The sequence below is a fragment of the Myodes glareolus genome, chromosome 17, assembly GCF_982192425.1.
Source record: "Myodes glareolus chromosome 17, mMyoGla1.1, whole genome shotgun sequence".
Taxonomy (NCBI): Eukaryota; Metazoa; Chordata; class Mammalia; order Rodentia; family Cricetidae; genus Myodes; species Myodes glareolus.
This window is the reverse complement of record NC_142042.1, coordinates 50,638,904-50,710,992: the sequence shown is the minus strand read 5'-3', so window position 1 is coordinate 50,710,992 and position 72,089 is coordinate 50,638,904. Positions and strand designations below refer to the sequence as shown.

Sequence of the window (72,089 nt, the reverse complement as noted above, 5' to 3'; positions counted from 1 at the left end):
ATAAACTCTCTTTGTGACTTTCTCTGGAATTAAATGGCCAGGGAACTGGGCAGGACATAAACCAAAATAAATAAAGGCCTTCATGATACAGACTGGCACCCACATGAATAACTGCATCCACAGAAAGCCTGAAAAAGCTTGGGAAAGTATAGAGTAAAGCATTGTTCTTGGTAGTAGCAATTTCAGGGGTCTGCTCTGCTTGCTAGAGGCAAGTGAGCTCTCTCCTTTAAGAGAGGCTTCCTGACTCAGCTTTAGCTGCAAAATCCTGCAGCTCTTTTAAAGAAGTCCTTCAAAGAAACACTTAAATGGTGGTGATGTAAAGCTGAACAAATGCTTTTCAGTTTTCAACCATAGCAATGAAAAAGTTGTGCTCTTTTAAAATGCCAGCTTTCTGTGTTGTCCTGTCAGGGCAAACTCTGACTCTTTCAGGCAGGCGGTCTGACTAGAAAGCATTTCAGTGTGGTTTGTAAGCACACTGCTGCTGCTTGCTTCTTGGGAGGGACCGTGAAATGCTGTAGAGTTGTGGTAATAAACATGGCTCTGTCTGGTACCTCTGTCAAAAAGCTGGAATCTCAGAAAGCTAAGAAATGGACTGGATCTAGCCATCAAACCCACGACTTTGATCCTACCCATATAGATTGGTAAATTAAAGAAACAAGTGGTCAGAAAAAGAGAGATATACAGTAAAGAGAGATTCAAAGACAAAGAGAACCCCTAAATGGTTTACTGTGTGTTTAAAAATATATGCAAGATTGAAAAAATAAAGGTTAAGGGCCTTAAAATAAAAAATAATGAAAGATAGTACTTTGGTGTTGTGGTACACACTTTTAATTCCAACATTTTGCAGACTGACTTCTGTGACATCAAGGTGTGGAAGCACACACCTTCAATCCCAATGCTCAGGAGGCAGAGACAGACAGATATCTGTGAATTCAAGGTGTGGTACTGCACACCTTTAATCCCATCACTGAAGAGGCAGAGGCAGGGTGGATCTCTCTAAGTTTAGGGACAGCCTGGTCTACAGAGTGAGTTTCAGAAGATACACAGAAACACTCTCACAAAAAGTCAAAAGTTAAAAATAAAAGAAATGAAGTTTAAAATAAAGACTCCTCAAGATGGAAAAGACACAGAGAATCATGATATTGTACATTATTATGCTCTCTTTGAAATGTTTGAATTCTGAAGAATAAGCAACAGCTGCTAATAAATATTTGCTCAAAATTGCCACTAAATTAATCTAAGATAGGTATTCTCAAAATCGTTTGATTCAAAATTGAAGTCAAAATTTATGTTACTTTGGAGAAGAGATTTTGTTTTTGTGTCCACAGGAAATGAGAGGCTGTGGATTCATTCTGAGTTAAGAAAAGTCAGATTTGATCAAGGAATACCACTTGAGAAATCCCTGGTAGGAGCACATGGCCTAAATGTCTGATTTCTACATCCAGAACTGATTCAGGATGCTGCCTGAGATGATCAAGCCTCACAGGATACTCCAGTCAGGACTTGATAAGTTTTCTTTAGGGATCCATAAGATTATCAGTGCCCGCAACCAGCTGCAAGTTGCCTGGAATACAACACTCATATTCCCCAAAAAATGGAGTATGGATATTTTCCTTTGTTGAAAAAAAGTGGTGCAGGAGATTTGTCTGTATTCTGTCAATCATGTTTTAAATAAATGCTGATTGGCCAGGCAGGAAGTATAAGTGGGACAACAGGAAAAGTATTAAAGGTAGGGCAATGAGAATAGGAGAATTCTGGGAAGGACGAAATGCATTCCTCCCTAGTTGTGACCAGACCACTGAAGGAAATGGATCTGATCTGCCCCACTGAAAAGGTACTGATCCATTTGTCTAACATAGATGAGAGTAATGGGTCGATGGAAGCTACAAGAGCTAATAAGAAGTGTGATCTAATGGGGCAATCAGTATACATCTAACGTAGACCCTCTGTGTGATTTTCTCTGTGACTAAATGGCTGGAGAACTGGGCAGGGCATAAACCCCAGCAAGCAGCGTCTACTGTTACACAACACTAAAAAAATGATGAGATGGCAAAAAATTCAGGCTGATATTTATCTTCAGTCAATTTTCCTATTAAATCTATGCCTTTGAAAATGTATATGTAGATATTAGAAATGCTCATGAAAGTGTTATAAACCCATTGACTCAGCTCAAGTACCATGACTACATCCATGGCATGATCTATGGCCTTTATGTTTCCTGGGAAGATTACATTTAATAAAACAGTTCTCTATAATAATTTCAAATGTATTGGTAGTAGAATGAAAAGTGTTAAGGGAAAAGAAGTAGTAACACAAATGTTGTGGGAATTTCAAAAAGCCATATTAAAGCCTTATACTATGCAGTGAGCAGGCATAAATCAGAGACCCCTGTAGACCGTAGAGTTACTCATGGATCCTGAAAAAACAGACCCAAGCCAGAAACATCTGAGGGAACAGGCATGAGCTAGCTACCTCAACAGGAGAAGGTCCAAGGCAGCAACCTCCACAAGACCACGGTTGGTCCATTGATGCCCACTGCCAGATACAAGGGAGCCCCTGCTGATGAAGCAGTCCTGAACATGAGACCTTTGACAAACCAGGTGTGAATCAGCAATTTCTGAGGTAGGAGACCTGAGCTAGCAACATTTGTTAGAGCTGACCCATACTACCAACCTCTGCCAGAGGAGGACCAAGACAGGAACCTTAGCAGAAACAGCCCAAAGTAAACAATCTCCATAGGAGCAGGCCCAAACAATCCTCAGTATTGCAGAGCAACACCTGGTATCACAGAACAGCCTCCAAGACAGCAGAGTTTCCAACAGTGTGACTAGAACTGTGGTCTTGAATGAACTACGAGGAGCCACTACCTGAGTCTTGGATCCACTGGCACCTGGAAGATTGATCACTAGGGACACAGACAGCCTCAACAACACCAATCAGAGAAAAGATAAATAGACAAGGTAAGAACACAAGCAACACGAAAACAAGCAACATGATACCACTAAAAACAAGTGGTCCTGCAACAGCAAGACTTGAACAAACAAATATAGATGAAGCAAAAGAAAATAAAATAGTTTTACATAAATGTATGAGAACATTAAAGAAGAAATGAAAAATTACCTCAAAACATGAGGGAAAAGACAAACAGAAGAATGAGAAGAAATCTACAAATCTCATTAAAAAAACAAAGAAATTAATCAAACATATGAAAAATAATATTCAAGACTTGAAAAGAAGAAATAGAGACAATAAAGAAATCTCAAACCTAGGGAATTATAGAAACCATAATACTGAGAAAAGTATTGGAAACCACAAAAGCAAGAATTAACAACAGAATACAAGAGATGGAAGAGAGAATCTCAAGGGCAGAAGATACAATTGAGGAAACAGATTCATCAGTCAAAGAAAACATCAAATCTAAATAAGACTTAGCATAAAATATCCAGGAAATATAGAACCCCATGAAAAGACCAAACCTAAGAATAATAGCTCTAGAAAAAAGAGCAGAAGCCCAGCTCAAAGAATAGAAAACATATTTAGCAAAATCATAGAGGAAACTTTTCCTGATCTCAAGAAAGATATGACACACACTAATGTGCAACAATCCTAAATCTGAAGGGTGCTTATCCCAAAGTGTGAAATCCATACCACACCCTCTCCTCTCAAGTCACCGGGACCATCATACAACAGGGAATAGAAAGACTAGAACACCAGAGATTGATGGTGACTACAAGTAAACAGCATTTATCAATGCAGCAATGAAACTACATATATAAATTCACATAGTTGTGTCAACATGTACAAGACCTGCACGAGGTAGACAAAGTCACAGCATGGACACAGGAAGAATGAAGAAAAATATCTCCCCTAGCTCAAGAGCTAATAGCAGTTTTCTTAATAGTTTAGCCACTGGTAGGCCAACCAAGTCCCAGTGGTAAGGTTACATGATTAAAAATACATGGACAGTGCAAATTGTCCTTGATGAGTTAAAAAAAGAAAGAAAGTTAAACAAAATAGGTAGAGAGTTTTGATCCAGAAAGAGGTCAGGAAGAGGGATGGATTTAAACAAAGCATAGTAGGAACCTTTCAAAAAACAAAAATTAGAAGAAATATTATGAGCATATCTAATCATATTGAACCTGAACACCAAAGAAGAGCAAATATGGTTAGCTTTATATACATATTACTACAACAAAATATGGAAAAATGTTAATATATTAGATATTAGTGAATGCCAGTTAATCAAGCAAAGTAGTGACAGTATGACAGATGATGTCAGCCACTGTGAGGACTACAATGAGAAGGTCAGTGTCTACAAACATATCCTCTCTGTCTTGTAATTAAGTATGCTTCCCATTAGGAGTTCACAGCAAAAATAGTCCCCAAATTCCAGAGGTGTAGGAGCTGCTATAGTTTTCATTGGATGAGGGGGAACTCCCAACCATTCATTCTGAAACAAGTCAAGAAGGACTCCCTGTTTTGGAGTCCTGAATTCATCATGGTCTCTTCTTGGCAGTAGTCACTAGGCTCTGGATGTTGCCTGAAAACACCTTTTCTTTGCAATGTGACAAATATCATTTTTATTCAAATTCTCAGATATATACAGATAAGTTTTAGCAGATAGTAGGTTATACAAGAGTTGACTCCACTAGTTCCTCACACAATCTATTCTGTATTTTCACCCTATGTGAGTCTGGTGTTGTTCCATCTAGGAAGTCATCCTTTCAGAGTACACACATCTTCATGCATACACGTGCTCAGATACACACAACAAGAAGCACATCACTGTTTTGGCTGCAAGTTTTATTCTAGAAAGTTTTGTAATGGTTAGATAGCCTTAGGAAAGAACAGGGTAGGCATCCTCTTAGGATTGGAGGGAGAAAAGTGGTCAAACTCAGGCACATCTACATCATCAAAGCTATGTTGGAATCCAATTTCTTGGTTAAAATTATCCTCATATGTCATTTCAGTCAGTGAGTGACTTGATCAATTAAAGTTATCTATGACAAAGGAGTGATATGGAATTTACTGCGAGTAAACTACAGAGCTTTTTTGCAACCACACGATCTGGATAAGCAATTATTCACTGATAATAAAACCTAGAAATCATACAGTCTAAAACACACACCACAAATAGCTGAGCAATGAGACTAATGAAGTAGTTGGCTTCTCTGAGATCAAGTAAAACAAATTAGTTCTGGAGGTGTAAGAATGTATCTATCTCTTGCAAACCCTAAAATGACACCCTCAATTAAAATATTTACTTCCCTGCTCCTATATCCACCCTTCCTCTATCCCACACATCCCATTCCCCCAAGCTCTTCCAAATCCTCTCTTTCTCACATCTCTCTACCCATCTCCCCTTACATCCACCCCCCTCACATACCTCCGTGCATCCAGTTTTACCTGGCAATCTTGTCTACTTCCAATATCCAGGAAGAAAACTGTATGATTTTCTCTGGGTTTGCCACCTTATTTAGTTTCTCTAGGATGACAAATTTTAGACTCAATGTCCTTTAATTACGGCTAGAATCCACTTATGGGTGAGTATATACCATATTCCAATTTTTGGGGTCTGGGATACCTCACTCAGTAAAGTGTTTTCTATTTCCATCCATTTGCATGCAAAATTCAAGATGCCATTGTTTTTTACTGCTGTGTAAAACTCCACTGTATACATGTTCCACACCTTCTTTAACCATTCTTCTATTGAGGGGCACCTGGGTTGTTTCCCGATTCTGGCTTTGACACCTAGTGCTGCTATGAACATAGTTGAACAAATGCTTTTGTAGTATTATAGGGCATCTCTTGAGTATATTTTCAAGAGTGGAATTGCTGGGCCCTGAGGGAGGTTTACTCCCAGTTTCCTGAGAAACCCCCACACTGATTTCCACAGTGGCTGCACAAGTTTGCATTCCCACCTACAATTGATGAGTGTTCTCCTTAATCTACCTCCTCTCCAGCATAGGCTATCATTGGTGGATTTTTTCTTAAGATTTATTTATTTATTATGTATACAACATTCCTTCCATGTCTGCCTCCATGCCATAAGAGGGCACCAGATTTCATTATAGATGGTTGTGAGCCACCATGTGGTTGCTGGGAATTGAACTCAGGACCTTTGGAAGAGCAGTCAGTTCTCTTAACCTCTGAGTCATCTCTCTAGCCCCCTCATTGGTGTTTTTGAGTTTAGCTATTCTGACAGGTGTAAGATGGTATCTCAAGGTTGTTTTTATTTGCATTTCCCTGATCGCTAAGGAGGTTGAGCATGACATTATGTGTGTTTTGGCTATTCGAAGTTCTTCTGTTGAGAATTCTCTGTTCAGTTCAGTACCCCATTTTTAAGTAGGGTTAATTTGAGTTTTAGTGTCTAGTTTCTTGAGTTCTTTGTATATTTTGGAGATCAGACCTTTGTCTGTTGAATCGTTGAAGACCTTCTCCCAATCAGTAGGTTGCTTTTATGTCTTAATGACAGTGTCCTTTGCTTTACAGAAGCTTCTCAGTTTCAGGAGGTCTCATTTATTCATTATTGCTCTTAATGTCTGTGCTACTGGGGTTCTACCTAGGAAGTGATCTTCTGTGCCCATGACTTGTAGACTATTTCTCTTTTTCTCTTAGGGTTTGCAAGAGACTTGACTCTAGAGGGGTACCCAGGTCCACGGAGAGGTCCCCAGATTGTTCCTTGGACAGCAGAGGAGAGGATGCATGAACTGGCCTTGTCCCATAGCCACAGTGATGAATATCTTGCTTATCACCATATAATCTTCATCTGGTGATAGATGGATATAGAGACAGAGACACACATTGGAGCACTGGACTTAGCTTCCAAAACCCAAAAGAGGAGCAGAAGGAGGGAGAACATGAGCAAGGAAGTCAGGACCATGAGGGATGCATCCACCCAGTGAGATAGTGGGACTGATATAATGGGAGCTCACCAAAGCCAGCTGGACTGGGAATGATGGAGCATGTGATCATTTGGACACTCTGAATGTGGGTGGCTTCTGGGTTTTGATTCTACTGCATGGACTGACTTTGTTTGAGCCTGTCTTGTTAAGATGCTCACCTTTACAGACCTGGATGAAGGTGGGAGGTCCTTGGACTTCCCACAAGGCAGGGAACTCAGACTGCTCTTAGGACAAGAAAGGTGCTGAGGGGGAGGGAAAACGGAGGTGGGGAGGAGGTGGAAATTTTGAAGAAAAAAAATAAATTAAGAAAGAAAGGGAAAAAAGAAAGAAAATGAGAAAAAGAAAATAAGAAAAAAAGAAAACGAAAAAGGATGTATCTCTCTTCTCCAGAGCCCCTCAGGTTGGATCAGAAGAGATCTCTGTGCTCAGGAATTAGAAAAGTTATCAAATCAGGTCTCTTTTTCTCAGGATCCCTGGATAGCCAGGGTTAGTTGCACCAATTTCACTGTTGGAAGATTTAATATTTTCAAATTTCTACTAGAATTTTCAGATGCTTTTTATTTGTAGTACAAGGGGGATTGCATTATATTTCTTTTTGTGGCCCCACTGTTCAATACAGATCTTTGCCTTGGCAGGTAAAACTCTCCCAGTGAACTATATCAACAGTTTTGTGATTTTGAAAGAATATATAAAAGAAAACATATAAAGTTCAAAATTGCTTCAAAACAGTAATCCACCTGGCTCTTTTACTAAATGCCACGTTTATGGCGATGAGGAATCAGACCCATAAACCATATACAGGTCATTTCACTTCAGAGTACAATCCCATATTTATCCTTGTGGTCCTGGAGATTGAACTAATGGCCACCCACATAACAGGCTATATGCTGACCCATAATTCAAATTAATTTTTCTTAAATTTTCACATTAAGTTCTTTTTGTGTGTGCTGGTAAGTTGGGCTCCATGATGAAATGAGATATGTATTTATAAATCATTTACTGATGTAATAAAAGGAGTACAATACTGTAATAGCATTGCTTAAGTGATATTTTTATTGTTAATTGCATTGTATTTTATTTAAAAATATGTTTGAAAATCATTAAGAACATGGGAGCAATGCTCTTTTTAGAGCAGATAGGAAGAAGACAGAATTAATATTCAGATGTAGGAGATTCTGAACTACAGGCTATAAAAAGTATTTTTTCCTTGAAATTCTTTATTTATTGTAAATCAATCTTTTCATGTCCTAGTATGAAATCTCAAGTTATAACATGGATAAAGATCAAGGATCTTGGAGTTGTGAGTTAATTTATACTACTATCTGGTGGCTATTTCCAAACCCAAAACCCAGGTTTTCCAAAGGCTCTTAAGAAAGCCTTATCACAGCAAGCTGTTACAGAGTGTTCTGCTTATTCTCCTCCATGATTTCCAGTATGAGATGTGTCATTCCTTGTGGGAGTGGGAGATATTTTAGGCAGACTGGATGTTGGATATGTGACAGGACACTGAAATAACAATGAAAGTTATTCTGATGTATCTATGATCACTAGAGACCTACTTCTTTAATGTTTACTTACAACATTTTGAATCAGAGGCTCGATAAGGAATGGGAAATACATGTTTGACCCAGAGCTTTCAAACTTTGACTCCAAACTAGGTATTGTGTCTGAGTTTCAGAATAAGATAACAGCAAAATTATGACATTCTCTGACTCCATGGCATCATTGAACAGAAAAAGAAGTGATGGAGACATGAAAGTATAAAGAATGTTAATATTCAAAAATTGTTAGAATATAGGTGTTTCTCATTAGTCTTCTGTCAGATATGAAGAATACAATGACCTTTATATCTTTCTCATTCCTGACATAAGAATAGTATTAGCCTTAAAGAAACTGACATTCACAGGAGATGTTATTCAATCGAATTCCAGTTCAGAAGTCAGGAAAATTTAGAGAGACAGAAATATATGTGAAATAACTTGAACTCAATATTATACTAGCATGCAACACAGGCTGTCATTCATGTACCATTCTTTTCTAGAAGGGTCTATGGTCCATGGAACAGATTTTAAAAAGTCACTGAAACATGATGACATCAGACACCTAAGACAAAAATGAACAACACTAAAGAAATGATGAGATGGCAAAGAATACAGGATATGATTTATGTTCAGTCATGATTCATGTTTAATTCATGCCTTTGTAAGAGTGTATGTAGATTTGAGAAATTGTCATAAATATGTTATAAACCCATCTACTCCGTTCAAGTGTCAGGAGTACATCATGGCATGACCAATGGAATTTATGTTTCCTGGGAAGATTACATTAACCAAAAGATTTTTTGATAAAAGTTTCCATTGGCTTGGGAGTAGAATTAAACTGTTAATAGAATAGAAGAGTTAATAAACAGGTGGTGGGTATTTTAAAAAAAAACCCATATTAAAGCCTTATACTTTTTCATTTTTCAAATAGTCACTCCTTTTTTAATTTCTAAAATTCGAATAATTTTGCTTTTTTCTTTTGCTATAAAGTGACATGATAAGCAAGTCAACATATTAAAAACACTTTTCTTGGGCTCATGGTTCCACAAATGAGTCTATAATATGATGGTAGGTCGCATACTAGCAGGAAAGTAGTCATGGTGCTATTGTTGTAGCTGAGATCTTACATCCTGATCCAAAAGTATGTGGGAGAAAAAAAAGTGACAGAGAACTAGGAATGATGTGGGACTTTGCAACCTGAAAGACAACCTTCCATGATATATCAGGCCTGTTAAGCCTTCCCTCTTTGAACTGGGGCCCAAGCATTCAACTAAATTAACCTACAGGGAATAGTCTCATTATGACCATCACTATATATATATATATATATATATATATATATATATATATATATATATATATATATGTTTGTGTGTGTGTGTGTGTGTGCATGTGTACCTTTGTGGGTGCGATGTCACATGAAATAACATAACAGGACTTTGAATAATAGGTCAGCAGTTAAAAGTAATTGTTCTCATGGTTTATGCACTGAAAATTTCAGGCCCATATTCTACATGATCCAGCAGTTGTAGACATTGAGGTACTTACAGGCGTAATTTGAACCTTTCACAAAGGAGGGGAATTTGTTGCTCTCTTGTAGTAAAGCAAACTTACTGCCATCCTAATAGGTGCCAGGATATGCTTATGTAATTCTACTCCTTCCATTCCAAGTATGAGGTCAAATAATTAAGAGGCATTTACAAGTCAATGTGACCAAATGGACATAAGTAATAACACATGAGAGGGAGGCAGAGACATCTACAGAAACATGCCCAAGCTAAGGACTTCCACAGAACCAGGCCCAGGCCAGGAACATCGTCAGAAATAGGTCTGAGCTAACAACTCCACTTGAGAAAGCTTGATGTAACTCAAGTTTTTGTTGCTTTTCTGTCATATGATTCAGCACTATCACTTGGACATTTAGTAAAAGAAGTCACATTCAGCATACAATACAGATTCCTGCATATACATCTATATTTCAGATCTACTCCTAATATTCAAGGGACATTAGTCAGTACAGTTGCACACCAGATGTGGATGGGATAATAATACGTGGCATTTATGTGGCCTGAAATTATTATCAGTCATATAAAACAATGATCACGTGTCCTCTGCAGACAACCAAATGAAACTGAATATCATCATGTACAGGGAAATAAATCCAGTCTTAAATACAAGGTTGTCACTAACTTTTCAACTATTAAAGAGGAAAACAGAAAAAGGCTAGGTTGATGTACATATGTAACTATTACATCAGATGAAAGGGACAAGTGAGGGCTAATAAATGGTATACAGGGATATTTGTGCTAAGTGACACATGCATATCTGAGCATAGCATAATATTCTTAAAAGAGCATGTGCTAACTGATATCATGTAGTTGTGCATAATGAAACTCTGTCTCTCAAGCAAACAATCACTAAGCAATCTTTGTTATGACCCAAATTACAATCAAAATCTGCTTACAACAGAATGACCCTGGCATCCAAGAATAAAAAAAAATGTAAAAGGGACATATAAGTAAGATTGTAGAGCCAGTTATAGAAGAAGAAAAAGAACTCATGAGTACTAAGAGCCATATTGTACTTTATTCAGGAAATGAAGTCATGGAGACAAAAACACAAACAAGGAAACTCATGGTTTTGGAAACATCCTCTGAGTGCACAGGGTGGAAGCTGCTGCTCATCAACGAGCATCTGGGACACTGAGGTGGTGTGGAAGGAACAAACTCAGCCACCACTTAACAGCAGAAGGAGAAGAATCTCAGGAGATTGCCCACCCTCTAAGGGGTCATCACTGACACATGGAGGTGATGGAGGACAAAATTCTTTGGCAACCATGATAGGCTTTGAACCAAAGATGGAAGTGTTTCTATGGATGTGGGGGAAGAAAGAGTTCCTACTCTTCTCTTGGTCCTGGTGACTGCTGCAGCACTCACATGTTCTTCTGTTGGCACTTCTGCTGGCAAGTTGGAAAAGGGTTCACAGGAGGACACATCTCCTATCATGGCTGAGGTGGGCATCCTTGTGGGCACTTTGGAGGAGGGCAAGGCTGTGGGCATATTGTAGGATACAAGACTGTGTTCACATTCGACGATTACAAGGATATGGCCACGTTGGAGGAGTATAAGGACCTGGACATATTGGAGTAGAAATCTGTGTGCACACTGGAGGAAGAGTATAAGTCTGTGGGCACGTTGGAGGAAGATAAATCTGAGGGCACATTGGAGGAGGACAAGCCTGTGGACACTTCAGTGGACGAGAAGGCTCAGGAGACTTTGCGGGTGGACACACAGGAGGAGTCTGGCTTGGCTGCTGGCACTGCTGCTCTTGAGAAGACATTGTGATGAAGTCTCAGGATCTGAAAGACATTACATGACACTGTTAGGGGTGATCCACACTGAAAGGAGAGATGGAGACATGGAACCTCACATCCACTTCTCTGTCCACACATGTACATATTCCCCAAACCCTGTTTCAGGACAGCCTGGCTTTTCCCTTTCCTGGCAGCAATTTGTAGCACTAGCCTTGGGAAGTAACCTTTGTTTCATGCATTATTCCAGGAAAGAAACATGATTTCAGTGAAACAGGGCTCCTTGCACACAGAAATGAATTTAAGACAGAGAGATTCAAGTTCTGGAACCCTGAGGAATTTCATAACACATCCCTGTCTTCATTGTCCCTTGAGACATCGCAGCAGGTTGTATGGGGTAGCAGAATAAAGGACAGCTCAGGCAAGTCCCAGGTTCTGATCTCTGCTAATATCTAGGGTTCTGAAAGGGACATCAAAAGATGCATGTGAAAGAGAACAATATTCCGCTCAACATCCTACCAAATAAAAGGAAAAGCCACCTTTTACAGTGGACCATTGTATCCATTGTTATAATTTTGATTGCTAATTTGGTGCTGTTCATCCCATAAAGACAACTGGACTCATCTCACTTAGTTCCTAAAAACTGACAGGAGCACATAAGCTGAACATAAAGACAGACCAACTCAGGAAACACTCACCAGACTCTCCAAAGGAGTCCAGGGCTTGTGCACCAGAAGTGTGCAGTCACACAGTCAAGGGCCTCTTTATATGACTGGCTGCCCAGACTAGTGAGAGTAGAGCTGTTATTGTGGGCAGGTCCAGGCACTTCCCAATAAAAGTGAAAATCCATGAATAACTGACTTATCAGGGACCTTAGATAATAGGAAATTCTGTTCCTGGTCACTATTTCTGTACAGCCTGGTGACTCAGTGTGCACTCCTGTCTTATCAGTTACACCAAGAACTCCCTGGTTATCTATGTTTTCCTTTTTGAATGAAAACAATATTTCTTTTCTTGGTTACACCTCTCTCGTGTCTTGTTTGCTCTGCTTAGGCTGACTGATATAATTTGTTTCATTGGCACATTTGTATTCTTGTTTTCTAGGTATAGTTTGCCTGTGTTCTGAAAGGAGGACAGTATTACAGGTGACTCCAACTGTACTCTCAGCTGCATCTTTGAGAAACCTGTCCCCAGACACAAGTCAGAATCCCTGTCTAGGTTTAATTCTTTCTGTCACCATAGAAAGTCAAACATGCTGTTCATAGGGAAGGCTGCAGAGATTGAGGCATAATCAGACCCTATTCATGATTGCCATCTTAAATGACATATTAGGGTTCTATATGTAGTCTCCCCTCTAATGGTGACTGTAAGAGTGCTTATCCTAAGGAAGCATGCTCTTGCTAGGATAATTAGCATGAAGACTGACAATCCCTCATACTCCTTTTTCTGAAAAGTATTGTTGAGCCCACTTGGCTGTGATACTACTTGAGCTACTACTAGTATTCAATAAACAAACAATATGCTGAATCCTTAATATACATCATGTGTACACTTATAAACACTCATGCATGTACACTCACACATAGTATCAGTCTGACATTTTTATCTGCCAGAAAACTACATATATCACTTCTTGATTTTCTAATGTTAACTAATGAGATACTCCTGCATGAAAACTGGCCGATATAATTAAAAGTTGTGTGTTTCGTCATTGTTGTTTGACTATAGAACACTTTGAGGGAGGCCTAGTGTCTGGGCACTGTGGAGGAGGACAAGGCTCAGAGCAGGTTGAGGGTGGAAACTGCTCTGAGCACTTTGCGGATGGGCACAAAGGAGGAGGCAGGCAGGGCTGCTTGTGCTGCTGCTGATGGTAAGACATCACACTGAAGTCTCAGGATCTGAAAGACATTTGCCTGAAGTGGTGACTCCTCAGTAAGGAAGAAATTTCAGTTTATGAAATGTTAGAATCTTCCTCAATCCCAATTTCTGCTCCAGACTTCCTGCATTTCCCTTACATGTCACTCTTTTGTGTCATTGGCCTATGAATGCAACATTTTTCTTTACATTTTTGGGAAGAAAACATCTTTCCTTAAAGGACAGAATATTGCTACTTGCAAAAAACGATATCTTCAATAAGGCACTGTGAAGTTTAAGTGTGACATACTGAGTTGTCACAGTGATAACAGTAATCTCTGTCATTGCTATCAGTCATGATATCTCAGGAGCTGGACTAGAGTACAAAAGAACATACAGGTCAATTCAAGATATTCGAAACTCCTAAAAAGTAGACCAAATGAGTTCAGAAAAGAGAAAGTATTTCCTTTGGTCCTGGAAAGCTGAGATTTAAGTGGAGGAGAAAGAATAAACTGAGGAGCAACAATTACTAAATAGGAACTCCTGAAACAGAGAAGATTCTTTAAAGCAAAGAAAACAGTGATTCAGAATATATACATATATATGTATATGTGTGTATGTGTATGTGTGTGTGTGTATATACGGATGTATAAAAACTTGAATAGGGCTCAGAATAGTGGGTGAGCAGTTAAAAGAAATTGTTTTCAGTGTGTCAGAGTCCAAAACTGGAAACCCGTATTCCACATTGTCGTTCACTCAGAGAATCTGAGCACCTAACACTCATAATTTGCACCTTCCGCAAGAGAGGGGATCACGTTGCTCTTTTGTAGAAAAGAAAGCTTATTGACATCCCAAAGAAAATATTTATATTTGTAGCTGAAAATTGCTCCAAAACAGTAATCCACCTGCCTCTATTACCTAATTGCCACAATTATGGAAATGAGCCACCACACCTATAAACCATATTTAGGTCATATCACTTCACAGTACAATCCCATATTTATCCCTGTGGTTCTGTAGATTGTACTAATGGCCACCCACCTAATAGGATAGATGTTGACCCATAGTCCATATTAATTCTTTTTAAACTTTCACATTAAGTTCTTTTTTGTGTGTCAATTGGGCTCCATGATAAAATGAGCTATGTATTTATAGATCATTTACTGATATAATAAAAAGGAATATAAAAGTGTAATATCATTGCTAGGGTGATACATTATTGACAAGTACATTCTATTTAAGTTACCAAAAAGTGTATTGGAAAATCATTAACAACATTGAGGGCAATGCTCTGTTTAGAGCAGACAGGAAAAAGACAGAATGAATATTCAGATGTAGGAGATTGTGACACAAAGGCTACTTAAAGGTTTTTTCATGAAATTCATAATTTAGTGTAATTCAATCTTTTCATGTCCTAGTAGGAGATCTCAATTTATGACATGAATAAAGAACAAGGGTGTGGGAGTTGAAGTAGAACTACTTTCTGATGGCTCTTTCATAACCCTAAACACAGGTTTTCCAAAGGATTTTAAGAAAGTCCCATCACAGCAAGCCACTCCAGATTCTTCAGCCTATTCTCCTTCAGTATTTCCTGAATGAGATGTATCACTCCTGCGGGAGTGGGAAATATTTTAGCCAGACTGGATGCTGGATATGTGAGAGAGTAATGAAATAACAAGGAAAGTTCTTTGGAAATTTGTCATTTCTGATGTATCTCTGATCACCATACACGTTTCTGAGTAATGTTTACATGCCCTCTTTTGAATCAAAGGCTCTGATAAGGAATGGGTAATACACGTTGGGCCCAGTGCTTTCAAACTTTGATTCCAAACTAGCTGTTTTCTCTGAGTTTCAGAACTAGATAATAACCATATTATGAAATTCTCTGATTCCTTTCATGACTTCATGGAAAAGAAAAGGAAATGATGGAAACATTGAAGTTTAAAGTATTTTAATATTCAAACATTGTTAGAAAAAGGCCTTTCTCATTATTCTTCTGGCAGTTACAAAGAATACAACGGCCTTTACATCTCTCTTATTCCTGACATAAGGATAGTATTAGTCTTAAAGAAACTAACATTCAGAGGAGATGTTACTCAATGGAATTAAAGTTAGGAAGTCAGGAAAATTTTAGAGAGACAGAAATACATGTGAAATATTTTGAAGTGTTTCTTCTACCTGCATGCAACCCAAATTTGTCATTCATGAACTATTCTTTTCAAAAAGGGTCTTTAGTCCATGGAACAGAGTTTTGATGGCACTGAAGCATACTGATACGGGACACATAGGCCAAAAGTAACAACATTGAAGAGATGATGGGATGGCAAATAACACAAGTGGAGTGATATCTTCAGTCAAAATTCCCGTTAAATCCCTGCTTTTGAAAATGTATTGGTACGTATGAGAAATGATGATAAATGTGTTATAAATGCATTTACTCAGTTCAAGTATCAGGACGACAATCATGGCATGACCTATGAAATGTACGGTTCTTGTAAAGATTACATTAAATAAAAGAGTTCTTGATAAATGTTTCCAATGGCTTTGGAGTGGTATTAAAATTATTAAGGGAGAAGAAGTAATAATACACAGATGGGAATTTTTAAAAAGCCATATTAAAGCCTTAAACTCTTTCATTTTTAATACTGTAATTATTTTAAATGTCTCAAAATGAACAATTTAGTTTTTTCTGTTGCTATAAAGTGACACCATAACCAAGGCAACCTATAAAAAAAATTATTGGGCTCTTGGTTCAAGAAAGCAAGTGCCTAGGGAATTAAGTCCAGTGTTCCAATATGGGTCTCCGTCTCCAGCTCCATCCATCGCCATATGAAGGATATATGGTGACAAGCAAAATATTCATCAGTATGGTTATGGGCCAAGGCCAGTTCAGGCACCCCCTCCTCTGTCCAGAGAACAATCTGGGGATCTCTCCTTGGACCTGGGATCCCATTTATAATCAAGTCTCTAGTAAACCCTAAACTGACACCCTTAGTTGAGATATATTCTTCCCTGATCCCATATCTATCCTTCCTCCCTCCCCCCTCCCAGTCCTCCGAGCATTCCCCATTCCTCCCCTGTGCCCTTCTCTCTAACCCTCTCCCCTTCCAACAACCCGCCTACCCCGCCATGCACCCGAGGTTACCTGGGACTCTTGTCTATTTCCAATCTCCAGGAGGAAAACTACCTGAATTTTCTTCAGGTTCACCCTCCTGAACTGAACTTGGCCCATAACCATACTGATAAATATTTTGCTTATCACCATAGAACCTTCATCTGGCAATGGATGGTGATAGAGACAGAGACCCACATTGGAACACTGTACTTAACTCCCTAGGTCCAAATGAGAAGCAGAAGGAAAGAGAACGTGAGCAAGGAAGGCAAGATCAGAGGGAACCTTTATCCGACAATGGATGGCAATACAGACGGAGACCCACATTGGAGCACCGGACTGAGTCCGCCAAGGTCCAAATGAGGAGCAGAAGGAGGAAGAACATGAAAAAGGAAATCAGAACTGCGAGGGTTGCGATCACCCACTGATACAAGGGGACTTATCTAATGAAAGTTCACCAAGGCCAGTTGGACTGGGACTGAACGAGCACGTGATGCAGCCAGATTCTCTGAATGATGCCAGATTCTCTGAAAGTGGCTGGCCCGAGTCTTTCTGAAAAGCCATTGACAATGACACTGGGACTTGTTTCCTCTGCATATACTGGATTTCTGGGATCCAGTCTGTTTGGATGCTCACCTTCCTGGACCTGGAGGGAGGGGGGAGGAGCTTGAACTATCCACAGGGTGGGAGACCCTGACTGCTCTTGGGGATGGAGAGGGAGGAGGGGAGGGATTGGGGGGAGTGGGAGGGGGTTGGGAGGAAGGGCGGAAGTGGAGACTTTTGTATTTTAATAAACTTTGAGGGAAAAAAAAGAAAAAAAAAGAAAGCAAGTGCCTAATTTGATGGTGGGAATCATAGAGCAGACAGGCAGTCATGGTGCTGGAATAGTAGCTGAGATCTTGCATCCTGATCCAAAAGCATGAATAGAAAAAGAGAAAGAGTCAGAAATATATATATCTGTGTGTGTGTGTGCGTGTGCCTGCGTGTCTGTATGTGTGAGTGTTGTGAAATAATTTAATTAGACTTTTAACAATAGGTCTGCTTTAAAAAGTAATTGTTCTCAGGGTAAAACGGCTGCAAATTCCAGGCCAATATTACACATTGTCTATCAGTCAGAGAACATGAGTTACTTACAGGCCTAATTTGAACCTTCCACAAAGGAGGGGATTTCGTTGTTCTCTTGTAGTAAAGCAAACTTATTGTCATCCCAGAACATTTACTGATGTAATAAAAAGGATTATAAAACTGTAATATCATTGCTTAAATGATATTTTTATTGTTAAGTGCATTATATTTAATTCACCAAAAAAATGTGTTGGAAAAAATTAAGAACATAGAAGGCAATGAGCTGCTCAGAGTACATAGAAAGAAGACAAAACGAATATTCAGAATTAGAAGGTTCTGACCCAAAGGCTACTTAAAGTTTTTTTTCATGCATTTCATAATTTACTGTAATTCAATCTATTAATGTTTTACTAGGAGATCTCAAGTCATAACATGGACAAAGATCAAAGATCTGCGAGTTGTGGGTTAGCATATAATACTTTGTGATGACTATTTCCAAACCAAAACACAATCTATCCAAATGCTCTTAAGAAAAACCCATCACAGCAAGCCATTCCAGAGTGTTCTGACTATTCTCCTCCAGGACTTCCAGAATGAGATGTGTCTTTCCTTGTGGAAGTGGGGGATATTTTAGCCAGTCTGGATGTTGGATATGTGAGAGGGCACTGAGGTAAGAAGGAAAGTTCTTTGGAATTTGTCATTTCTGATGTATATATGATCACCAGAGACCTTTCTATGTAATATTTACTTGCCGTCTTTTGAATCATGAGTTCTGATAAGGAATGGGAAATACATGTTGAGCCCAGAGCTTTCAAACATTGACTCCAGACTAGGTGTTATCTCTGAGTTTCAGAACAAGATAACAGCCAAATTATGACATTCTCTGACTCCCTTTCTGACCTCATTGAACTGAAAAAAAAGTGATGGAAACAAGAAAGTTTAAAGAATGTTAATATTCAAAAATTGTTAGAAATTAGATCTTCCTCATTAGTCTCCTGGTAGATATGAAGAATTCAACTACGTTTACATCTTTCTCATTCCTGGCATAAGAATAGTATTAAACTTATGGAAACTGACATACATAGGAGATGTTATGCAATGAAATTCCAGTTCTGTAGTCAGGAACAGGTTAGAGAGACAGAATTACCTCAGATATTTTTTGAACTCATTCTTCTACCTGTACTCAATACAAAGCTGTCACTCATGAACTATTCTTTTCAAGAAGGGTCTTCAGTGCATGGAACAGACTTTAGAAGCCACTGAAGCATACTGACATGGGACACCTAGACAAAAATTAAGAACACTAAAGAAATGATGAGATGGCAAATACAGAATGAGATTTATCTTCAGTCAATATTCATGTTAATTCTAATCCTTTGTAAGTGTGTATGTAGACATGAAAAATGATCATAAGTGTGTTATAAAGCTATTTGCTCAGTTTATGTATCAGGACTACATCATGGCATGACCTATGCATTTTATGGTTCCTGCGAAGATTACATTAAAAAAAGATTTCTCAATAAAAATTTCCAATGGCTTGGGAGAAGAATTAAAAATGTTAAGGTAGTAGAAGTATTAATACACAGGAAGATAGAATCTTAACAGCTGAAGATATAATTATGGAAATATTCTTATCAGTAAAAGACAACATTCAATCTTTTTAAAACTTAGGACAGACATCCAGGAAATATGGATCCCTATAAAAAGACTAAACCAAAGAATAACAGCTATAGTATAAAGAGAATAAGTCAATCAAAAAACAGAAAATATATTTAGCAAAATTATGGAGGAAATCATTGGCAGCCTAAAGAAAGGTATGAAAAACACAAATGTCCACCAATCATAAATCTGAAGGGTGTTTATGCCTAAGTGTGAAATCCATATCACACCCTCTACTCTCAAGAATCTGGGGCAAGTATACAACAAGGAAAGTAAAGACTGTAAATATCAGAGGCTGAAGGTGACTACTAGTAAGCAGCATTTATAAATGCAGCAATAAAACTCTATATATGAGTTCACCTAGATGAATCAACATGTTCAAGAAAAACCTGCAGAAGGTAGACAAAATCACAGCATGGACACAGGAATCATGCAGAAAAGCCCACCCGTAGCTCAATAGCCAATAGCACTTTTCATTAAGAGTGTAGCCACCGGTGGGCCATCAAAGTCCCAGTTAAAACACACATGATTAAAAATATAATGAACAGTGCCAATTGTCTTTATGAGTTTTAGATAACAGACACAGAGTTGAACCAAAAGAATAGAGAGAATTGATCTGGAAGGAGATCAAAAGAATCAGAATTTAGTCAAAGCACTTTTCAGGGAATTGTCAATGAACAAGAATTAGAAGAAATAGAATGAGCATAAGTATTCAAATTGAAAGTGAACACTTAAGAAGAACCAATATGGTAAGTTTTATATACATTTTACCACACTGAATGTGCAAAAGTGTTAGCATGCCTGGTATTAGTGAATGCCAGTGAATCAAACAAAGTAGTAGATGTATGACTGATGATGGCAGCCACTGTGAGGACTACAATGAGATGAGCAGTGTCTTCAAAACCATCCTCTGTGTCCTGTAATTAAGCATGCTTCCAATGAGGCATCCACTGCAGAGATAGTCCCCAAATTTAGAGGCATAGGCGGTGCTCTAGATTTCATTGGATGTGGGAGAATTTCCTGATCATTCATTCCAGAGCACACAAGCATAACTCCCTGTTTTGGTGTCTTTGATTCATCATGGCCTCTTCCTGTCAGTAGTCACTAGGCTATGGATGTTGCCTGTAAACCCCTTATCTTTGCCATGTGACAAATAGTCTTTTTCTACTTAAAGCCTCAGATGTATACACGTAAGTGTTAGTAGATAGAAGGTTATACAAGAGATGACTCCACTAGTTTCTCACAGACTCTTCTCTGTATCTCCACTGTATACAAGGTGGTATTTTTTGTTTAGGAAAAGATTCAGATTGCAGATGCGCGTGCATGCACGGGCACACATAAACACAAAAAGAAAGACATCCCAGTTTTGACTAAAAGTTTTATTTTAGAAACATTCTGTGGGGATTAAAGGGCCATTAGAAAAAACAGGTTTGCCTACTGTTAGCAATGTAGTGAAAAACAGTCAAGCTCAGGTGTATCTACATCATCACAGCTGTTTGAAAACAAGTTCTTGATTGAAGTTCTGCTCATATGTGACTCCAGTCAGCTAGTGACTTGACTCTTATTAATGACAAGGGAGGAATATGGAATCTACTACAAGAAAACTACAGAACTTTCTCTCATCCCCACTGTCTGGATAAGCAATTACTCGCTGAAAGTAATACATAGAAGTCATACAGCTGAAAACACACACCACAAATAGCTGAACAATGAGACTAGTGAAGTAGCTGACTCCTCTGAGTAAAAGTAAAGCAAAGTAGTCATGGTGGTGTAAGAATGTCACTATCTCCTCCAGAGTCCCTCAGGTTGGAGCAGAGAGAACTCTGTGCTAAGGAGTTAGAAAAGTTCCTATATCAGGAATCTTTTTTCAGGATCCCTGGATAGCCAGTGCTAGTGACACCAATTCCAGTGTTGGAAGATTTGATATTTTCAAGTTTCTACTAGAATTTTTCGATGCTTTCTATTTGTAGTACAAGGGGGGGTGTGTTATATTTCTTTTTGTCATCCCATCATTCAAACACAGGCCTTTGCCTTGGCAGGTAAAACTACTCCAATGAGCTATAAAATCAGTTTTGTGATTTTGAAAGAATATATATATAAGAAAAGAATACACACACACACAAACACACACACACACACACACACACACACACACACATATATATATATATCAAAATTTATTCAAAACAATAATCCACCTGATTCTATTACCTAACTGCCATGATCATAGAGATAAGGAAGGATGCCTATAAACCATATTCAGGTCATATCACTTCACAGTACAAACCCATATTTATCAGTGAGCTACTTGAGATTGAATTAATGGCCACCCATGTAATAGGATTGATGCTGACCCATAATCTTATAAATTCTATTTAAATTTTCTCATTAAGTTCTTATTTTTTAATGGAATTTGGGGCTTCATGGTATTGTGATATGTATTTTACATCATTTCCTGTTGTAATAAAAAGATCACGAAACTATAATATCTTGTCTTAAGGAATATTCTTATTGTTCAGTACTTTCTGTTTTATAACAGAGGAATGTGATGTCAAAACACTAATAATAACATTTAGGGCTATATTCTGGCTAGAGCACATAGAAAGAAGACAGAATGAATATTCATATCTATGACACTCTGACCTGAAGGCTACTGTAAGATCTTTTCATGAAATTCATAAATTACTGTCATTCAGTCATTTCAAATCATAGTTGGAGATCTTCAGGTATAATATGGATAAAGACGCAGGTTCTGGGAATTGTAGGGGAACTTAAAATAATTCCTGATGGCTTTTTTCCAACACAAAACACATCCTTTCCAGAGGCTCTTAATAAAGCCCCATCAGAGCAAGCCATTCCAGAGTCTTCTGTCTATTTTCCTACAGGATTTCCAGAATGAGATGTCTTATTCCTTGGGGGAGTGGGAGAGTTTTTTAGACAGAATGAATGTTGGATAGGTGAGGAGGTCCGGAGGTAACAGGGAAAATTCATTGGAAATTTGTGGTTTCTGGTGTGTCTATGATCACCAGAGTTATTTCTGTGTGAAAGTTTTTTCCTCTTTTGAAGACCAGGCTGTTATAAACAATGGATATTACATGTTGGGCCCAGAGCTTTCATACTTTTTTCCAAAGTAGGTGTTTTCTCTGAGTTACAGAACAAGATATCAACAAAATTATGAAATTATCTGCTTCCCTACATGATATCAATGAATTGAAAAAGAAGTGAGGGAAAGAGTAAAGTTTAAAATATTTTAATCCTCAAAAATTGTTCGAACAAAGCTTTCCCCATTAGTCTCCTGGCAGATATGAAGAATATAATAACTCTTACATCTATCTTATTCCTGACATAAGGCTAGCATTCGCCTTAGGGAAACTGATATTCACAGGATGTGTTTCTCAATGGAATTAAAGTTCAGAAGTCAGCAAAAATTTAGAGAGATGGAAATACTTATGAGCTAATTTGTAGACTCTCTTCTACCTGCATGCAACACAAAGCTGTCCTTGATGAATTATTCTCCACCAGAAGGATCTTTATTCAATGGAACAGAATTTTGCAGACACTGAGGCCTACTGACATGGAATACCTAGTCAAAAACTAGCAACATGTGTGCGGGAGAATTGTCTGTATTCTCTCAGTCATGTTTTATTTTATATTATTTTATTTTATTTTTATGAGAAAGTAATTTTTTAAATGATAAAAGTTTCCATTTCCGTCCCTCCTGCCAACACCCTCCCACTCCCCCCACTCCCTCTCCTCTTCTCTCTCCATCCCTAAGAGCAGTCAGGGTTTCCTGCCCTGTGGTAAGTTAAAGGAAATCAGAACTGCAAGGGATGCGATCACCCACTGATACAAGGGGACTGATCTAATGAGAGTTTACCAAGGCCAGTTGGACTGGGACTGAACGAGGACTTGATCGAACCAGATTCTCTGAATGTGGCCGGATTCTCTGAATGTGGCTGGCCCGGAGTCCTTCTGAAAAGCCATTGACAATGACACTGGGACTTGTTTCCTCTGCATATACTGGATTTTGGGGATCCAGTCTGTCTGGACACTCACCTTCCTGGACCTGGAGGGAGGGGAGAGGAACTTGTCAGTCATGTTTTAAATAAATACTGATTTGCCAGGCAGGACATATTCGTGGGACAACCAGATGGGAAGTAAAGGTAGGGCAATGAGTACAGGAAAATTCCGGGAAGGAAGAAGCCCATCCCTTTCCAGTCCTGCCAAGATCACTAAAGAAGCAGGTTGTGATCTGCCCTGCTGAAAAAGGTACTGAGCCATGTGGCTGACATATATAAGAGTAATGGGTTAACAAAAGCAGCAAGATCTAATATAAAATCTGACCTAATGGGCCAATGAGTTTATATTTAATGTAAACTCTCTGTGTCACTTTCTCAGGAACAAATGGTCAGGGAACTGTGCAGGAAATAAACCACAACAAACAGGCCTTCATGATATTGAATGGTATCCACATGGATAACTGCATCCATAGAAATCCTGAAAAAGCATGGGAAAGAATAGAGTAAAGCATATTTTCTTGGGGGCAGGAATTTCTTGGGTCTGTTCTGTTTGCTAGAGGCAAACAAGTGCTCTCATTTAAGAGAGGCTTTCTGACTCAGCTTTAGCTGCGAAACCTTGCAGTTCTTTTAAAGTGGTCCTGCCAAGAAACACTTAAATGATGTTGATGTAAAGCTGACTACATGCTTTTCATTTTTTTGCCGTAGCATGAAAAAAGTTGTGCTCTTTTAAAATGCTGGCTTTCAGGGCTCTCCTCCCAGGGCAAACTCTGAGTCTTTCAGGCAGGTGGTCTGACTATGGAGCATTTGAGTATGGTTTGTAAGCACACTGTTGCAGCTTGCTTCCTGGCAGGGACCTTGAAACGCTGTAGAGTTGGGGAAATAAACATGGCTCTGTCCGGTTCCTTTGGCAAAATGCTGGAATCTCAGAAAGCTAAGAAATGGGCTGGATGCAGTTGTCAAGTCCCCGGCTTTGATTCTACCCATATTGCTTGGTAAATTAAAGACACATGTTTTCATAAAAAGGGAGATGTACAGTTAAGAGAGATTCAAAGACAAAGGAAACCTCTAAAAGGTTTACTGTGTACTAAAAATATGTGCAGGCTTGGAAAAAAAAGGTTAAAGTCCTTTAAAGAAAAAAGAAAAAAAGAGAGTAGTTGGGTGTGGTGGTACATACTTTAATCCCAACACTTCAGAAACAAAGGTAGACTGACTTCAAGGTGTGGTAGCACACACCTTCAATACCAATGCATGGGAGGCAGAGACAGACAGATTTCTGTGAGTTCAAAGTGTGGTAGTGCACACATTTAATCCCAGCACTGAGGAGGCAGAAGCAGGGAAGATCATTTTGAATTCAAGGAAATCCTGGTGTACAGTGTGAGTTCCTGGACAAAGATACACAGAAACCCTCTCTCAAAAAGCCAAAAATTAAAAATAAAAGAAATAGAGTTTAAAATAAAGCCACCTAAGGGTGGAAAACACACAGAGAATCTTGATACTGTATGATATTATGCTCTTGTGAAATGTTTGGATGCTGAAGAAGGAGCAACAGCTGCTAAAAGATATTTGCTTATAAATGAGTCTAAGTTAACCCAAGATAGGTATTTTGAAAATACTTTAAATTCAAACTTGAAGTCAAAATGTATGTTACTTTGGAGAAGAGATTGTGCTTTTCCTTCCACAGGAAATGAGAGGCTGTGGGTTCATTCTGAGTCAAGAAAACTCAGGGTTGATCAAAGAATACTACCTGAGAAATCTCCAGTAGGAACAGATGGTCTAAATGTCTGAGTTCTACATCCAGAACATATTCAAGATGCTGAGAGAAACGATCATGTCTCTCAGGACACCTCAGTCAAGATCTGACAAATTTTTATTAAGGACCCATAATATTATCACTGCCCTCAACTTGCTGCAATTGCCTGGAAAACTATGCCCACATACTTAAAAAATCCACAGGATTTGTTTCCTTAGATTTTTAAAAAAGAGGGGGAGCTGGTGCAGGAGAATTGTGTGTATTCTGTCAGTCATGTTTTAAATAAATGCTAATTGGCAAGGAAGGAAGTACAGGTGGGACAACCAGAAAGGAATTAAAGGTAGGGCAATGAGAACAAAAGAATTCAGGGAAGGTAGAAGCCCATTCCTCTCCATTTCTGCCCAGATCACTAAAGAATCAGTATGTGATCTGCCCCACTGAAAAAGTTACTGAGACATTTGGCTAGCATGGATAAGAGTAATGGGTTGATATAAGCTACAAGAGCAAATAAGAAGCCTGAGCTAACGTGCTAATCAGTTTACATCTAAAGTATAACCTCTATGTGACTTTCTCTGGTACTAAATGGCTGGGTAACTGGGCAGGAGATAAACCCCAGCAAGCAGGCTCTCCTGGTACACAACAGTAAAGAAATGATGAGATTGCAAATAATTCAGGCTGAGATTTATCTTCAGTCAATTTTCCTGTTAAATCCATGCCTTTGAAAGTGTATATGTAGATATTAAATATGGTCATAAAAGTGTTATAAACCCATTTGCTCACTTCAAGTACCATGACTACCTCAATGGCACGATCTATGGCCTTTGTTGTTCCTGGGAAGATTGCATTAAATAAAAGAGTTCTCTATAAAAATTTTAAATATTTTGGGAGTGGATTGAAATGTAATAATGGAAAAGAAGTAGTAACACAAAGCTTGTGGGATTTTCAAAAAACTATATTAAACCCTTATCCTTCTTCATTTTTACAATTGTAATCATTTTAAGTGTCTCTTAAATATAAGCAACTCAAGTTTTTGTTGCTTTTCTGTCATAGAATTCAGTACTATCACTTGGCCGTTTAGTAAAAGAAGTCACATATTGTATACAGCAGAGATGCCTGCAAACCCATCTATGATTCAGATCTACTCCTAACATGCAAGGTACAATAGTCAGTACAGCTGCACACCAGAAGTGGATGGGATAATAATAGGTGACACTTCTGTGGACTGAAATTATGATCAGTCATATAAAACAAAGATCACGTGTCCTCTGCAGGTAATCAAATGAAATTGCATATCATCATATTCAAGGAAATAAATCCAGTCTTAAAGACAAGGTTGGCACTGATGTTTCAACTACTAAAGAAGAAAACATAACAAGGCTGGGTTGATATATAAGTATAATTATTACATCAGATGAAGGGGACGAGTGAGGAAAATACATGGTATACAGGGATATTTGTGCTAAGTGACACATACATATTTGAGCATAGCGTAATATTCTTAAAATAGCACGTACTAACTAATAGCTTGTAGTTGTGCATAATGAAACTCTGTCTCTCAAGCAAACAATCAGTAAGCAATCTTTGTTAAGACCCAAAACACAGTCAAAATCTGCTTACAACTGGATGACCCGGGCATCAAAGAATAAAAACAATTTAACAGGAGTATATTAGGAAGATCATAGAGTCAGTTATAGAATAAAAAAAAAGAACTCATGAGTACTAACAGCCATATTGTACTTTATTCAGGAAATGAAATCATGGACACAACAACACAAACAAGTAAACTCATGGTTTTGGAAACATCCTCTGAGTGCACAGGGTGGAAGCTGTTTCTCATCACTGAGCATAGGGACACTGAGAGGGTGTGGAAGAAACAAACTCAGCCACCACTTGACAGCAGAAGGAGAAGAATCTCAGGAGAATGCCCTCCCTCTAAGGGATAATCACAGACACATGGAGGTGAAGGGTGGAGAAAATTCTTCTGCAGCATGACAGACTTTAAAGCAAAGATGTACGTGTTTCTGTGGAAGTGGGGGAAGATAGATTTCCTCCTGTTCTTTTGGTCCTGGAGACTGCTGCAGCACTCGCATGTTCTTCTGTGGGCACTTCTCCTGGCAAGGTGGATGAGGTTGCACAGGAGCACAAGTCCGCTGTCATGACTGAGGGGGGCATGGTTGTGGGCACTTTGGAAGAGGACAAGGCTGTGGGCATATTGGAAGAAAAAAGGCTGTGTTCACATTCGACGATTACAAGAATATGGCCACGTTGAAGGAGTATAAGGACCTGGACATATGGGAGTCTGTGTGCACACTGGAGGAGGAGTACAGGTCTGTGGGCATGTTGGAGGAAAATAAATCTGTGGGCACATTGGAGGAGGACAAGCCTGTGGGCACTTCAGTGGTCGAGAAGTCTCAGAAGACTTTGTGGGTGAGCACACAGGAGAAGTCTGACTTGGCTGCTGGCACTGCTGCTCTTGAGAAGACATTGTGCTGAAGTCTCAGGATCTGAAAGACATTACATGACGGTGTTAGGGGTGATCGACACTTAAAGGAAAGATGGAGACATGGAACGTCACATCCACTTCTCTGTCCACGCATGTACATATTCCCCCACCCCAGTTGTATGACAGCCTGGAATTACCCTTTCCTTTCTGCAATTTGTGGCACTAGACTTGTGTAGTAACCATAGTTTCATGCATTATTCCAGGATAGAAACACATTTTTTCAGTGAAACTAGGCACTTTGAACACAGAAATGCATTTAAAACAGACAGCTTCAAGTTCTGGAACACTGAGGAATATTGATAACACATTCCTGTCTCCATTATTACTAGTGACATCCCAGGTTTTGTGGGGTAGCAGAATAAAGGACAGCTCAGGCAAGTCCCAGGTTCTGATCTCTGCTAATGCCTAGGGTTCTGAAAAGGACTCCAAAAGATGCTTGTGAAAGAGAAAAATACTCTGCTCAACATCCTAACAAATAAAAGGAAAAGTCAGGAATCATTGAATCCATTATTATTTCTGATTGCTAAATTGTTGCTATTCTTCCCATGAAAACAACAGGACCCATCACTCTTAGTCCCTCCAAACGGATAGGAGCAAATAAGCAGACCATAAAGACAGACCAACTCAGGAAACACTCACCAGGTTCTCCAAAGGAGTCCAGGACTTGAGCACCAGGAGTGTGCAGTCACACAGTCAAGGGCCTCTTTATATGACTGGCTGCCCCGCCCAGTGTGACTAGAGCTGTTATTGTGGGCAGGACCAGTGATTTCCCATCCACAATGAAAATCCATGTATGACTGACTTAACAGGGACCATAAAAAATAGGAAATGTCTTGTTCCTGAACACCATTGCTGTAGAGGCCCTGTGACTCAGTGGCCACTCCTGTCTTTTCAGTTTCAGCAAGATCTCCCTGGTTATCTAAGTTGTCTTTCTAGAATGAAGTCAATATTTCTTTTCTTTGTTACACCACTCTTGTGTCTTGTTCGTTCTGTTTAGTTGACTGATATACTTTGTTGCATTGGCACATTTATATTCTTGTTTTAGGTATAATTTGCCTGTGTTCAGAATGGAGGACAGTATTACAGGGGACTCCAGCTGTGCTCTCAGCTGCATGTTTGAGAAACCTCTTTCAGGAGACTAGTCAGGATCCCTGCCTAGGTTTAATTCTTTCTGTTACCACAGAAAGTCAAATATGCTGCTCATAGTGGAGGTTGCTGAGCTTGAGGCATAATCAGATCCTACTCATGACTGCCATCTCAAATGGCATATTAGTGGTATATATTTAAACTCCCCTCTAATGAAAACTATAAGACTGCTTATCATGACAATAGATGAACTAAAATTACACCTGTCCTAAGGAAGCATGATCTTTCTTCGATATTTGGCATAAACACCACAATCTCTCACATTTACTTTATGAAAAACCATTGTTGAGCCCACCTTAGCAATGATACACACCAACGTGAGTATCTACTAGAACTTTAAAAGCAAATAATACACTAAATCGCAATATGCATCACATGTACTCAGACCAACACCCATGCATGCACACTCACAGGTAGTATCAGTCTGACATTTTTATCTGCTACATAACTACTAATATTACTTCTTGATTTTCTAATGTTTGTTAATGAGATATTCCAGCATGAAAACTGGCAGATATAATTAAGAGTTGTGTGTTTTGTCATTGTTGGTTGACTTTAGAACACTTTGAGGGAGGCATAGGGTCTGAGCACAGTAGAGGAGGGCAAGGCTCAGAAGAGGTTGAGGGTGGAAATTGCTCTGAGCACATTGTGGGTGTGCACAAAGGAGGAGGCAGGCAGGGCTGCTTGTGCTGCTGATGATGGTAAGACATCATACTGAAGTCTCAGGATCTGAAAGACATTTTCCTGAAATGGTTATTCCTCAGAATGGAAGAAATTTCTGTTTATGAAATATCAGAAATCTTCCTCAATCCCAATTTTGGCTCCAGACTTCCTGCATTTTCCATCCATGTCACCCTTTTGAGTCATTGGCCTGGAAATGCAACATTTTTCTTCACAGCTTTGGTAAGATAACATGTTTCTCCAAGGACGGAATACAGCTACTTGCAAAAAACAGCTTCTTCAAGAAGGCACTATGAAGTTTAAGTGTGACATACTGAGTTGTCACAGTGTTGACAGTAATCTGTTATTGTTATCAAGCATGATATCTCAGGAACTTGACTAGAGTACAAAGCAACACCCGTGTCAATTCAAGATTCTAGAAACCTCCTGAAACAGAGAAGAGTCTTTAAACAAAGGAAACAGTGAATAAGAATATATATATATATATATAAATATTTGATAAAATTAAATAGTGCTCAGAGTAATGTGTCAGCAGTTATAAGCAATTGATGTCAGTGTCAGTGTCATAGCCCAAAAATGGAGGCCCGTATTCCACACTGTCTAGCAGTCAGAGAATCTGAACACCTTACACACATAATTTGAACCTTCTGCACAGGAGGTGACCACGTTGTTCTTTTGTAGGAAAGAACACTTATTGACATCCCAATGAAAAGATTTTTATTTATAGCTCAAAATTACTTACAAAAATTGATCCACCTGCCTCTATTGCATAAGTGCCATGATTATGTAGATGAGGCACCACACCCACAAATCATATTTAGATGATATCACTTCAGAGTACAATCCCATATTTATCCCTGTGGTCCTGAAAATTGAAGTAATGTCTACCCACGTAATAGGATAGATGCTGACCCATTGTCCAAATTAATTCTTCTTCAATTTTCACATTAAGTATTTTTTTTTGTGCTGGAAAATTGGGCACATGATAAAATGAGATATATATTTGTACATCTTTTAGTGATGTAATAATAAGGAGTATAAACCTGTAATACCATTCTTTAAGTGATATTTTATTGTTAAGTGCATTCTATTTTAGGTACCAAAAATGTGTTGGAAAACCCTTAACAACATTGAGGGCAATACTATGTTTAGAGCAGACAGAAAGAAGACAGAATGAATATTCAGATGTTGGAGATTCTGACCCAAACACTACTTAAATGTTTGTTTCATGAAATTAATAATTTAGTATAATTCAATCTTTTTATGTTCAGTAGGAGATCTCAAGATATAACTTGGATAAAGAACTAGGAACTGGGATATGTATGGAACTTAAAATATTTCCCAATGGCTATTTCCCAACCCCAAATACACCATTTCCAAAGGCTCTTAAGAAAGCCACATCACAGCAAGCCACTCCAGGGTCTTCTGCCTATTCTCCTCCAGCATTTCCTGAATGAGATGTGTCACTCCTTGTGGGAGTAGGAAATATTTTAGCCAGACTGAATGTTGGATATGTGAGTGGTAACTGAGGTAACAAGGTAAGTTCTTAGGAAATTTGTCATTTCTGATGTATCTATAATCAACAGAGACCTTTCTGTGTAATGTTTACTCACCCTCTTTTGAATCAGAAGCTCTGATAAGGAATGGGTAATACATGTTGGGCCCAGAGCTTTCAAACTTTGACTCCAAACTAGGTGTTGTCTCTGAGTTTCAGAGCATGATAACAGTCAAATTATGAAATTCTCTTACTCCCTTCCTGGAATCACGGAACAGAAAAAGAAGTAACGGAAGCATTAAAATTTAAAGTATTTTAATATTTCAAAATTGTTAGAAAAAGACTTTTCTCATTAGTCTTCTGGCAGTTACAAAGAATTCAATTACCTTTACATCTTACTTATTTCTGACATTAGGATAGTATTATCCTTAAAGAAACTGACATTCACAGGAGATGTTACTCCATGGAATTTCAGTTCATATTCAGGAAAGCATTAGAGAGACAGAAATACATGTGAACAATTTTGAAGTCATTTTTCGAACTTCATGCAACACAAAGCTGTCATTCATGAACTATTCTTTACAAGAAGGGTCTTTAGTCCATGGAACAGACTTTAGACGGCACTGAAACATACTGACATGGAACACATAGGCAAAAACTAACAGCACCGAAGAAATGATGAGATGGCAATTAATACCGGCAGAGTTTTGTATTCAGTCAATATTCCTGCTAAATTCCTGCCTTTGAAATGTTTATGTAGATATCAGAAATAGTCATAAGTGAGTTATAAATGCATTTACTCAGTTCACGTATTAGGACTACAATCATGGCATGACCTTTGGACTTCATGGTTCTTGTAAAGATTACATTAAATAAAAAACTTATCAATATAAATTCCAATGACTTGGGAGTGGAATTAAAACTATTAAGGGAGAAGAAGTAGTAGTACACAGGTTGTGGGAATTTTAAAAATCCCATATTCAAGACTTATATTTTTCATTTTTAAAACAGTAACTATTTTAAATGTTTCTTAAACATAAACTATTTAGATTTTTCTGTTTCTATAAAGTGACACTATAAATACGGCAACCTGTAAAAAAATTTATTGGGCTACTAGTTCAAGAAAGCACGTCCCTATATGATGGAAGCATAGGAACAGACAGGCAGTCATTGTGCTGGAATACTTGCTGAGATCTTGCATCCTGATCCAAATGCATGAGATAGAAAAAAACAGAGAGACAGTAATCTCTCTCTCTCTCTCTCTCTCTCTCTCTCTCTCTCTCTCTCTCTCACTTACTCTCTGTGTGTGAGTATGTGTGTGTGTGTGTGTGTGTGTGTGTCTATGTGTGTGTGTGTATTTTGAAGCAATTTATGTAGGCTTTGAACAATAGGTCAGCAGTTAAAAGTAATTGCTCTCAGGATGTAAGAGATGAATATTGCAGGTCCATATTCCACATTGTCTAGCAATAAGATTACGTGAGTTACTTCTAGGCAAAATTTGCACCTTCCACACAGGAGGGGATCATGGTGCTCTTTTGTAGTACAGCAAACGTATTGACATTCCAATGCACTGTATGTATGAGGTGACCATGGAAAGAGGCATGTTCAGATCAATGTGACCTAATGGACATAAGTAATTACAACCGAGAGAGAGACAGAGACATCTACAGGAACATGCCAAAGCTAGGGACCTCCACAGAACCAGGCCCAGGACAGGGACTTCTACAGAAGTAGGTCTGCCCTAACAAGCTCCACCGGAGCAGTTCTGAGGCAAACACCACAGAAACAGGTACAAGGAATCAACTACCCAGGAGAAGGCATGCATCAGAGTCCTCTGTAGACCCTAGTGTTACTCATGGATCCTGAGGGAGCAGGCCCAAGCCAGAAACATCTGAGGGAACAGGCATGAGCTAGCTACCTAAAAAGGAGAAGGTCCAAGGCAGCAACCTCCACAAGAGCATGCTTGGTCCATTGATGCCCACTGCCAGATACATGGGAGCCCCTGCAAATGAAGCAGTCCTGAACATGAGACCTTTGACAAACCACTTGTCAATCAGCAGTCTCTGAGGTAGGAGGCCTGAACTAGCAACATTTGTAAGAGTTGACCCCTACCACCAACCTCTGCCAGAGCAGGACCAAAACAGAAACCTTAGCAGAAACAGCTCCAAGTAAGCAATCTCCATAGGAGCAGGCCCAAACAATTCTCAGTATTGCAGAGCAACACCTAGTAGCATAGAACATTCTCCAAGAGAGCAGAGTTTTCAACAGTGTGACTAGAACTGTGGTCTTGAATGCACTACGAGGAGCCAATACATGAGTCTTGGATCCACTGGCACCTGGAAGATTGATCACTAGGGACACAAAAAGTCTCATTTACACCAATCAGAGAAAAGATAAATATACAAAGTAAGAACACAAGCAACATAATCCCACTAAAAACAAGTGGCCCTGCTACAGCAAGACTTCAACAAACAAATATAGATGACGTAGAAGAAAATAACATAGCCTTATGTAAATGTATGAGGCCCTTAAAGAGGAAATGAAAAATTCTCTCACAAAATGAGGGAAAAGACAAACAGAAGAACTGGAAGAAATCAAGAAATCTCATATAAAAAATTAATCAAACATATAAAAAATAATGTTCAAGACCTGAAAAAGAGAAAAAGAGACAATAAAGAAATCTCAAGCCCAGGGAATTATAGAAACAGTAATATTGAGAAAAGGATTGGAAACCACAAAAGCAAGAATTAACAACAGAATACAAGAAATGGAAGAGAGAATCAAAAGGGCTGAAGATACAATTGAGGGAATAGATTCTTCGGTCAAAGAAAGCATTAACTCAAAATAACACTTAGCACAAAATATCCAGGAAATAAAGAACCCTGTGAAAAGACCAAACCTAAGAATAATAGCTATAGAAAAAAGAGAAGAAGTCCACATCAAAGCACAGAAAATATATTTAGAAAAATCATAGAGAGCCCTTTGTTCTGATAGCCGGCCTGCAGCAAGCTAAGACCACAGGCAGGGAGTCTTCTGACCAGCGAGGGGCTCTGATCCTGTGGAGGGGTAAGTGTGTTGACCGCCATACTAGTCCGGTTAGGTACACACAATATTCCCGCCATCCTTATCTCCCTGGCTACTCCAAAGGGGCAGCTTCCCCCAGCTAATCCCTCTCTCCTGCTACGCCATCCCAGCGTTAGGCCTCGAACCCCTCCCCTCCTCTCTCCCTTTTTCGGGGCTTAAATTCCTCCATCTCAGCCGGGGTGGGCACTGCGGGTCGGGACAGGTGGTGAGTGCAAAGGGAAGGAAGTCCCTTTGTTCTAATAGCCTGCCTGCAGCAAGCTAAGACTGCAGGCAAAGTGATTCCTGGATAGCAAGGGGCACTAATCCAGTAGAAGAAGACCCAGCGGTGGGAAGAGCCATTGGAGAGCATCTGAAGGAAGAGATGGGCAGGCGCCAAGGCAAGAATTCCTCCAACAATCTGAAAAACAACATGAAAACACCAGATCCCAGCGATCTTACGACAGAAGGACTTGAACGCCCTATTCCGGAAGAAGTGGAAAACAGTGTCATTATGAAAGCAATAGAGTCTTTTAAACAGGGTATGAATAACTCACTTAAAGAAATAGAAGAGGAATATAACAAAAAGACGGAAGAAATGAGTAAAGAAATGGAAGACAAATATAACAAAAAGTTTGAAGAAATGAGTAAATTCGTAAATGATACCCTGGGAAACCAAGAAAAAACAATCAAACAGGTAATGGAAACAGTTCAAGAATTGAAAACTGAAATGGAGGCAGTGAAGAAAACACAAACCGAGGGCCGGCTGGATATGGAAAATCTAGGTAAACTAACGGAGACTACAGAATCAAGCTTAACCAATAGAATACAAGAGATAGAAGAACGAATCTCAGATTATGAAGACACCATAGAGAAAATAAACGCCCTGACCAAAGAAAACAGCAAATCCACCAAATTCTCATCACAAAACATTCAGGAAATATCGGACATAATAAAAAAAACCAAATCTAAGAATAATAGGAGTAGAAGAAGGAAAAGAATTGCAGATCAAAGGTCCAGAAGATATATTCAACAAAATTATAGAAGAAAACTTTCCCATCCTAAAGAGGGATATTCCTATGAAGGTGCAAGAAGCATACAGAACACCGAATAGACTGGATCAGAAAAAAACATCCCCTCGTCATATAATAATCAAAACACAAAGCACTCAGATTAAAGAAAGGATATTAAGAGCTGCAAAGGAAAAAGGTCAAGTAACCTATAAAGGTAAACCTATCAGACTTACACCAGACTTCTCTATAGAAACCATGAAAGCCAGAAGGTCCTGGATAGAGGTACTGCAGAAATTAAGGGACCATGGATGCAAGCCCAGACTACTTTACCCAGCCAAGCTTTTGTTCACTATCAACAGAGAAAACAAAATATTCCAGGATAAAAACAAATTTAAACAATACGTAACTACTAATCCAGCCTTACAGAGAATACTAGAAGGAAAATTACATCCCAAGGAATCCAACATTGCCAACACTGACTACAATAATTCAGACATCTAGCGACCCTTCACTAGCACAATTCAAAGAAGGAAAACACATACACTCTATTACCCCCCCAAAAAATGACTGGAGTCAACAACCAATGATCATTAATATCACTTAATATCAATGGACTCAATTCACCTATAAAGAGGCACAGACTTAGAGATTGGATACGAAAACAGGACCAACATTCTGCTGTTTACAAGAAACACACCTCAACCACAAAGACAGAAACCTACTCAGAGTAAAGGGTTGGGGAAAGGTTTTTAAAGCAAATGGACCTAAGAAACAAGCGGGCGTGGCCATTCTAATATCTAACAAAATCGACTTCAAACTAAAATCAATCCGAAGAGATGGAGATGGACATTTCATACTCATAACAGGAACAACTCATCAGGAAGAAGTCTCAATCCTGAATATCTATGCCGCTAATGTAAAGGCACCCACATATGTAAAAGAAACTCTTCTAGAACTCAAGGCAGTCATCAAACCACACACGCTAATAGTAGGAGACTTCAACACTCCTCTCTCACCAATGGACAGGTCAATCAGACAGAAACCAAACAGAGAATTAAGAGATTTATTGGAGGTATTGAATCAAATGGACTTAACAGACATCTATAGAACACTCCACCCAAATAGGAAAGAATATACCTTCTACTCTGCAGTTCATGGAACCTTCTCGAAGATTGACCACATACTCGGTAACAAAGCAAACTCCCACAGATACAAAAAAATATTAGTAACCACCTGTGTCTTGTCAGATCACCATGGATTAAAATTAGAATTCAACAACAATGCTACCCCCAGAAAGTCAACAAACTCATGGAAGTTGAACAGTCAATTACTAAATCACCCCTGGGTCAAGGACAAAATTAAGAAAGAAATTAAAGTCTTCCTTGAATTTAATGAAAACAAAGACACAACATACTCAAACCTATGGGCCACTATGAAAGCAGTGCTAAGAGGAAAGTTCATAGCAATAGGTGCCCAAATAAAGAAAACGGAGAAAGCACACATTGGAGACCTAACAGCACACTTGAAAGCTCTAGAAAAAAAGAAGCTGATTCACCCAGGAGGAGTAGAAGACTGGAAATAATCAAACTGAGGGCTGAAATCAACAAAATAGAAACACAGAAAACAATCCAAAGAATCAATGAATCAAAAAGCTGGTTCTTGGAGAAAATCAACAAGATTGACAAACCCCTATCCAAACTAATCAAATGGCAGAGAGAGCACATGCAAATTAATAGGATCAGAAATGAAAAGGGGGATATAACCACAGACACAGAGGAAATTCAGAGAATCATTAGACCTTACTACAAAAGTTTATATGCCACAAAGTTGGAAAATGTAAAAGAAATGGACATTTTTTTAGATAAGTACCATATACCAAAGTTGAACCAAGAACAGGTGAACAATCTAAATAGACCTGTTAGTCGTGAAGAATTAGAAGCTGTTATGAGAAATCTCCCTGCCAAAAAAAGCCCAGGACCAGATGGTTTCAATGCAGAATTCTACCAGAACTTCCAGGAAGAGCTAATTCCTATACTCCTTAATGTATTCCATAATATAGAAACAGAAGAGTCATTGCCTAACTTCTTTTATGAAGCTACAGTAACCTTAATACCAAAACCACATGAAGTCAAAACCAAGAAAGAGAATTACAGGCCAATCTCACTCATGAACATCAACGCGAAAATTCTCAATAAAATACTGGCAAACCGAATCCAGGAACACATTAGAAAAATTATCCATTATGATCAAGTAGGCTTCATCCCAGAGATGCAGGGCTGGTTCAACATCCGCAAATCAATCAATGTAATCCATCATATAAATAAACTGAAAGAAAAAAACCATATGATCATTTCATTGGATGCTGAAAAAGCATTTGACAAAATTCAACACCCATTTATGATAAAGTTGTTGGAGAGACTGGGGATACAAGGATCATACCTAAATATAATAAAAGCAATATACAGCAAGCCGACAGCTAACATCAAATTGAATGGAGAGAAACTCAAAGCCTTTCCACTAAAATCAGGAACACGACAAGGCTGTCCACTCTCCCCATACCTCTTCAATATAGTGCTTGAAGTTCTAGCAATAGCAATAAGACAACATAAGGAGATCAAGGGGATTCGAATTGGAAAGGATGAAGTTAAACTTTCGTTATTTGCAGACGATATGATAGTGTACATAAGTGACCCCAAAAACTCTACCAAAGAACTCCTACAGCTGATAAACACCTTTAGTAACATGGCAGGATACAAGATCAACTCCAAAAAAATAAGTGGCCCTCCTATACACAAAGGATAAAGAAGCTGAGAGGGAAATCAGAGAAACATCACCTTTCACAATAGCCACAAGTAGCATAAAATACCTTGGGGTTACTCTTACCAAGGAAGTGAAAGACCTATTTGGCAAGAATCAGGATTTAATCAAAACACACTTCAGGAAATTTTCAAAGAACAAAAATTAGAAGAAATAGAATGAGTGTAAGTATTCAAATTGAAGGTGAGCACTTAAGAAGACCCAATATGTTAAGCTTTATATACATTTTACCACACCAGAATGTGCAAAAGTGTTAGCATGTCTGGTATTAGTGAATGCCAGTGAATCAAACAAAGTAGTAGAAATATGACTGATGATGGCAACCAATGCGAGGACTACAACGAGAAGGGCAGAGTCTTCAAATATATCCACTCTGTCCTGTAATTTAGAATGCTTCCCATGAGGAGTGCATTGCAGAGATAGTCCCCAAATTTAGAGGCATAGGAGCTGCTCTAGATTTCATTGGTTGTGGGAGAATTTCCCGACCTTTCATTCCAGAGCAAGTCAATCATGACTCCCTGTTTTGGAGGCCTTGAGTCATCATGGCCTCTTCCTGGCAGTAGTCACTAGGCTATGGATGTTGCCTGTAAAGCCCTTACCTTTTCCTTGTGAGAAATAGTCTATTTCAACTCAAAGCCTCAGATGTATACAAGTAAGTGTTTGGTGATAGAAGGTTATAGAAGAGTTGACTCCACTAGTTTCTCACAGACTCTCTTATGTATCATCATTATATGCAAGGTGGTGTTTTTTGAACTAGGAAAAGATTCTTTCAGCGTGAAGATGTCCAGGTATGCACGGATGCACATACACGTAAAAAGAAGCACATCCCCGTATTGACTTCAAGTTTCATTTTAGAACCTTTTCTGGGGATATAAGGGCCATTAGAAAACACAGGTTTGCCTCCTGTTAGCAATGGAGTGAAAAAGTAGTCAAGCTCAGGTTCATCTACATCATAATAGCTATGTTTGTAAACAAGTTCTTGGTTGAAGTTCTGCTCATATGTGACTCCAATCAGCTAGTGACTTGACCGATTACTCCTATTAATGCCAAGGGAGGAATATGGAAACTACTGCCAGAAGACTACAGAACTTTCTCTCATCCCCACTGGATGGATAAGCAATTACTCACTGACAGTAAAACATAGAAGTCATATAGCTGAAAACACACACCAGAAATCGCTGAGCAATGAGACTAGTGAAGTAGCTGACTTCTCTGAGATAAAGTAAAGTAAAGTAGTCATGGTGGTGTAAGAATGGATCTATCTTCTCCACAGTCCCTCAGTTTGAATGAAAGAGAACTCTGTTCGAGGATTTGAAAAATTACCATATCAGGACTCTTTTTCTTAAGATTCTTGGATAGCCAGTGCCAGTGGCAATGACCCAGTGTTGGAAGATTTGATATTTTAAAATTTTGACTAGCATTTTCTCATACTTTTTATTTGTAGTACAAGGGAGGTTGTGATAAATGTCTTTTTGTGGTCCCATCTCTCAAATACAAGTAATGCCTTGGCAGGTGAAACTATCCCAATGAGCTATACAATCAGTTTTGTGATTTTGAGAGAATATCTGAAGGAAAAGAAAATATATATAGCTCAAAATTGCTACAAAACAGTAATCCACTTGCCTCTAATACCTAAGTGTCCTGTTTATGGTGATGAGGCACCACACCTATAAACCATATTCAAGTCATATCACTTCACAGGACAATCCAATGTTAATCCCTGTGGTCCTGGACATATAACTAATGGCCCCCACATAATAGGAGAGATGTTGATCCTCTGTCCAAATTAATTATTTTTAAGTTTTCAAATTAGTTCTTTTTTTGTATGCTAGTAAATTATGCTCCATGATAAAATAAAATACATATTTTTAGATCATTTACTGTTGTAGTAAAATGGATCCTGAAACTGTAATATCATTGGTAACATGATTCTTTATTGTTAAGTGCTTCTTATTGTTATTAAACAGGGAAATGTGATGAAAAACATTAAGAAAATTGAGCACAATGCTCTGTTCAGAGAAGATGGGAAGAAGACAGAATGAATATTCAAATGTAGGCGATTCTGACGCAAAGGCTACTTAAAGTTTTTTTCATGAATTTCATAATTTACTGGTATCAATCTTTTAATGTCCTAATTGGAGATCTCAAATCATAACATAGATAAAGATCAAGGATGTGGGAGTTGAGGGTTAACTGATGGTTATTTCCAAACTCAAAATACAGGCTTTCCAAAGGCTCTTAAGAAAGCCACATCACAGCAAGCCATTCCAGAGTGTTCTGCCTATTCTCCTCCAGGATTTTCTGAAGAAGATGTGTCATTCCTTATGGGAGTGAGAGATATGTAGCCAGACTGGATGTTGGATATGTGAGAGGGCACTGAGCTAACAAGGAAAATTCTTTGGAAATATGTCATTTCTGATGTATCTATGATCACCAGAGACCTTTCTGAGTAATGTTTACTTGCCCCCTTTTGAATCATAGTCTCTGATAAGGAAATGGTAATACACATTGGACCAAGAACTTTCAAGCTTTGACTCCAAACTTCGTGTTGCCTCTGAATTTCAGAACAAGATAACAGCGAAATGATGATATTCTCTGACTCACTTCATGGCATCATTGAACTGAAAAAGAAGTGATGGAAACATGAAAGTTTAAAAAACTTTAATATTCAAAAATTGTTAGAAATTAGGTCTTTCTCATTAGTCTCCTGGCAGATATGAAGAATACAATGACCTTTATATTTTTCTCATTCCTGACATAAGAATAGTATTAGCCTTAAAAAAACTGACATTCACAGGAGATGTTACTCAATTGATTTCCAGTTCAGAAGTCAGGGAAAGTTCACAGAGACAGAAATACCAGGGAAATAACTTCAACACATTCTTCTACCTGCATGCAACACAGAGCTGTCATTCATGAACTATTCTTTTCAAGAAGCTTCTTTAGTCCATGGAACAGACTTTAGATTCCACTGAAGCATACTGAAATGGGAAACCTAGACAAAAACCAACAACACTAAAGAAATGATGAGAAGTGAAAAAATACAGGATGAGATTTATCTTCAGTCAATATTGATGTTATATCCATGCTTTGTAATTGTGTATGTAGGTATGAGAAATGGTCTTAAATGTGTTATGAACCCAAACTTTGCAAGACCAGGTGTTAATCAGGGTCCACTGAGGTAGCAGGCCTGAGCTAGTGACATTTGTTAGAGTTGACCCAACCAGCAACCTCTGCCAAAGAAGGCTCAATCCACGATCTTCAACAGATAGAGCCCACAGCAGGAAATCTCTATGAGAGCAGCCCTAAATAATCCTCAGTATTGCAGACCAACCCCTGGGAACACAGAGTAACATTCAAGAAACCAGAGTGACAACAGTGTGACTGAAAGGGGACTCAATGCACTACACAGATTCAAAAGCCTACCTGAGGCTTAGATCTACTGGCAACTGGAAGATTGTTCATGAGAGACATCAACTAAACCAATCAGAGAAAACTATAAATAGACAAGGTAAGAAGACACACAACAATAAAAAGTGCCACACGATACAACTAAGAAGAAGGTACCCTACAAGAACAAGGCTTTAACAACCAAATATAGATGAAGCAGAATAGAATGACTTAAAAAAACTATAGGAAAATATTTGAGGCCCTAAAGGCAGAAATGAAAAATTCCCTTAAAAAATGAGGAAAAAACAACGAAAAAAAAAGACTGGAAGAAATCCCTTTCTAAAACCAACAATAATTAGTCATACAGATCAGCATAATATTCAAAACGTGCAAAAGTGAAAAGAGAAAATAAAGAAATCTCAAGCTGAGGAAATTATAGAATGAGTCACCATGAGAAAATGTTTGGAAAGCAAAAACGCAAACATTACCAAAGAATCCAAGAGATGTTAGAGAGAATCTCAAGTGCTGAAGATATAATTTAGGAACTAGACTCATCGGTCAAAGAAAACATTCAATCTTTATAAAGCTTTGGACAAAATATCCAGGAAATAGGGAACCCCATGTTAAGAGAAAACCTAAGAATAATAGCTATCGAAAAAAGAGAAGTCCAAGAAAAAAAAACCAGAAATTATATTTACCAAAATCATAGAAGAAATATTTTCCAGCCTTCAGAAAAATATGAGACACACACAAATGTGCACCAATCGTAAATATGAAGGGTGCTTATCCCTAAGTATGAAATCCAGAGCACACCCTCTCCTCTCAAGAAACTTGGAACATTATACCACACATAAAGAAAGACTGTGAACATCATAGGCTAATGGTGACTAATAATCAACAGCATTTCTAAATGCAACAATGAAACTCTATATGTGAATTCACATAGATGTATCAACATGTACAAAAAGACCTGCACCAAATAAACAAAATTACAGAATGGACACAGGAAATATAGAGAAAATTCTCACCCCTAGCTCAAGAGCTAATAGCACTTTTCATTAAGAGTGTAGCCGTTGGTGAGCCACCAAAGTCCCAGGGAACAATATGGAATCTACTGACAGAAAACGACAGAACTTTCTCATCCCCACTGTCTGGATAAGCAGTTACTCACTAGATGAAAAACATAGAAGTCATACAGCCTAAAACAATCACCACAAATAAGTGAGCAATGAGACTAGAGAAAGAGCTGAGGTAAAGTAAAGGAAAGGAGGCATGGTGTTGTAAGAATATAGCAATATCCTGCAGAGTCCCTCAGGTTGGATCAGAAGTGAAGTCTGTGCTTAGGAGTTAGATATGTTATCATATCAGGACTGTTTTTCTAATGATGACTGGATAGCCAGTGCTAGTGGCACCAAATCATGTGTTGGAAGATTTGATATTTTCAAATTTCTACTAGAATTTTTCTGATGTTTTTTTTTTATTTGTAGTACAAGGGGGATTGTATTATATTTCATTTTGTGTCCCCATCTTTCAAACACAGGGTTTTGCCTTGGCATGTAAAACTCTCCCAGTGAGCTATATAATCAGTTTTGTGATTTTGAGAGATTATATAAAAAATCAAATATATATAGCTCAAAATTGCATCAAAACAGTTATCCAGCTGCCTCTATTACCTAACTGCCATGATCGTAGAGATGAGGCACCACACCTATAAACCATATTCAGGTCATATCACTTCACAGTACAATCCCATATTTATCTGTGTGCTACTGGAGATTGAACTAATGGCTTTCCATGTAATAGGATAGATGCTGATCAATAATCTTATGAATTCTATTTCAATTTTCATATGAAGTTCTTATTTTTGTGAGAGAATTTGGGGCTTCATGGTGTAATAAGATATGTATTATACATCATTTCCTGTTGTAACTAAAAGATCATGAAACTATAATATCATGGCTTAAGAAAAATACTTATTGCTCAGAGCTTCCCATTTTATTAAGCAGAAGAATATGCTGTTAAAACAATAATAACATTTAGGGCAATGTTCCTGTTAGAGAATATAGGAAGAAGACAGAATAAATTTTCATATCTAGGACACTCTGACCTGAAGGCTACTTTAAAGTTCTTTACATGAAATTCATAACTTACTGTCATCCAGTCTTTTAAAATCACAGTAGGAGATATTAAGTTATAACCTGAATGAAGACAAAGTACCTGGGAGCTGTAGGTGAACTTATAATACTTCCTGATGGCTATTTCCCAACCCAAAACACACCCTTTCCAAAGACTCTTAAGAAAGCCCAATCAGAGCAAGCCATTCCAGAGTCTTCCGCCTATTTTCTACAGAATATCAAGAGTGAGATGTATCACTCCTTGGGGGAGTGGGAGATTTTTTTAGACAGACTGGATGTTGAATAAGTGAGAAAGTCCTGAGGTAATAGGGTTTCTGATTTATCTATGACCACCAGTGTCCTTTCTGTGTAATATTTACTCACCTTTTTTTTGAAGAGCAGGCTCTGACAAACAATGGTTATTACAAGTTGGGCCCACAGCTTTCATACTTTTCTCCAAAGTAGTTGCTTTCTCTGAGTTTCAGAACAAGATAGTGACCAAATTATGAAATTCTTTGCCTTCCTACATGATATCAATGAACTGAAAAAGAAGTAAGTGAGGGAAACTGTAAAGCTAAAATTATTTTAATCCTCAAAAACTGTTCAAGCAAGGCTTTCCTCATTAGTCTCCTGGCCACTAAGAAGAACACAATTACCCTTATATTTGTTTTATTTCTGACATAAAGATAGCATTAGCCTTAAGGAAACTGACATTCACAGGGTGTATTTTTCCATGGAATTCCAGTTCAGTAGTTAGCAAAAATTTAGAAACACAGAAATACATATGAACTAATTTGTAGGCATTTTTCTACCATCATGCCACACAAAGCAGTCCTTGATGAACTATTCTCCTCAAGAAGGATCTTTACTCTGTGGAACAGGATTTTGAAGGCACTGAAGCCTACTGACATGGAACACCTAGACAAAAACTAACAACACTGGTACGGGATAATTGTCTGTATTATTTCAATCATGTTTTCAATAAATGATTACTGTCTAGGCAGAAAGGATTGGAGGGACAACCAGACAGGAACAAAAAGTGGAACAATCAGAACAGGAGAATTCTGGGAAAGAGGAAGCCCATTGCTCCCCAATCTTTCCCAGATCACTGAAAAAGCGGGATGTGATCTGTCGCACTGAAAAAGGTACTAAGGAACATGGCTAGCATAGATTAGAGTAATGGGTTAATAGAAGCTACAAGAGCTAATAAGAAGCATGAGCAATGGGTGAATCAGTTTACAAATAATTTAGACCCTCTGTGTGATTTTCTCTATAACTAGATGTTTGGGGAACTGGAAAGGACATAAACTCCAGCAAGCAGACTCTCCTGTTACACAACACTAAAGAAAGAATGAGATGCAAAAATACAGGATGAGATTAATCTTCTGTCAATTTTCCTGTTAAATTCATGCCTTTTAAAGTGCATATATAGATATTAGAAGTGGTCAAACCCATTTACTCACTTCAAGTACCATGACTATCACCATGGCCTTTATGGTTCCTGGGAAAATTACATTAAATAAAACAGGTCTCTATAATTTTAAATGTTTTGGGAGTGCAATGAAAAGTCTTAAGGGCAAATAAGTAGTAACAAAAAGGTCATGGGAATTTCAAGAAGGTATCTCTATTAAACCCTTATACTTCCTCTTTTTTACAATTGTAATCATTTTAAATGTCTCTTAAATATAAGCAACTCAAGTTTTTGTTGCTTTTCTGACATAGGATTCAACACTATCAGTTGAGAGTTTAGTAAAAAGAAGTCACATACTGTATACAATAGAGATGCCAACATATCCATCTATATTTCAGATCTACTCCTAAAATGCAAGGTACATTAGTCAGTACAGTTGCACACCAGAAGTGAATGGGATAATAATAGGTGACACTTATGTGGACTGGAGTTATGATCAGTCATATAAAACAATGATCATGTGTCTACTTTAGGCAAACAAATGAAACTGCATATCATCATGCTTAAGGAAATAAATCCAGTCGTAAATACAAGTTTGGCACCGATGTTTCAATTATTAAAGAGGAAAACGTAACAAGGCTAGGTTGATGTACGTGTGTAACTATTACTTCAGATGAAGGGACAAGTGAGGGAAATACATGGTATACGGGAATATTTGTGCTAAGTGACACATGCATATCTGAGCATAGCATAATCTTCTTCAAATAGCACGTGATAACTGATATCTTGTAGTTGTGCATAATGAAACTCTGTTTCTCAAGCAAACAGTCACGAAGCAATCTTTGTTATGACCCAAATTGCAAACAAAATCTTCGTACAACAGGATGACCCGGGCATTAAAGAATAAAAACAATTTAACAAGACCATATCAGGAAGATCGTAGAGTCAGCTATAGAAGAAAAAAAGGAACTCATGAGTGCTAATAGCCATATTGTACTTTATTCAGGAAATGAAGTCATGGAGACAACAACACAAACAAGGAATCTCATGGTTTTGGAAACATCCTCTGAGTGCACAGGGTGGGAGCTGCTGCTCATCACTGAGCATCTGGGACACTGAGGTGGTATGGAAGGAACAAACTAAGCCACCACTTGACAGCAGAAGGAGAACAATCTCAGGAGATTGCCCACCCTCTAAGGGGTCATCACAGACACATGGAGGTGAAGTGTGGACAAAATTCTTCTACAGCCATGACAGGCTTTGAAGCAAAGATGGAAGTGTTTCTGTGGAAGTGGGGGAAGATAGATTTCCTCCTCTTCTCTTGGTCCTGGTGACTGCTGCAGCACTCACATGTTCTTCTGTGGGCACTTCTGCTGGCAAGGTAGATGAGGATGCACAGGGGGACCCATCTACTGTCATGCCTGTGGGGGGCATGGTTGTGGGCGTTTTGGAAGAGGACAAGGCTGTGGGCATATTGAAGGATACAGGGCTGTGTTCACATTCGACGATTACAAGGATATGGCCACGTTGGAGGAGTATAAGGACCTGGACATATTGGAGTAGAAATCTGTGTGCACACTGGAGGAGGAGTACAAGTCTGTGGGCACGTTGGAGGAAAATAAATCTGTGGGCACATTGGAGGAGGACAAGCCTGTGGGCACTTCAGTGGACGAGAAGGCTCAGGAGACTTTGCGGGTGGACACACAGGAGAAGTCTGGCTTGGCTGCTGGCACTGCTGCTCTTGAGAAGACATTGTGCTGAAGTCTCAAGATCTGAAAGACATTACATGACAGTGTTGGGGTGATCCACACTAAAGGAGAGATGGAGACATGGAACCTCCCATCCACTTCTCTGTCCACACATGTACATATTCCCCAAACCCTGTTTCAGGACACCCTGGCTTTTCCCATTCCTGGCAGCAATTTGTGGCACAAGCCTTGGGAAGTAACATCTGTTTCATGCATTATTCCATGAAACAAATAAATGATTTCAATGAAACAAGGCTCTTTGCACACAGAAATGCATTTGAAACAGACAGCTTCAAGTTCTGGAACCCTCAGGAATTTAATAACACATCCCTGTCTTCCTTGTCCCTTGAGACATCACAGCAGATTGTCTGGGGTAGCAGAATAAAGGACAGCTCAAGCAAGTCCCAGGGTCTGATCTCTGCTAATATCTAGGGTTCTGAAAGGGACACCAAAAGATGCATGAGAAAGACAAAAATATTCTGCTCAACATCCTACCAAATAAAAGGAAAAGCCGCCTTCACTGTGGACCACTGTATCCATTGCTATATTTCTGATTGCTAAGTTGTTGCTGTTCATCCCATAAAGACAACTGGACTCATCTCACTTAGTTCCTCAAAACTGACAGGAGCACATAAGCTGAACATAAAGACAGACCACCTCAGGAAACACTCACCAGGTTCTCCAACGGAGTCCAGGGCTTGAGCACCAGGAGTGTGCAGTCACACAGTCAAGGGCCTCTTTATATGACTGGCTGCCACACCCAGTGTGAGTAGAGCTGTTATTGTGGGCAGGTCCAAGAATTTCCCAATCAAAATGAAAATCCACGAATAACTTACTTATCAGGGACCTTAGATAATAGGAAATTCTGTTCCTGGTCACCATTTCTGTACAGCCCAGTGACTCAGTGTGCACTCCTGTCTTATCAGTTTCATTAAGATCTCCCTGGTTATCTAAGTTTTCCTTTTTGAACGACAACAATATTTCTTTTTGGTTATACCTCTCTTGTGTCTTGTTTGCTCTGATTAGGCTGACTGACATATTTTATTGCATTGGCACATTTATATTCTTGTTTTCTAGGTATAATTTACCTGTGTTCTGAATGGAGGAGAGTATTACAGGGGACTCCAGCTGTGCTCTCAGCTACATCTTTGAGAAACCTGTCCCCAGAGACAAGTCAGGATCCCTGTGTAGGTTTAATTCTTTCTGTCACCGTAGAAAGTCAAATATGCTGCTAATAGGGGAGTCTGCTGAGCTTGAGGCGTATTCAGACCCTATTCATGATTGCCATCTCAAATGACATATTAGGGTTGTATATGTAGACTCCCTCTAATGGTAACTGTAAGACTGCTTATCCTAAGGAAGCATGCTCTTGCTAGGATAGTTAGCATGAAGACTCACAATCTCTCATGCTTTCTTATGAAAAGCATTGTTGAGCCCACCTTGGCTGTGATACATACCAACTTGTATGTATCATTACTTGTATGTATGTATTACTAGTAGAATTCAATAAACAAACAATATACTGAATCCTTAATATATAGCACATGTACACTGACAGACACTCGTGCTTTCACACTCACACATGGTATCAGTTTGACATATTTATCTGCCACAAAACTACATGTATCACTTCTTGATTTTCTCATGTTTGTTAATGAGATATTCCTGCATGAAAACTAGCAGAAATAAATAAAAGTTGTGTGTTTTTTCATTGTTGGGTGACTGTAGAACACTTTGAGGGAGGCCTCCGGTCTGGGCACTGTGGAGGAGAACAAGGCTTAGAGCAGGGTGAGGGTGGTAATTGCTTGAGCACTTAGCTGGTGGGCACAAAGGAGGAGGTATGCAGGGCTGCTTGTGCTGCTGCTGATTGTGAGACATCGTGCTGAAGTCTCAGGATCTGAAAGACATTTGCCTGAAGAGGTGATTCCCCAGAAAGGAAGAAATTTCAGTTTCCGAAATGTCAGAAATCTTCCTCAATCTCAATTTCTGCTCCCGACTTCCTGCATTTCCCTTCCATGTCACGTTTTGTGTCATTGGCCTATAAAAGCAACGTTTTTCTTTACATTTTTGTTAAGAAAACATCTTTCTTTAAAGGATAGAAATTGGTACTTGCAAAAACCCACATCTTCAAGAAGGCACTGTGAAGTTTAAGTGTGACATACTGAGTTGTCACAGTGACGACAATAATCTCTGTCATTGCTAACAGTCATGATATCTCAGGAGCTGGACTAGAGTACAAAACAAAGCCCAGGTCAATTAAAGATTCTAGAAACTCCTAAAATGTAGATTAACGGAGTTCAGAAAAGAGATAGTATTTCCTTTAGTCCTGGACAGCTGAGAGGAGAAAGAATAAACTGAGGAGTAACAGTTAGTAAATTGGAACTCCTGAAACAGAGAAGATTCTTTAAAGCAAAGGAAATGGTGATTAAGAATGTGTGTGTATGTGTGTGTGTGTGTATGTGTGTATGTATGTATGTATGGATGGATGTATATATAAAAACTTGCATAAGCTCATAATAATGGGTCAGCTTTTAAAAAAAAATTGTTCTCAGTGTGTCAGAGCCAAAACTGGAGAAACGTATTCCACATTGTCGTTCCGTCAGAGAATCTGACACCTAACACGCATAATTTACATCTTCCATAAAAGAGGGGATCACGTTGCTCTTTTATAGTAATAAAGCTTATTGACATCCCAATGAAAACATTTACATTTATAGCTCAAAATTGCTTCAAAACAGTAATCCACCTGCCTCTATTACCTAATTGTCACAATTATGGAAATGAGGCACCACACCTGTAAACCATATTTAGGTCATATCACTTCACAGTACAATCCCATATTTGTCCCTGTGGTTCTGTAGATTGAAGTAATGACCACCCACCTAATAGGATAGATGCTGACCCATAGTCCAAATTAATGCTTTTTAAACTTTCACATTAAGTTCTTTTTTATGTGTGCTGGTCAACTGGGCTCCATGATAAAATGAGATATGTATTTATAGATAATTTACTGATAATAATAAAAAGGAGTATAAAATTGTAATATCATTGCTAGGGTAATACATTACTGTTAAGTACATTCTATTTAAGTTACCAAAAAATGTGATAGAAAATAATTAACAACTTTGAGGTCAATGCTCTGTTTAGAGCAGATAGGAAAAAGACAGAATGAATATTGAAATGTGGGAGAGTCTGACCCAAAGGCCACTTAAAGGTTTTTTCATGAAATTCATAATTTAGTGTAATTCAATCTTTTCATGTCCTAGTAGGAGATCTCAATTTATGACATGAATAAAGAACAAGGATGTGGGAGTTGTAGTAGAACTTAAAATACTTCCTGATGGCTATTTCCCAACACTAAACACAGGCTTTCCAAAGGCTTTTAAGAAAGCCCCAATCACAGCAAGTCACTCCAGAGTCTTCTGGCTATTCTCCTCCAGGATTTCCTGAATGAGATGTGTCACTCCTTGTGGGAGTGAGAGATATTTTAGCCAGACTGGATGTTGGATATGTGAGATCATACTGAAGTAACAAGGAAGTTCTTTGGAAATTTGTCGTTTCTGATGTATCTCTGATCACCATACACGTTTCTGAGTAATGTTTACTCGCCCTCTTTTGAATCAGAGGCTCTGATAAGAAATGGGTAATACATGTAGGGCCCAGAGCTTTCAAACTTTGACTCCAGACTAGGTGTGATCTCTGAGTTTCAGAATAAGATAACAGCCAAATTATGAAATTCTCTGACTCCCTATCTTGCCTCATTGAACTGAAAAAAAAGTGATGGAAACATGAAAGTTTAAAGAATGTTAATATTCAAAAATTGTTAGAAATTAGAACTTTCTCATTAGTCTCCTGGCAGATATGAAGAATTCAACTACGTTTACATGTTTCTCATCCTGGCACAAGAATAGTATTAAACTTAAGTAAACCAACATACATAGGAGATGTTATGCAAGGAAATTCCAGTTCAGTAGTCAGTAAAAGTTTAGAGAGACAGAATTACCTCAGAACTTGCTTGAACTCATTCTTCTACCTGTACTCAACTCAGAGCTGTCACTCATGAACTATTTTTTTCAAGAATGTTCTTTAGTCCATCAAACAGACTTTAGAAGGCACTGAAGTATACTGACATGGGACACCTAGACAAAAATCAACAACACTAAAGAAAAGAGGAGATGGCAAATACAGGATGAGATTTATCTTTAGTCAATATTCATATTAGATCTATTCTTTTGTAAGTGTGTACGTAGATATGAGAAATGATCATAAATGTGTTATAGACCTATTTGCTCAGTTTATGTATCAGGACTACATCATGGCATGACCTGTGCATTTTATGGTTCCTGCAACAATTACATTAAAGAAAAGATTTCTCGATAAAAATTTCCAATGGATTGGGAGAAGAATTAAAAATGTTAAGGGATTTGAAGTATTAATATACAGGAAGAGAGAATCTTGACTGCTGAAGATATAATTGAGGAAATATTCTCATCAGTCAAATAAAACATTCAATCTTTGGTGCGGGAGAATTGTCTGTATTCTGTCAATCATGTTTTAAATAAACGCTGATTGGCCAGGCAGGGGTTGTAGGCAGGAAAATCAGACAGGAAGTGGAAATGATGCAAGGAGAGCAGGAGAATTCTGGGGAGGAGGAAGATGATTCCCCCACTCCTGCCCAGATCAGCGAAGCAGCAGGATGTGAGCTGCCCCACTGAAAAAGGTACAGAGCCACGTAGCTAACATAGATCAGAAAAATGGGTTAATCAAGATGTGAGAGTTAGCCAGTAAGAAGCCTGACCGAATGGGCCAATCAGCTTTATAACTTATAGAGATCTCCTGTGTTATTTTCTGGGGGACTAAAGAGCTGGGGTAAAGGGGCAGGACAAAAACCCAAACAAGCAGGCCCGATCTCCTCATGCTACAAATCTTTACAAAACTTAGGACAAAACATACGGGAAATATGGAACCCTGTAAAAAGACTACCTAAGAATAACAGGTGTAGAAGGAAGAGAAGAAGTGAAACAAAAACCAGAAAATATATTTAGCAAAATTATAGAGGAAAACATTGGCATTCTAAAGAATGATTTGACAAACACAAATGTCCCACATTCATAAATTGAATGGTGTTTATACTTAAGTGTGAAATCCATACTATACCTGCTTCTCTCAAGAATCTCGGACAATTATACAACAAGGAAAGTAAAGACTGTAAATATCAGAGGCTGAAGGTGACTACTAGCCAACAGCATTTATAAATTTACAAATTATAAATGAATCTCTATATATAAATTCACATAGATGTGTCAACATGTACAAGAAAGACCTGCAGAAGGTAGACAAAATCACAGCAAGGACACAGGAATCATGCCGAAAAACCCACCCATAGCTCAAGAGCCAATTGCACTTTTCATTAAGAATGTACCCACTTGTGGGCCAACCAAGTCCCAGTGGAAACGCGCATAAGTAAAAATATATGAACAGTGCCAATTGTCCTGATGAGTTATCAATAACAGACACAAAGTTGAACCAAAAGGATAGAGAGCTTTGATCTGGAAGGAGATCTGAAAGAATCAGGAATTTTTTTTTTCGATTTGTTTATTCAAGTATGCGAAAACACTCTTTCCACTTCCTCCCCTCCTCCCAATACCCTCCCGCTCCCCCCACTCCCTCTCCTCCTCCCTCACCATTCCCAAGAGCAGTCAGGGTTTCCGGACCCATGGGAAATCCAAGATCCTACCCCCTCCCTCCAGGTCCAGGAAGGTGAGCATCCAAACAGGCCAGGATCCCAGAAAGCCAGTCCATGCAGACGAAACAAGACCCACAGCCATTGTCAATGGCTTCTCATTCTTCATTTGGACCTTGGGGGCTCAGTGAGCCCCAATGTCAGCCACATTCAGAGAATCCGGTTTGATCACATGCTCGTTCAGTCCCAGTCCAGCTGGCCTTGGTGAGCTCCCATCTGAGCAGTCCCCTTGTATCAGTGGGTGAATGCACCCCTCGCGGTCCCGACCTCCAGTGCTCCAAGGTGGGTCTCCTTCTCTATCCCCATCCATCGTCGGATGAAGGCCCCCTCTTATTTTGCTTTCCTTGTTCACGATCTCCCTCCCTCTGTTTCTCATTTGGACCGAGGGAGTCAAGTCTAGTGTTCCAATATGTGTCTCTGTCTCTATCTCCATCCATCGCCATATGAAGGTTCTGTGGTGACATGTAAAATATTCATCAGTATGGTTATGGGCCAAGGCCACTTCAGGCACCCTCTCCTCCGCTGCACGGAGTACAATCTGGGGACCTCTCCTTGGACCTGGAAACCCCTCCAGAATTAAGTCTCTTACAAACCCTAAAATGACTCCCTTATTTGAGATATAAACTTCCCTGCTCCCATAACCATCCTTCCTCCCTCCCCCCTCTCATTCCCCCAAGCCATCCGCATTCCTCCTTCTCTCCCCTCTCCCTAACCAACTCCCCTTACTTCTACCCGCCCCCTGCTCCCCGTGCACCCAAGTTTGACTGGCAATCTTGCCTACTTCTAATATCCAGGAGGATAACTACATGATTTTCTTCAGGTTCACCTTCTTATCTAGCTTCTCGAGGATCACAAATTATAGACTCAAAGACCTTTAACTATGGCTAGAATCCAATTATGAGTGAGGACATACCATATTCCTCTTTTTGGGTCTGGGTTGCCTCACTCAGTAAAGCATTTTTTATTTCCATCCATTTGCATGCAAAATTCAAGATGTCATTGTTTTTACCGCTGAGTAAAACTCTAATGTGTATATGTTCCACACCTTTTTTAACCATTCTTCTATTGAGGGGCACCTAGGTTGTTTCCATGTTCTGGCTATTAGAAATAGTGCAGCTATGAACATAGTTGAACAAATGCTTTTGGAGTACGTTAGGGCATCTCTTGGGTATATTCCCAAGAGTGGAATTGCTGGGTCCTGAGGGAGGTTGACTCCCAGTTTCCTGAGAAACAGCCACACTGATTTCCACAGCGGCTGGACAAGATTGCATTCCCACCAACAATGGATGAGTGTTTCCCTCACTCCACATCCTCTCCCAGAGATGCAGGGCTGGTTCAACATATGCAAATCTATCAATGTAATCCATCATATAAATAAACTAAAGAAAAAACCGTATGATCATTTCATTGGATGCTGAAAAAGCATTTGACAAAATTCAACACCCATTGATGAAAAGGTGTTGGAGAGACTGGGGATACAAGGATCATACCTAAATATAATAAAAGCAATATACAGCAAGTCGATAGCTAACATCAAATTGAATGGACAGAAACTCAAAGCCTTTCCTCTAAAATCAGGAACACGACAAGACTGTCCACTCTCCCCATACCTCTTCAACATAGTGCTTGAAGTTCTAGCAATAGCAATAAGACAACATAAGGAGATCAAGGGGATTCGAATTGGAAAGGATGAAATTAAACTTTCGTTATTTGCTGACGATATGATAGTGTACATAAGCGACCCCAAATCTCTACCAAAGAACTCCTACCGCTGATAAACACCTTTAGTAATGTGGCAGGATACAAGATCAACTCCAAAAAATCAGTTACCCTCCTATACACAAAGGATAAAGAAGCAGAGAGGGAAATCAGAGAAACATCATATTTCACGATAGCCACAAATAGCATAAAATACCTTGGGGTTACTCTTACCAAGGAAGTGAAAGACCTATTTGACAAGAATCAGGATTTAATCAAAACACATTTCAGGAAATTTTCAAAGAACAAATATTAGAAGAAATAGAATGAGTGTAAGTATTCAAATTGAAAGAGAGCACTTAAGAAGACCCAATATGTTAAGCTTTATATACATTTTACCACACCAGAATGTGCAAAAGTGTTAGCATGTCTGGTATTAGTGAATGCCAGTGAATCAAACAAAGTAGTAGAGGTATGACTGATGATGGCAGCCACTGCGAGGACTACAACGAGAAGGGTAGAGTCTTCAAATATATCCACTCTGTCCTGTAATTTAGCATGCTTCCCATGAGGAGTGCATTGCAGAGGTAGTCCCCAAATTTAGAGGCATAGGAGCTGCTCTAGATTTCATTGGTTGTGGGAGAATTTCCCGACCATTCATTCCAGAGCAAGTCAAGCATAACTCCCTGTTTTGGAGGCCTTGAGTCATCATGGCCTCTTCCTGGCAGTAGTCACTAGGCTATGGATGTTGCCTGTAAAGCCCTTACCTTTTCCTTGTGAGAAATAGTCTATTTCAACTGAAAGCCTCAGATGTATTCAAGTAAGTGTTAGGTGATAGAAGGTTATAGAAGAGTTGACTCCACTAGTTTCTCACAAAATCTCTTATGTATCATCATTGTATGCAAGGTGGTGTTTTTTGAACTAGGAAAAGATTCTTTCAGCATGAAGATGTCCATGCATGCACGGATGCACATACATATAAAAAGAAGGAAATCCCGTATTGACTGCAAGTTTCGTTTTAGAAACTTTTCTAGGGATATAAGGGCCATTAGAAAACACAGGTTTGCCACCTGTTAGCAATGTAGTGAAAAAGTAGTCAAGCTCCGGTGCATCTACATCATAATAGCTATGTTTGTAAACAAGTTCTTGGTTGAAGTTCTGCTCATATGTGACTCCAATCAGCTAGTGACTTGACCGATTACTCCTATCAATGACAAGGGAGGAATATGGAAACTACTGCCAGAAGACTACAGAACTTTCTCTCATCCCCACTGGATGGATAAGCAATTACTCACTGACAGTAAAATCTAGAAGTCATACAGCTAAAAACACACATCACAAATCGCTGAGCAATAAGACTAGTGAAATAGCTGACTACTCTGAGGTAAAGTAAAGTAGTCATGGTGGTGTAAGAATGAATTTATTTTCTCCACAGTCCCTCGGTTTGAATGAAAGAGAACTCTGCTCGGGGATTTGAAAAATTACCATATCAGGACTCTTTATCTTAAGATTCTTGGATAGTCAGTGCCAGTGGCAGGGACCCAGTGTTGGAAGATTTGATATTTTCAAATTTCTACTAGAATTTTCTGATGTTTTTTTTTATTTGTAGTACAAAGGGGATTGTATTATATTTCATTTTGTGTCCCCATCTTTCAAACACAGGGTTTTGCCTTGGCATGTAAAACTCTCCCAGTGAGCTATATAATCAGTTTTGTGATTTTTGAGAGAATATATAAAAAAATCAAGTATATATAGCTCAAAATTGCATCAAAACAGTTATCCAGCTGCCTCTATTACCTAACTGCCATGATCGTAGAGATGAGGCACCACACCTATAAACCATATTCAGGTCATATCACTTCACAGTACAATCCCATATTTATCTGTGTGCTACTAGAGAATGAACTAATGGCTTTCCATGTAATAGGATAGATGCTGATCAATAATCTTATGAATTCTATTTCAATTTTCATATTAAGTTCTTATTTTTGTGATACAATTTGGGGCTTCATGGTATAATGAGGCATGTATTTATACATCATTTCCTGTTGTAATAAAAAGATCATGAAACTATAATATCATGGCTTAAGAAATATTCTTATTGTTCAGAGCTTCCCATTTTATTAAGCAAAGGAATGTGCTGTTAAAACAATAATAATACCAGGTCAGGTTCCCTTGTTGGGCAGGGAATTCACTGACAGTATTTCCTTTGGTTCTGGAAAGCTGAGTTTTAATCAGAGGAGAAAGAATAAACTGAGGAGTAACATTAGTAAATTGGAACTCCTGACACAGAGAAGATTCATTAAAGCAAAGGAAACAGTGATTAAGAATGTGTGTGTGTGTGTGTGTGTGTGTGTGTGTGTGTGTGTATGGATGGATGGATGTATATATAAAAACTTGCATAAGATCATAATAGTGGGTCAGCTGTTAAAAAAATTGCTCTCAGTGTGTCAGAGCCCAAAACTGGAGAAACGTATTCCATATTGTCGTTCATTCAGAGAATCTGAGCACCTAACATGCATAATTTACACCTTCCACAAAAGAGGGGATCATATTGCGCTTTTATAGTAAAGAAAGCTTATTGACATCCCAATGAAAACATTTATATTTATAGCTCAAAATTGCTTCAAAACAGTAATCCACCTGCCTCTATTACCTAATTGTCACAATTATGGAAATGAGGCACCACACCTATAAACCATATTTAGGTCATATCACTTCACAGTACAATCCCATATTTATCCCTGTGGTCTTGTAGATTGAAGTAATGACCACCCACCTAATAGGATAGATGCTGCCCCATAGTCCAAATTAATGCTTTTCAAACTTTTACATTAAGTTCTTTTTGTGTGTGCTGGTCAACTGGGCTCCATGATAAAATGAGATATGTATTTACAGATCATTTACTGATATAATAAAAAGGAGTATAAAATTGTAATATCATTGCTAGGGTGATACATTACTGTTAAGTACATTCTATTTAAGTTACAAAAAATATGATGCAAAATAATTAACAACTTTGAGGTCAATGCTCTGTTTAGAGCAGATAGGAAAAAGACAGAATGAATATTGAAATGTGGGAGAGTCTGACCCAAAGACTACTTAAAGGTTTTTTCATGAAATTCATAATGTAGTGTAATTCAATCTTTTCATGTCCTAGTAGGAGATCTCAATTTATGACATGAATAAAGAACAAGGATGTGGGAGTTGTAGTAGAACTTAAAATACTTCCTTATGGCTATTTCCCAACACTAAACACAAGCTTTCCAAAGGCTTTTAAGAAAGCCCCATCACAGCAAGCTACTCCAGAGTCTACAACCTATTCTCCTCCAGGATTTCCTGAATGAGATGTGTCACTCCTTGTGGGAATGAGAGATATTTTAGCCAGACTGGATGTTGGATATGTGAGATCATACTGAAATAACAAGGAAGGTTCTTTGGAAATTTGTTGTTTCTGATGTATCTCTGATCACCATACACGTTTCTGAGTAATGTTTACTCACCCTCCTTTGAATCAGAGGCTCTGATAAAGAATGGGTAATACATGTTGGGCCCAGAGCTTTCAAACTTTGACTCCAGACTAGGTGTTATCTCTGAGTTTCAGAATAAGATAACAACCAAATTATGAAATTCTCTGACCCCCTTTCTGGCCTCATTGAACTGAAAAAAAAAGTGATGGAAACATGAAAGTTTAAAGAATTTTAATATTCAAAAATTGTTAGAAATTAGAACTTTCTCATTAGACTCCTGGCATATATGAAGAATTCAACTACATTTACATGTTTCTAATTCCTGGCATAAGAATAGTATCACACTTAAGTAAACCAACGTACAAAGGAGATGTTATGCAATGAAATTCCAGTTCAGTTGTCAGTCAAAGTTTAGAGAGACAGAATTACCTCAGAACTTGCTTGAACTCATTCTTCTACCTGTACTCAACTCAGAGCTGTCACTCATGAACTATTCTTTTCAAGAATGGTCTTTAGTCCATCGAACAGCCTTTAGAAGGCACTGAAGCATACTGACATGGGACACCTAGACAAAAATCAACAACACTAAAGAAATGATGAGATGGCAAATACAGGATGAGATTTATCTTTAGTCAATATTCATATTAGATCTATTCTTTTGTATGTGTGTACGTAGATATGAGAAATGATCATAAATGTATTATAAACCTATTTGCTCAGTTTATGTATCAGGACTACATCAGGGCATGACCTGTGCATTTTCTGGTTCCTGCGATGATTACATTAAAGAAAAAATTTCTCGATAAAAATTTCCAATGGATTGGGAGAAGAATTAAAAATGTTAAGGGAGTAGAAGTATTAATATACAGGAAGAGAGAATCTTGACTGCTGAAGATATAATTGAGGAAATATTCTCATCAGTCAAATAAAACATCCAATCTTTGGTGCGGGAGAATTGTCTGTATTCAATCAATCATGTTTTAAATAAACGCTGATTGGCCAGGCAGGGGTTGTAGGCAGGAAAATCAGACAGGAAGTGGAAATGTTGCAAGGAGAGCAGGAGAATTCTGGGGAGGAGGAAGTGGGGGCACTCCTGCCCAGATCAGCGAAGCAGCAGGATGTGAGCTGCCCCACTGAAAAACGTGGCTAACAAAGATCAGAAAAATGGGTTAATCAAGATGTGAGAGTTAGCCAGTAAGAAGCCTGACCTAATGGGCCAATCAGCTTTATAACTTATAGAGATCTCCTGTGTTATTTTCTGGGGGACTAAAGAGCTGGGGGAACGGGGCAGGACAAATCCCAAACAAGCAGGCCCAATATCCTCATGCTATAAATCTTTACAAAACTTAGGACAAAACATCCAGGAATTATGGAACCCTATGAAAAGACTACCTAAGAATAACAGCTGTAGCAGAAAGAGAAGAAATCAAACAAAAACCAGAAAATATATTTAGCAAAATTATAGAGGAAAACATTGGCAATCTAAAGAATGATTTGACAAACACAAATGTCCACCAATCATAAATTTGAATGGTGTTTATATTTAAGTGTGAAATCCATATTACACCTGCTCCTCTCAAGAATCTCTGACAATTATACAACAAGAAAAGTTAAGACTGTAAACATCAGAGGCTGAAGGTGACTACTAGTCAACAGCATTTATAAATTTACAAATTATAAATGAAACTCTCTATATAAATTCACATAGATGTATCAACATGTACAAGAAAGACCTACAGAAGGTAGACAAAATCACAGCAAGGACACAGGAATCATGCCGAAAAACCCACTCCTAGCTCAAGAGCCAATTGCACTTTTCATTAAGAATGTACCCACTTGTGGGCCAACCAAGTCCCAGTGGAAATGCACATAAGTAAAAATATATGAACAGTGCCAATTGCCCTGATGAGTTATCAATAACAGACACAAAGTTGAACCAAAAGGATAGAGAGATTTGATCTGGAAGGAGATCAGAAAGAATCAGGATTTAATCAAAGCACATTTCAGGAAATTTTCAAAAAAAAAAACTTAGGTCTTGCAAAATCACTTTCCTCTTCACCAAAGGGAACTAGAAATGTACAAATTCATTGACGAACCTCAATGATAACATATCAGTTAGCTGATAACCATCATTTATCCGGAACTGACTTGTGGGAATAACTGAAATAGACTGTGGATAGAACATTCAAGTTTTTGGCTTGGTTTCTTGCCTCCTTATTTGGCAGACTTTATCTTTTCCTAAAGCCCTTGAGCATGTAGGCTTTTTGTAGTGGACAAAAGACTTATGGTCGTTTAAAACTGGGATAGATTTTGGGGGAAAGGCAAGAGATTATCATATTGAACATACATAATCCTGACACTTTCAACAGTGGATAATTTTGAGAAAGCCCAGTCCTTTCCAATTTTAGAGTAAACAGATGCCCACAGTGGAGGCTTCCCAAGGCTTGTGAAGAGGAAGAAGCCTCTCCCTCTCTGTCTACACCAGCTGGTAAAGGTGACCGCAGGTGTGCATTTCCTTTTGGTAGAAATGGTCCACAGCATTAACTGGTAAGGCTATTGTACAGTATACTGGCAGTATTCTCTGGTTCAGCATACCTTATAGTTCATATATAACCTGTATTAATTGTATAGATTGTGCATTTAAAATTGTTACCAAGTTGTCAGAACCTTAAGGACGAAAACAGGTTATATGTAATATTTTGTTTGTAAGTATACTTTGTATCCTAGCAAAGGAAATGTTTAAAAGATCAACTGTAATAAAAGTAATTTTAGTACACAGAAAAAAAAATTAGGAGAAACAGTATGAGCATAAGTATTCAAATTGAAAGTGAGCACTTAAGAAGAGCCAATATGGTAAGATTTATATACATTTTACCACACCAGAATGTTCAACAGTGTTAGCATGTCTGGTATTAGTGAATGCCAGTGAATCAAACAAAGTAGTAGAAGTATGACTGATGATGGCAGCTAGTGAGAGGACTACACGAGAAGGGCAGTGTCTGCAAAAATATCCTCTCTGTCCTGTAATTAAGCATGTTTCTCATGAGGTGTCCCCTGCAGAGATAGTCCCCACATTTAGAGGTATAGGAGCTGCTCTAGTTTTCATTGGATGTAGAAGAATTTCTCGACCATTCGTTCCAGAGCAAGTCAAGCATAACTCTCTGTTTTGGAGTCCTTGAATCATCATGGCCTCTTCCTGGCAGTAGTCACTAGGCAATGGATGTTGCCTGTAAACCCCTTATCTTTGCCCATGTGCAAAATAGTCATTTTCTACTCAATGCCTCAAATGTATACAGGTAACTGTTAGTAGATATAAGGTTTTACAAGAATTGACTCCACTAATTCCTCACAGACTGTCTTCTGTATCTTCACTGTATGAAAGGTGGTGTTTGTCCATTTAGGAAAAGATCTTTTCAGAGTGCAGATGTGCATGCACGCACGAAGACACATATACACAAAAAGAAGGACATCCCAGTATTGACTGAAAGGTTCATTTTAGACACTGTGTGGATATTAAAGTCCTTTAGGAAAAACTGGTTTGGCATCCTGGTAGCAATGGAGTGAGTAAATTAGTCAAGCTCAGGCACATCAAATCATCACAGCTATGTTTGAAGTCAAGTTACTGGTTGACGTTTTGCTCATATGTGACACGAGTCAGGCAGTGACTTGACCAATTACAATTATCAACGACAAGAGAGCAATATGAAATTTACTGCCAGAAAACTTCAGAATTTTCTGGCATCCTCACTCTCTGGATAAACAGTTATGAAAGTAAAATCTAGAAGTCATACAGCCTAAAACACACACCACAAATAGCTGAGCAACAAGACTAGTGAAGTAGCTGGCTTCTCTTAGCAAACATAAAGCAAAGTAGTCATGGTGCTGTAAGAATGTAGCAATCTCCTCCAGAGTCCCTCAGGTTGGATCAGAAGAGATCTCTGTGCTCAGAAATTAGAAAAGTTACCGTATCAGGACTGTTTTTCTAATGATGACTGGATAGCCAGTGCTAGTGGCACCAAATCGTGTGTTGGAAGACTTGATATTTTCAAATTTCTACTAGAATTTTCTGATTCTTTTGATTTGTAGTACAAGGGGGATTCAGATATATCTCTTTTTGTGGTTCCATCGTTCAAACACAGGGCTTTGCCTTAGCAGGTAAAACTCTCCCAATGAGCTATAAAATCAGTTTTGTGATTTTGAAAGAATATATATAAGAAAAGAAAATATATATAGCTCAAAATTGATTCAAAACAATAATCCACCTGCCTCTATTACCTAACTGCCCTGATCGTGGAGATGAGAAAACATGCCTATAAACCATATTCAGGTCATAACACTTCACAGTTCAATCCCATACTTGTCTGTGTGCTACTGGAGATCGAAATAATGGCCACCCATGTAATAGGATTGATGCTGACCCAAAATCTTATGAATTCTATTTAAATTTTCTCATTAAGATTTTATTTTCTGATGGAATTTGGGTCTTCATATTGTGTATTGTATTGTACAGTTGTATTATAAATACATATCACAAAACACAAAATGCATGTTGTGTATTGTGATATGTATTTATACATCATTTCCTGTTGTAATAGAAAGATCATAAAACTATAATATCTTGGCTTAAGGGATATTCTAAATGTTCAGTACTTTCCATTTTATAACAGAAGAATGTGATGTAAAAACGCTAATAACTTTTAGGGTTATATTCTGGTTAGAGCAGATAGGAAGAAGACAGAATGAATATTCATATCTAGGACACTCTGACCTGAAGGCTACTGTAAGTTCTTTACATGAAAATCATAATTTACTGTCATTCAGTCTTTGAAAATCATAGTTGGAGGTCTTCAGTTATAATATGGATGAAGACGCAGGTTCTGGGAGTTGTAGGGGAACTTGTAATACTTCCTGATGGCTTTTTTCCAACCCAAAACACATCCTTTCCAGAGGCTCTTAAGAAAGTCCCATCAGAGCAAGCCATTCCAGAGTCTTCTGTCTATTTTCCTACAGGATTTCCAGAATGAGATTTATTATTCCTTGGGTGAGTGGGAGAGATTTTTTTTAGACAGAATGGATGTTGGATAAGTGAGAAGGTCCTGAGGTAATACGGAAAATTCATTGGAAATTTGTGGTTTCTGATTTATCTACGACCACCAGTTTTTTCTGTGCAAAAGTTTTTTCCTCTTTTGAAGAGCAGGCTCTTATAAACAGTGGTTGTTACATGTTGGATCCAGAGCTTTCATACTTTCCTCCAAGGTAGGTGTTTTCTCTGAGTTTCAGAATAAGATATCAACAAAATTATGAAATTATCTGCTTCCTTACATGATATCAATGAACTGAAAAAGAAATGAGGGAAACAGTAAAGTTTAAAATATTTTAATTCTCAAAAATTGTTCAAACAAGGCTTTCTTTATTAGTCTCCCAGCAGATATGAAGACTACAATAAACCTTACATCTATCTTATTTCTGACATAAGGCTAGCATTCGCCTTAGGGAAACTGATATTCACAGGATGTATTTCTCAATGGAATTAAAGTTCAGTAGTCAGCAAAAGGTTAGAGTGACAGAAATACTTATGAACTAATTTGTAGACTCTCTTCTACCTGCATGCAACACAAAGCTGTCCTTGATGAACTGTTCTCCACCAGAAGGATCTTTATTCAGTGGAACAGAATTTTAAAGGCACTGAGGCCTACTGACATGGTACACCTATTCAAAAACTAACATCATTCGTGTGGGAGAATTGTCTGTATTCTGTCAGTCATGTTTTAAATAAATACTGAGTGGCCAGGTAGGAAGTATAGGTGCGACAACCAGGCAGGAAGTAAAGGTAGGTCAATGAGAACAGGAGAATTCCAGGAAGGAAAAAGCCCATTCTTTTCCAGTCTTTCCCAGATCACTAATGAAGCAGGTTGTGATTCACCCTGTTGAAAAAGGTACTGAGCCATGTGACTAACATAGATAAGAGTAATGGGTTAAAAAAGCAACAAGATCTAATATAAAACCTGACCTAATGGGCCAAACAGTTTATATCTAATGTAGACTCTCTGTGTCACTTTCTCATTAACAAATGGCCAGGGAACTGGGCAGGACATAAACCACAACAAACAGGCCTTCATGAATTTGAATGGTATCTACATGGATAACTGCATCCACAGAAAGCGTGAAAAAGCTTGGGAAGGAATACAGTAAAGCATGTTTTCTTGGGAGCAGGAATTTCATGGATCTGTTATGTTTGCTAGAGGCAAGCAAGTACTCTCATTTAAGAGAGGTTTCCTGACTCAGCATTAGCTGCAAAACCTTGCAGGTCTTTCAAAGAAGTCCTGCTAAGAAACACTTCAATGGTGTTGATGTAAAGCTGACTACATGTTTTTCAATTTTTTTGCCATAGAATGGAAAAAGTTGTGCTGTTTTAAAATGCTGACTTTCTAGGCTGTCCTCCCAGGGCAAACTCTGAGTCTTTCAGGCAGGCGGTCTGAGTACGGATCATTTGAGTATGGTTTGTAAGTACACTGCTGCAGCTTGCTTCCTAGTAGGGACCTTGAAATGCTGTAGAGTTAGGGCAATAAACATGGCTCTGTCCGGTACCTATGCCAAAATGCTGGCATCTCAGAAAGCTAAGAAATATACTGGATCCAGCCATCAAATCCCCGGCTTTGATCCTACCCATATTGTGTGGTAAATTAAAGACACGTGGGCAGAAAAACAGAGATATTTTTCTGAAGGACTGGAATCAGTAGGTCACCTTCAAATAGTTCCAACTGACAATAGAGTTCTGTGGCATGGGCATCTGTGGTAACAAACTGAGATTGAAATTAATGGGCCAAGGTCCCATAAGAACCTTCTATTTTTTTCTTTGTTTAAAGTGGTTAAATTTTCAAATTAGCCTTCTAGATATTGATCTCAAATATTTTATCATTCTGCTACCCAAATCATGCTGTTATTGGCTACTCACAGATTCTTGAGAATCTGTTTGTTCCTCTATAACTGTCAACAATATCTGAGCCCACTGGGTTCCCTTTCAGATTTTAGAAAAATCTAGTTTTAAATCCTTTGTGTATTATCCATCACTGGTTTCTTTCTGCTAATGTATCAAATTACTATACAAGTAGTGGCTTACAAAGGATCAAATTTATTGTCTTGCAGTTTGAGGTCTGACACTGGCTTCACTAAGTTCAAAGTGCATTAGAACTGCATTCTATCTGGAAGCTCTAGAGCACAATTTCCCTTTTGTGTTCATGATCCTAGGAACTCCTGGCAGCTCTGTTCTCTGTGGTCTCTTCTTTTATTTCCAGGTCTTTCTTTTATTTGTTGTTGTCGAGAAGAGTCTCACTCTGCAACATATGCTAGTTTGGAATATATTATGTAGCCTAGGCTGACCTTAAATTTATGATGCTCTTACCTCAGTCTACAACTGAAGTATGAGACACTATCCTTCAGAAAAATTGTCTCTCTCTTTTCTGATTGCCCAGACACATGTAAGAGTTAGGAATGCCAAGCAAAAAATGCAGATAAAGCTCTCTTAGTGTGTTTTAAAGTCAATTTTAACATCTTATAACATTTTTACATATTGAAGAAAACTTTGCAGTTTGAAGAGACACCTGCTAGCAATTTACTGTCTGAAAATGTCAAATCTCCTTGCTGTTAGACCATCCTTGTTCTACTTGATGTTTTGTGCAAATATCTAATCTTCCCTTATTTCTTGAGAATTGTCTCCAATAAGTTGAAATATTCATTAAAAATGTGTAAAAAAGAAAAGAAGAGAAAAGAAAAAGAAAGCACTCCAGGAAGTTTTTGCCAAGAATTCTGTAATCCATCTATCTGGTTCAAATACTCCCTTATCACATTGAGTGTGTGTGTGTGTGTGTGTGTGTGTGTGTGTGTGTGTGTGTGTGTTTCTTAGCAATGTGTTGTCAACTTGGAACCTTAATTTCCTCACATAAATCATAGGTAATAGAACCTATTATATAAGAATGTTATACATATTTATACTTCAGGCCACAAAAATATTTGGTTCAAAACTTATTTCTGGAAATTGCATATCATATTATCCCCCTCTCACATGATACATGTTTAAAGTGCTATATTAAAAATATTAAAAAATCAGATAAAATTATCTCATTGGATTTATAAAAGTTGGATTCTTTTTAAATTTTAGAAATTACTCGAATACTTTTACTTACTCCTGGTGTGTTTAATACTAATTTCTGTGTTGTTTGAGCCCTTGTTATGTTTTTCACACATAGAAAGTTGAGACTATAACAGTGCTTGCATGGGATTAATGTGAAAATTAAGTGGATTATGTAAAATGTGTGGAAAGGTCAGGAAGCAAGAAATGATACTTTTTCAAGTTGAATTATTGCTATTATGCACAAAACTGCATAAGTAGCTTCACAAAAAAATAAATAAAATTAAAAAAAGAGAGATATACAATAAAGAGAGATTAAGAGACAAAGAAAACCTCTAAATGGTTTACTGTCTGCTTAAAAATATGTGCAGGCTTGAAAAAAAGCTAATTTCCTTTAAAGAAAAAAGAAAAAGAGAGTAGTTGGGAGTGATGGTACATACCTTTAATCCCAACAATTCAGAGAGAGAGGTAGACTGACTTCAAGGTGTGGTATCACACACCTTTGGTCCCAATGCCTGGGAGGAAAAGACAGACAGATTTCTGTGAGATCAAAGTGTGGTAGTGCACACATTTAATCCCAGCACTGAGGAGGGAGAAGCAGGGAAGATCTTTGTGAGTTCAAGAACAACCTGGTGTACAGTGTGAGTTCCTGGGCAAAGATCCACAGAAACCCTGTCTCAAAAAGCCAAAAATTAAATAGAAAAGAAATAGAGTTTAAAATAAAGACACCTAAAGATGAAAAACACACAGAGAATCTTGATACTGTATGATATTATGCTCTCTGTGAAATGTTTGAATGCTGAAGAAGGAGCAACAGCTGCTAAAAGATATTTGCTTATAAATGCCTCTAAACTAATCCAAGATAGGTGTTTAGAAAATACCTAAAAATTCAAACTTGAAGTCAAAAGGTGTGTTATTTGGAGAAGAGATATTGCTTTGGTTTCTACAGGAAAAGAGAGGCTGTGGGTTCATTGTGAGTTAATAAAACTCAGGTTTCATCAAGGAATACTACCTGAGAAATCTCCAGTAGGAACAGATGGTCTAAATGTCTGAGTTCTACATCCAGAACAGATTCAAGATGCTGCCTGAGATGATCAAGTCTCTCAGGACACTCCAGTCAGGACCTGATAAATTTTCATTAGGGACCCATAAGATTATCAGTGCCCTCAACTATCTGCAATTGCCAGGAAAACTATGCCCACATTCTTAAAAAATGGACTATGGAGTTTTTCCTTTGTTTTTTAAAAAAGTGGGGGAACTGGTGCAAGAGAATTGTGTGTATTCTATCAGTCATGTTTTAAATAAATGCTGATTGGGCAGTCCTGCCCAGATCATTGAACAAGCAGTATGTGTTCTGCCCCACTGAAAAAGTTACTGAGACATTTGGCTAACATGGATAAAGGTAATGGGTTGAAGCTACAAGAGCAAATAAGAAGCCTAAGCTAATGTGCCAATCAGTTTACATCTAATGTATTCCCACTGTGTGACTTTCTCTGGTACTAAATGGCTGGGTAACTGGGCAGGACATAAACCCCAGCAAGCAGGCCCTCCTGCTACACAACACGAAAGAAATGATGAGATGGCAAATAATTCAGGCTGAGATTTATCTTCAGTCAATTTTCCTGTTAAATTCATGCCTTTGAAAGTGTTGATGTAGATATTAAATATGGTCATAAGTGTTATAAACCCATTTACTCAGCTCATGTTCCATGACTACCTCCATGGCACGGTCGATGACCTTTTTTGTTCCTGGGAAGATTACATTAAATGAAATAGTTCTCTATAAAAATTCAAATGTTGCTGGGTGGGCACCACCACCGGGATGGGCAGTGAGTGCAAACTGGAGGGAGTCCCTTTGTTCTAAAAGCCTGCCTGCAGCAAGGTAAGACTGCAGGCAGGGAGACTTCTGACCAGCAAGTGGCTCTGACCCTGTACCAGAAGATACAATGGAGGGGTAAGTGTGATCCTGACCACCACACAAGTACTGAAAGGGAACACACAATCTTCCCGCCATCCTTATCTCCCTGGCTACTCCAAAGGGGTGGCTTCCCCCAGCTAAACTCCCTCTCCTCCCATGCTATCCCGGCTTTCTGCCTGGAACCCCTACCATTCCTCTCTCCCTTTTTCAGGGCTTAAATTCCTACAACTCAGCCTGGGTGGTCTCCGGGGCCAGGACAGGCGGTGAGTGCAAACGGGAGGGAGTTCCTTTGTTTTAATAGCCTGCCTGCAGAAAGATAGGACTGCAGGCAAAGTGATTCCTGGAGAGCAAGGGGCAATAATCTGGTAGCAGAAGACCCAGCAGAGGGAAGAGCCATTGGAGAGCATCTGAAGGAAAAGATGGGCAGGCGCCAAGGCAAGAACTCCTCCAATAATCTGAAAAACAACACGAAAACACCAGATCCCAGCGATCTTATGACAGAAGGACTTGAACACCCTATTCGGGAAGAAGTGGAAAACAGTGTCATTATGAAAGCAATAGAGTCTCTTAAACAGGGTATGAATAACTCACTTAAAGAAATAGAAGAGAAATATAACAAAAAATGGAAGAAATGAGTAAAGAAATGGAAAAGAAATATAACAAAAAGTTTGAAGAAATGAGAAAATTCATAAATGATACCCTGGGAAACCAAGAAAAAACAATCAAACAGGTAATGGAATCAGTTCAAGAATTGAAAACTGAAATGGAGGCTGTGAAGAAAACACAAACTGAGGGCTGGCTGGATATGGAAAATCTAGGTAAACAAACAGAGACTTCAGGAACAAGCATAACCAATAGAATACAAGAGATAGAAGAACGAATCTCAGATTATGAAGACACCATAGAGAAAATAAACACTCTGACCAAAGTAAACAGCAAATCCAACAAATTCTCATCACAAAACATTCAGGAAATATGGGACATAATAAGAAAAAAAAACAAATCTAAGAATAATAGGAATAGAAGAAGGAGAAGAATTGCAGATCAAAGGTCCAAAAAATATATTCAACAAAATTATAGAAGAAAACTTTCCTATCCTAAAAAACGATATTCCTATGAAGGTTCAAGAAGCATACAGAACACCAAATAGAATGGATCAGAAAAAAACATCCCCTCGCCATATAATAATCAAAACACAAAGCATCCAGATAAAAGAAAGGTTATTAAGAGCTGCAAAGGAAAAAGGTCAAGTAACTTATAAAGTTAAACCTATCAGACTTACCCCAGACTTCTCTAGGGAAACCATGATAGCCAGAAGGTCCTGGATAGAGGTACTACAGAAACTAAGAGACCATGGATGCAAGCCCAGACTACTATCCCCAGCCAAGCTATTGTTCACTATCAACAGAGAAAACAAAATATTCCAGGATAAAAACAAATTTAAACAATACATAACTACTAATCCAGCCTTACAGAGAATATTAGAAGGAAAATCACAACGGAAGGAATCCAACATTCCCAACACTGCCTACAATAAGTCAAATATCTAGCGACCCTTCACTAGCACAACCCAAAGAAGGGAAACACATACACTCTACTACCTAAAAAAAAAATGACTGGAGTCAACAACCACTGGTCATTAATATCTCTTAATATCAAGGCAGTCATCAAACCGCACACACTAATAGTAGGAGACTTCAACACTCCTCTCTCACCAATGGACAGGTCAATCAGACAGAAAACAAACAGAGAATTAAGAGATTTATTGGAGGTATTGAATCAAATGGACTTAACAGACATCTATAGAACACTCCACCCAAATAGGAAAGAATATACCTTCTTCTCTGCAGCTCATGGAACCCTCTCGAAAATTGACCACATACTCAGAAACAAAGCAAACTTCCACAGATACAAAAAAATATTAGTAACCACCTGTGTCTTGTCAGATCATCATGGATTAAAATTAGAATTCAACAACAAAGCTTCCCCCAGGAAGGAACAAACTCATGGAAGTTGAACAGTCAACTACTAAATCACCCCTGGGTCAAGGAAGAAATAAAAAAAGAAATTAAAGTCTTCCTTGAATTTAATGAAAACAAAGACACAACATACTCAAACCTATGGGACACTATGAAAGCAGTGCTAAGAGGAAAGTTCATAGCACTAAGTGCCCAATTAAAGAAAACGGAGAAAGCACACATTGGAGACTTAACAGCACACTTGAAAGCTCTAGAAAAAAAAAGAAGCAGATTCACCCAGGAGGAGTAGAAGATTGAAAATAATCAAACTGAGGGCTGAAATCAACAAAATAAAAACACAGAAAACAATCCAAAGAATCAATGAATCAAAAAGCTGGTTCTTGGAGAAAATCAACAAGATTGACAAACACCTAACCAAATTAATCAAATGGCAGAGAGAGAACATGCAAATTAATAAGATCAGAAATGAAAGTGGAACATAACCACAGACACAGAGGAAATTCAGAGAATCATTAGATCTTACTATGAAAGTTTATATGCCACAAAGTTGGAAAATGTAAAAGAAATGGACATTTTTTTAGATAAGTACCATATACCAAAGTTGAACCAAGAACAGGTGAACAATCTAAATATACCTGTTAGTTGCGAAGAATTAGAAGCTGTTATCAAAAATCTCCCTACCAAAAAAAGCCCAGGACTAGATGGTTTCAATGCAGAATTCTACCAGAATTTCCAGGAAGAGCTAATACCTATACTCCTTAATGTATTCCACAATATAGAAACAGAAGAGTCATTGCCAAACTCCTTTTATGAAGCTACAGTTACCTTAATACCAAAACCACACAAAGACACAACCAAGAAAGAGAATTACAGGCCAATCTCACTCATGAACATCAACACGAAAATACTCAATAAAATACTGACAAACCGAATCCAAGAACACATTAGAAAAATTATCCATTATGATCAAGTAGGCTTCATCCCAGAGATGCAGGGCTGGTTCAACATACGCAAATCTATCAATGTAATCCAACATATAAATAAACTGAAAGAAAAAAACCATATGATCATTTCACTGGATGCTGAAAAAGCATTTGACAAAATTCAACACCCATTTATGATAAAGGTGTTGGAGAGACTGGGGATACAAGGATCATACCTAAATATAATAAAAGCAATATACAGCAAGTCGACAGCTAACATCAAATTGAATGGAGAGAAACTCAAAGCCTTTCCACTAAAATCAGGAACACAACAAGGCTGTCCACTCTCTCCATACCTCTTCAATATAGTGCTTGAAGTTCTAGTAATAACAATAAGACAACATAAGGAGATCAAGGGAATTCGAATTGGAAAGGATGAAGATAAACTTTCGTTATTTGCTGACGATGTGATAGTATACATAAGTGACCCCAAAAACTCTACCAAAGGAAACAGTTCAAGAATTGAAAACTGAAATGAAGAAAACACAAACCGAGAACCGGCTGGATATGGAAAACCTAGGTAAACGAACAGAGACTACAGAATCAAGCATAACAAATAGAATACAAGAGATAGAAGAGATAGATACAAGAGATAGAAGAACGAATCTCAGATCCTGAAGATACCATAGAGAAAATAAATGCTCTGGTCAAAGAAAACGGCAAATCGAACAAATTCTCTTCACAAAGCATTCAGGAAATCTGGGACACAATAAAAAAACCAAATCTAAGAATAACAGGATTGAAGAAGGAGAAGAACTGCAGATCAAAGGCCTGGAAAATATATTCAACAAAATTATAGAAGAAAACTTTCACAGTCTGACATTTTTATCTGCCACATAACTACATATATCACTTCTTGATTTTCTAATGTTGGTTAATGAGACATTCCTGCATTAAAACTGACAGAAGTAATTAAAAGTTGTGTGTTTTGTCATTGTTGGGTGACGTTAGAACACTCTGAGGGAGAACTAGGTTCTGGGCACTGTGTAGGAGAACAAGGCTCAGAGCAGGGTGAGGGTGCAAATTGCTCTGAGCACTTTGCCCGTGGGCACAGAGGAAGAGGCAGGCATGGCTGCTTGTGCTGCTGATGATGGTAAGACATCGTGCTGAAGTCTCAGGATCTGAAAGACATTTGCGTGAAGAGGTGATTCCTCAGAAAAGAAGAAATTTCAGTTTATGAAATATCAGAAATCTTCCTCAATCCCAATTTTTGCTCCAGACTTACTGCATTTCCCTACCATGTCACCCTTTTGTGTCATTGGCATGGAAAAGCAACATTTTTCTTCACAGCTTTGGTAAGAAAACATCTTTCTCCAAGGACAGAATACAGCTACTTGCAAAAAACGCCTTTTTCAAGAAGGTACTGTGAGGTTTAAGTATGACATACTGAATTGTCACAGTGATGAGTAATCTCTGTCATTGCTATCAGCCATGATATCTCAGGAACTTGACTAGAGTACAAAAGAACATGCAGGTCAATTCAAGATTCTACAACCTCCTAAAAAGTAGATTAAAGGAGTTCAGAAAAGGGAAAGTATTCTCTTGTCCTGGAAAGCAGAGTATTAATCAGAGGAATA

At 38.4% G+C, this 72,089-nt stretch overlaps 2 long non-coding RNA genes across 2 annotated transcripts; both read right to left on the bottom strand.

Annotated features, from left to right (window-relative positions):
* Positions 1-26,932: 26,932 nt before the first annotated feature.
* Positions 26,933-28,439, bottom strand: LOC148119392 (uncharacterized). Its single transcript, XR_015735256.1, has 2 exons — positions 28,358-28,439; positions 26,933-27,719 (listed from the first exon to the last, which is right to left on the bottom strand). It is a non-coding gene; the product is annotated as an uncharacterized LOC148119392 (long non-coding RNA).
* A 17,383-nt stretch (positions 28,440-45,822) lies between these two features.
* Positions 45,823-47,336, bottom strand: LOC148119391 (uncharacterized). Its single transcript, XR_015735344.1, has 2 exons — positions 47,267-47,336; positions 45,823-46,617 (listed from the first exon to the last, which is right to left on the bottom strand). It is a non-coding gene; the product is annotated as an uncharacterized LOC148119391 (long non-coding RNA).
* Between the last annotated feature and the right edge of the window lie 24,753 nt (positions 47,337-72,089).